Source organism: Phoenix dactylifera, chromosome 3, assembly GCF_009389715.1.
Source record: "Phoenix dactylifera cultivar Barhee BC4 chromosome 3, palm_55x_up_171113_PBpolish2nd_filt_p, whole genome shotgun sequence".
In the NCBI taxonomy this organism is placed as follows: domain Eukaryota; kingdom Viridiplantae; phylum Streptophyta; class Magnoliopsida; order Arecales; family Arecaceae; genus Phoenix; species Phoenix dactylifera.
In genome coordinates this window covers 7,617,968-7,678,915 of record NC_052394.1, presented here as the reverse complement: position 1 = coordinate 7,678,915, position 60,948 = coordinate 7,617,968, and the positions used below count along the sequence as shown (strand labels likewise).

General features: G+C 38.9%; 3 protein-coding genes and 1 pseudogene across 5 annotated transcripts; 3 read left to right on the top strand and 1 right to left on the bottom strand.

The window, feature by feature from the left end:
• The first annotated feature begins 2,665 nt into the window (after positions 1-2,665).
• On the top strand, positions 2,666-13,239 carry LOC103711440 (annotated as a pseudogene).
• A 5,600-nt stretch (positions 13,240-18,839) lies between these two features.
• LOC120110188 lies at positions 18,840-26,953 on the top strand. The gene is made up of 7 exons (XM_039124497.1): positions 18,840-19,297; positions 20,178-20,375; positions 20,521-20,793; positions 22,612-22,714; positions 23,369-23,487; positions 24,777-24,953; positions 25,740-26,953. Exons 1-7 carry the CDS (start codon positions 19,004-19,006, stop codon positions 26,484-26,486), a joined length of 1,911 nt encoding a protein of 636 aa, XP_038980425.1. The 5' UTR covers positions 18,840-19,003; the 3' UTR covers positions 26,487-26,953.
• A 774-nt stretch (positions 26,954-27,727) lies between these two features.
• LOC103711438 (ATP-dependent RNA helicase DEAH13) lies at positions 27,728-39,403 on the top strand. 3 transcript variants are annotated; one of them, XM_039124495.1, is made up of 12 exons: positions 27,728-27,901; positions 28,079-28,187; positions 28,327-28,399; positions 28,513-28,587; positions 28,687-28,736; positions 28,904-28,964; positions 29,084-29,494; positions 31,271-31,516; positions 31,644-31,874; positions 35,807-35,920; positions 36,004-37,188; positions 37,292-39,403. In XM_039124495.1, exons 2-12 carry the CDS (start codon positions 28,087-28,089, stop codon positions 38,753-38,755), a joined length of 4,011 nt encoding a protein of 1,336 aa, XP_038980423.1. In that variant the 5' UTR covers positions 27,728-27,901; positions 28,079-28,086; the 3' UTR covers positions 38,756-39,403. The 3 variants fall into 3 exon arrangements, with proteins under 3 accessions (XP_038980423.1, XP_017699367.2, XP_008795799.2); XM_017843878.3 differs by having other exon boundaries at positions 27,728-27,919; XM_008797577.4 differs by having other exon boundaries at positions 27,728-27,982.
• Positions 39,404-40,960: 1,557 nt separating this feature from the next.
• LOC103724202 lies at positions 40,961-51,998 on the bottom strand. Its single transcript, XM_039124494.1, has 8 exons — positions 51,641-51,998; positions 51,437-51,567; positions 51,251-51,328; positions 51,086-51,130; positions 50,955-50,999; positions 50,775-50,826; positions 47,317-47,413; positions 40,961-41,499 (listed from the first exon to the last, which is right to left on the bottom strand). Exons 1-8 carry the CDS (start codon positions 51,765-51,767, stop codon positions 41,334-41,336), a joined length of 741 nt encoding a protein of 246 aa, XP_038980422.1. The 5' UTR covers positions 51,768-51,998; the 3' UTR covers positions 40,961-41,333.
• Between the last annotated feature and the right edge of the window lie 8,950 nt (positions 51,999-60,948).

The following is a 60,948-nucleotide window of genomic DNA, read 5'->3' as shown; positions in this document are numbered from 1 at the left end:
CAACTCTTGACAAGAGAGAGTCCGTCAATTGGTCACGTTCAGTGAACGTACACTACCATTCACCTATATACCATACTAGTATCTCTATACTCTTTGGTTTGGAAGACAACCAACAATTATGATACACAATGACCTATGCCCAATAATACTATCGTTCTATTAATAGTATATCATACGGTCATGAACATGTAAGAACCTGTGTGACAAAATCATATTTCATTACACAAAGTAGTCCTAAGGACTTCATCACATCGGAGTTTGTGAAGATGTTCTGGTGATGAATAAATACCATGTTATTTATAATTGATCCAAATACATTTACAATCACTAATTGATTGGATTTAGCCCATAATTCCCAACACAATCGTGAGCGAGTTACTGTAGAATATGTGTATGAAGGTTGCGAATGACGTATCCATGCTTCTTGCCTTGGGATGGTGAAAAGTTTGCAATTAAAAAAATGCACTGTAACCACACATGTGGAGGAGGGTTGCAAGTGCGGTCTCAACCAAAGGCTTCGAAACGTTGGGTTTCAAAAATTGTTAAAGATCAACTTCAAGATATGTCGTTATATAAGCCGAGTGATATTGTATAAGATATTCGTTGACAATATGGTGTTGAATTGCCATATCATCAAGCTTGGCATTGTAAGGAGGTGGCTATGATGGATCTTTATGGTAATAGACGGCTATCGTTTTAAATTCTTCATAACATCGGCAATCACATCCACCCTGCGAGGGAATGGGGTGTTGTTCCAGCGTACGAGACATGGATATATAACGGTGGCCGGTGGCTTCCAACAATGCTGTTCGCATGCTCAATAGCCCATGTCTGGAAAAAACCATTGTAAACATCAAATTACAAGTAAATATATATATCGTAACAATGAAATTTTAAAAAAAAAACATCTTTTGATGCTTACCACCAGAGCGACCGTGCAGCCGTCCATGTTTCTAGCAGATCCTTCGCCTGTGATGTTTCTAGTCTTCACACTATCGGCTAGACTAGGTATCTGCTGGCGAAGAAAAGAGAAAACGGCAAGACCCCAACTATATGAACCTAAGCAGTCTAAATCATCAACATATGAACATAATGTCTTAGGAACATAGTAGTGTACGGTTGGGAAGAGGATAGTCCCAAAGAGATATAGAACCGATAATTTTGTAAAATCCTCCGCATCTTGTCATCTGTTCTTACCGACAAGGTATTATAATCTATTTTTAATTGCATCTATATTGGCTTTTTGGTGGTCACCCTCAAAAAATTGGGTGATAAGGTCAGACGTAACCCTCCCCTTCCTATGCAGTTCCACCTCATCACCCGTGGCACTCAAACCAATGATTAGTGCCAAATCAATCCATACAAAAGGCACTAGAACCCTACTAAACCAAAAACCCGCCTCAACATTATCCCAAAAGAAGAGTAGTGTGTCCAACACAGGCCTACTCTGTTTTATATATGGTAGACCTAGCATGTGCCCAAAAGGAGTGCCACTCACCCTATCCTTCTGTTCACGAGACATACACGGGATTAGGGTGACCATAAAACTTACAAAGTGGGTGAAGTAACACCTTCTATTCACCATATTACTGGGGCCAACCGAGGGTTTTTTTCCTGTAATCTACTTTGGGGCCATCTAAGATATCTGTATCACAAATATAGTTAAAAATTATATTTTGAATAATATCAACTTAAAATAAATCATCTTAAACTATAACAAAGAACACAATTAGCACGGAATAGACATAATTTTCCATAACAAATATATCAAATGTGCTACCACAACCTCTCTATTCATTAATTCGGCAAATCATAACCATTCCTACAAATATCTCAAATGCCCTACAATACTGCATATCATGTCCGTGTTCAAAAAAATTATTGGAGAAAGTATGCGGCAACGGTTGACAAACCTATTGAAGGAATGCAGAAACGCCTCATGGAAGGTTGGAGAGACCAATGTCCACCGAAGCTTCCGCTACAAATGAAGAGGGCGAAGTTGGTTCGAAGGTCGACTCTGAGGTCGGACAGAAAATATCTTCTTGCTCCTCAATATCGAGTCGGAAGGGTTCTCCTTTTCGAAAAGACGAACAACTTAACATGGGAAAAGAGGAAGATCGAATACCGTTGGGTAGTGGTTTGCAGTTGTAGGGTTTAAAACTGGGGTGTAAAAATCAAGTGGAATCGGGCGAGACTTTTATGGATTTTTTTCCGTTCGAAGAGAGGATTATGATACGAACTTTGGGGACGAAACGAGGGTTGGAATCGGTGAAGTTTGAATAGGGCTCGTTCAAATGAACAGAGAAGCATACGAGGAACGACAGAAGAGGAGAAAGGTCAGGGGTATTTTGGTCTTCTTATGATATTTCAAATATCAATAGACCGCTTATTAAAAAAACAGTCAATAGAGACTATTAGCGGGTCTAACTTTGGACCGCTAAGCAACTTTCCGTGTAAGAAAAAGAGAGACTTCATTGACCAAATCATTTAAATAGAGTGTTGTAAGAGTTTTGTAGTAGAATATTATTTTGTATTCTCTCAAACACTCTTTTACCTCGGCAAGTGGAGCTCCTGCATGGATGCCTGAAGTAATTTCAAGCCCGTGACACTTCTCAATTTTTCCCTCTATTTCTTTCTTAGAATTAGAGCTTAGGATTTGGGAGCGATGGTGACGGTCAGTGCATCACGGCAGCCAGCCGACAGTTCCAACACGACATCGACGTTGGACGCTGGAATGCTTCAGTCGGCGCTATGCCGGCCTCTCTCGACGGTGTTCAGGGAGGAAAGGGGCCGTTCGGCCCCATGATGGTCCCGGCCGATAAGTTCGTGCCTTTGATCCTAGTTGTTCTCAGTTCTTGGTTTAGTTCGTGTTTCTGTATATCGGTTTTGTTGATGTTTTCTGAGTATATACCATGTTTTAGATGCTTGTTTCAGTGTTTTGAATAATTTCTCTTGTTTTTATGAATTTTTGGTGATTTTTTAAGGTTGTGGGGGGCTCAAACACAGAGATCACTGCAGAATTTTGATATTGGAGGTCAGAGAGAGCAAATGCCAGAGCCAATCATTCGGGCATTTGGCATCCTTAAGAAATGCGCCGCTAAGGTCGGTGTTTTTGATTAGATATATCTAATAAGACATATAATTATTTTAATTTTTTGGATTGATGGATTTCCTCTACTTTTGTTGATATTATAATGCATGCTATATATATATTTTTTCCTTTTAATGTAATTGTCGATTTCTCTTGTCAAGATTTGGTTGCTTAGTTTGATCTATTCTTTGTACATCATTAACTTGATGTACATTTGTTTTTTAAAATTTGCTAATTCAAAAAGAAAAAAATAGTAAAGGCAATTTATTGTATAACGAGGAAGAATTTTGGTGTTAAAATTTTGTTGGAGCTTGTCTGGGATCGGTAAAAACCAAGTCTTTCGGTGACATGGCATAAAAAAAAGCCTTGGATAACTAGTAGATAAACTATTGTATATGGACAAAGATGCAGCATGAATGAGGTTTTCTCTACACATGAACCAAGTTGTAGAAGATCATTATAAGGGAAACATGCCAACATATAGCTCTCTTGATATGCTGAAGTCAAATACCAAACATCACAAGATAAGTCAATTAGCGTATGTTCTGTTCTATCGCTACTAGATGTTTAATGTAGTCTGTCAACTGGTTTATGTGGATGGACTTAGTGCATTTTTTGATTAGTTTTGAGAATGGATATGAAAATATGTTGAATATTCTTGTGGAATGCATATCGGTCCCTTCCCAAGAATCTTATTTTCCCATGATTATGGTTTGCACAGAAATAATCTTGGATTCACATGTTCATCTTTTGCTTTATTTCTGACTAATAATTTATATGCAATATTAACATTAAAAACTATCTTCCCCTTAAAATGTCACTTATCACTATTACCTTTTTTTTTTTTTTCCATTTCTGCTCTTCTTTTGAATATGATGTTGATTCATCTTTGTATAAGAGCATATCTATTTTCTATGTAACACATGAGTTGCAAATTCAGCTAGCAGTTCTCTATTATCATCTTGTAAAGTATACACATCATGGAAACTCGCAATTACAATGTCTCTCTCCTTTTCCCCCTAGTATTAGGGTATCCCAAAAATTTCACCAAGAATGCATGGTAATAACCGTTTTTCCCTAGATACAATTAGTTTAGGACTCATTTGGTTCTTTGGTAGAGGAGGGGGGAAAGTATGGTTAATGGAAAAATGAAAAAAAATGCCTCATATTTGGTTGGAGGTTTCAAAGAGAAAGATGGAAAAGTAACTTTTCCATAAGAATATGTTTTCTACATTTCATGGAAAAAAAAAACTCATGTGGGATATAGAAAAGCCACTCTCACGGACTCAGAATTGTGGCATTTTTTTACCAAAAATACCCTCAACCCATCATGATATTCGTAATAGCTACTCTTAATAGTTAATCTTAAACTATTAAAAAATACCCCAATATAAAGAAGTTGTGGTAATTTTAATATAAATACTATATTAATAACTATTCAAAATTACCACAAAATAAGTAAATTGTCTAACTATTAAAAATCGTTAGAACTCTAAAAACTCAACACAATAAATATTTTTAATATATATTTTTAAATACTTAAAAATATTTTAGATTTAATAAAAATAGCTATTAAAAGTTATGCATGTGATGTTTTATAGGTATTTTACACAACTTTATTAAGAGCATAATAGGTATTTTATACAACTTTCCTAAGAAAGTAAATGCTCAACTAAATATAAGTCATTCTGAAAAATATATTTTTTATATCACTTTTCTATGGTCAAACAAACGTACAAAAATGATTTTCCCAGGTATCATGTACCCAGACATCAGCTTCTCAGGAAAATCACTTCAGTGAGGAAAAATTCTTCCTGCGAACCAAATAAGTCCTTGGTGTCTAAAGCTTACCTAACATTCTAGTGGTATAGATGTTTTCTTTATCCACACTTAAGCTGAATCTTGTTGATTGCGCTTCACTATTTGGCTTTTAAGCACAGAATATTCTACTGCAGGTAAATATGGAATACGGTCTTGATCCATCTATTGGGAGAGCAATTATGCAAGCTGCCCAAGAGGTTGCTGAGGGAAAATTGAATGATCATTTCCCACTTGTCATTTGGCAAACTGGCAGTGGCACTCAAAGCAATATGAATGCCAATGAGGTCAGTATGGAAAGGCCCAAATATCTTACTTTCTCAATGAATCTATCAAGTTTGCATATTAAATTCAAATTCTTGCAAAACTTGCATAAATGCAATACATATGCAAGATTTTACAAGCAAACAAAAGATTGTAGTTTCCATAGTAGTTTTAGTATAATAAAATATTCTGTGTTAAAAGAGAAAAATGAGTTTGATGTCTTGATAGGCTTGGTGGCCATGGAAAGTATTTGGAAGGGAATTCCAGTGGACTAATAACTTACTAGAAGCAGAATTTGAGTCTTGTTGGTATTAATTCATATTGCCCGCAAAAGAGGAATTCTCCTTAAACCACTGCATGAAAACTTTTTCAGCCATTTTCCCCTCTATTTTCGGCCTGTTTATGGGCTTCTTTGGAAGAATGACAGCAGTGGATGTCCTTGGGTTTTTATGGATGATCCTAGGTTCTTGCAGGCTCATGATATCGGTGGACCCAACCATGTGGCTTTCCAATTGGACATTTACTCGTACATAGGTATCCCATGATGCTATATGATGGTTGCCAACATAATATATCATGATTTATAATTTTGTGGCGGCATCTCTTTAGTAACTAATTATTTTTCATAATAAACTTTTGATCTTCGCTTGCTTACGTAGATCAAGTCAGTGTTATCCATTTATTAACTCAAAAAATAAAGGTCAAATTGGGTTCTTTTATATGTCTTAAGACATGGTCTATACTTACTGAATTCATCGATGAACTTGTCTTGTTTTTTGTAATGCTTACTTTAGTTTGACCTTAGTATGTTGCTGGGTTTTGGTTATTCTGTCGTTGCATGTGTTGGTTTTTCTAGACTAGGCTATTTGCTGCATTGAACAGTGTAATTTTTTCCCATATTATCATCATTGGGTTTTAGGCTAGATTTAAAGCAATGCTTGCCGCTGAGTAATGTTGGAGATGGGGAAGTGTTTGCACTCCTGTCTTCCAGATTAATGCTATCTTCTCTACCTATCACTCTGACCTTGGTGCTGCATGTGCGCGCATGTTTGGTGACAGAAAACTTTGTCCAGCATGCATTTCTATACCATCATTACTTAACAAAAAAAATGGTATCATATTCAGTTCCATCTTGCGAAAGCTGGTGTAATGCCAATACGTCTCGATGATGTGCGTCCATGTGCACTTTTGTGCATGGTCAGCAATTTATTGTAGGCATGGGTGCTAAATTTATTTTAGGCCATGAGCATCACTTAGTGTTTTATCAGAGAATCTTCCCTTTTCTTCCAGCATGACGATGTTGTTGTTTTCTTCTGTGGATTGATGCACATTGCTGACAGTCATGTATTTGTTTTCCTTGTTATATTTTCTGATTCATTATGGTCTTGTTTTCAATATACAGGTCATTGCAAACAGGGCAGCTGAGATTCTTGGTCATAAACATGGTGAAAAGTTTGTACATCCAAATGACCATGTCAACAGGGCCCAATCTTCAAATGATACATTTCCTACTGTAAGCATATATTTGCTAAACTAAAATTTACTGTGCTCCTGTGAAACATAGGCTGTACATGATTTATAAATTCCTGTAGTTCCATGCTTTAGTAGTATGAGATGTGTGGCTATTGCCAAAAGATCATGTAACATAAGCATCTTGTGTTCATTTGCCTGTTGGGAGGCTTTCCTGTAATTCTAAAGATACTTTATCTGATTTTTTTGAATTAAAATTAATTGCACTAGGTAGGGTTCTGGACTTCTTGCAATGTATCACAGTATTACTTAGTGTTTCATATGCTTATCTTTACCTCGTAACTTTTTTATATATCATGCCAATATATCCTATTACTTTTGTGACTTGAGTAGTTTAGATCTGGTGAAATATCTCAAAAAGTGATATCTATTGATAAAGCACACCAGGGTCTTGCAGACTATTTTGTGGCTCCATACTAACAGGAGATGTGCTTGCTCCTTTTCAGGTTATGCACATAGCTGCAGCTGTAGAAGTCAATTCAAAGTTTATACCAAACTTGAAACAGTTGCACAGCTCACTTCACTCCAAGGTTGAGATTTTTCTGTTATCTTCTCCAGATAAATATGATTGAAATAATTTAACTGCAATATATATTTCCATTTTATTAGAGCTAGTTGCAAGTTGCATAACATAAAATCTGTCACTAATAGTTTATGCTTGAATATCTAACTCGCATTTGATTAATTATTTCAGACAGTTTTGATCTCATAACTTAAAAATTATCTTAAGTTATAATGCATAATGAATTCGTTGTGCCAATACTTTCTTATGTAGATCTGAAATTACTTATGTGACACTATAATGCATAATGAATTCGTTGTGCCAATACTTTCTTACATAGATCTGAATTTATTTATGTGACACTAGCATTCATTTACTATGTTTTCATCTCATCATTCTCGTCTCTGTTACACTTCAGAATCCATGTCTCAGTCCTTTTTGATGCCCAAAATTCTAACATATAGCAAGTCTTGAAGTCTTATGGCTATCACTCTACCCATTGTTCCATACTTAAGACAAGTCATTACCTCCTTATTGTTTTCATTTTTATATGGTTATGATTAAAGTGGAAGCTGTTATATTTTTCTTGAGGACGCATGATCTTGTCTTTTTTTTTTTTTATTCTGACATATTACTCTATCCTTATTTATTCTTTATCTTCATTGATTTTTCAGTGTGTTGAGTTCAAAGATATCATCAAGATTGGGCGGACACATACTCAGGATGCAACTCCTTTAACTCTAGGCCAAGAGTTCAGTGGGTATGCTACACAGGTATCTCTACTGCTTTATATTCACTTCCAATTTGTTTATGGCATAATGTGGCTATCTAGATCAATGATCAGTCGTTCAGTCATTAATTTGTACAACTTTGTTTGCAGGTCAAATATGCTATTGATCGAATAACAGATACTTTGCCTCGCATGTATCAGGTAAGCTACTTAATTTTTTATGTCTGTGCAAACAAATTCTTGGCTTGATTGCGCTATCTCATTTGAACTCTCACTTCAAGCAGCTTGCACAAGGTGGCACCGCTGTCGGAACTGGGTTAAACTCAAAAAAGGGGTATGTTTTACTGAAGAGCATCCTTTTTTGGTGCCCATGATTCCTGAAGTTTCACAAATTTGGTGACCTTACGACATGATGCATCAGTTAGTTTGTTGTCCCCTTGCCATGTTCATGTCTTGTCATGTGTCAAATGAGTTGTTGTTGCTCATTTATCGATATTTTGAAGATCAAGCTTGAGAGATGTACAGAATTTTCTCAAGAACCAACTGATCTATACCAACTTACCTAGTATTGCGCTCTACTAGAATAATTCTTCTTATCAGATTTAGGTATTTTGTTGGCCAAAATAGTTCTATTGAGTATTTTTTCTTGCGTCTTTCCTCTTCAGATCTCTTCTTTCCTCTTCCTGGTACAACAAATTACCCTTTTAGTTATAGTGTACTCACCTAATATTTTAGACTAGACTTCAACTTATTTATACTACTTTGTTATGTCAGATATAATCTAACCCTGTTTTATATTCGCATATTATTCCAGATTTGATGTTAAAATTGCTGCTGCAGTAGCTGAGGAAACCAATCTTCCATTTGTCACGGCAGAGAACAAGTTTGAAGCATTAGTTAGTATTCATAATCTTTAACAAATATTCTCTTATCTGTTAGCAAGAGGGAGGCTCCTTTTACTTTCTGGCAGGGAACCTTGAGTGCAATCTATCTAGCAGCTACTGAATAAACTGGGTAGCATGTTATCATGCAATGCATTATTAATAGAATTTAAAATACAAGTAATTTGTTAGCTTATGAAACAGTTTTAAAAATTAAACAACTTATCAAGTTCTGAGTAGTTGTTTCTTTGCTATACACCAAGAAATCTCTGCTTGACTGCTGGGATAAGCTTCTAGTTTATGGCAATAATTTTACATGGATTTGTAGATAGAAGCATCATCTTGACTGTGATTTGCAACTGGCTTTCACTCTATACATCTTTTATCTTCTTTCAAATTGTGTATTTTGTTAGCATCTAAAACTTTTAGTCAATATTTCTTGGAAGTCCACCTATCTAGTTTTGAAACTCTTGGGTGATTTGGATGTATTCACCATTCGATTCAAATCATTGTTAGTGCCATTCTTTGTTTCTTTTCCATCAAGCCGATTGCTTTTTGTTGTTTCGTGCATTACTATAGTCAAAACATGAAAGCAATTCAATGTCAAAGTCCTAAATGCAGCTTTTCAATTGCTTTTGCATATTTTGGAGTTGCAGTACGTGTTCTTTTGTCAGCTTCTCATATTTGCTATTGATTCTAAGTCACTTATTTATTTCTGCACCAGGCAGCTCATGATGCTTTTGTTGAGACTAGTGGAGCCTTAAACACAATTTCTGCTTCTCTTGTGAAGATTGCAAATGACATACGACTTTTGGGAAGGTAATTACTTTCTGTAATTATATATATATGTGTGTGTGTGTGTGTGTGTGTGTGTATGCACATATCCTGTGTTTTGTTTTGGGGCTACTGGCTTTTTGCAGGAATTCACAGTTTTTTGCTTTCCCCCTTCGCAGTGGTCCACGCTGCGGACTTGGTGAGCTTATCCTACCTGAAAATGAACCAGGAAGCAGCATTATGCCTGTATGTACCTTTCCTTGAATCTCTCTCTCTCTAGGAGCTTGGGAAGAAAGTCGTATGTTGAACTTAAGGCTCTATCTGAGTTAGTTCTGCAAAAAAGATCTGTATTATATCCTTTTAGTAAATTTCCACCTTTCTTGAGTGCTAAAATTCAGAGGTAGATGACATGTTCTCAAGGTCTCTCTGTATGAATTTTTGATCTTATATCTTTTGCATGCATTGTACCATTCATACTATGATTGGCAAATGGTGTTTTTGTTACAGGGGAAAGTTAATCCTACCCAGTGTGAGGCTCTTACCATGGTCTGTGCTCAGGTTGGCTCCCTTCTCTTATGATTAGCATATAATTAGTTGGACCAATCCTCCAAACAGTTACTTTATATGATCGTAACAAACATATTAAATTAGTTATTAAAGATGTTTATAAAGTACTATAATTTATAGATGCATCACGCATGCTTAGGTCTTATGCCTGAGTTTGTACCATACCCATAATTAGTGTAGTGCCATACCATGCTTTATAAAATCTTGATTCATAACCCATGAGAAAGCACAGTATGCCAAGAATTGACCCAGAATTTGATTTAGGTTTGGCTGAAACTGTTCGTTTTCTTCCAAACCACTGAAATTTTCCAACGATGGACTGAAATTTATTAGTGTTGGCTGAAACTGGCCAAAACCCCTGACAGGAAACTTGGTTGTGGATCTTGTATGAAGTTTCAGCCTACGCAAAGATGCTTTGGCTGAAATGGAATAACTTAGGCCAAAATTGATCCGTTTCAGCTTTAGGTGAAAACTTCAAAGTTCAAACCTTGGTTATTGTTTGAATAAGTTCAGCTGCATATTGTCATGAGTCTTCCTTTTATTTGAGCGTAATTAAACTAATGCCTTTTTTTGGTGCAGGTGATGGGTAATCATGTTGCCATTACAGTGGGTGGATCAAATGGTCATTTTGAACTCAATGTTTACAAGCCCTTGATTGCTAGTGCTCTTCTTCGAGTATGTTCTTGTAATCATAATTTGAATTTGAATCATCAAAACTTCGATGAACATGATGAATCTGTTGCACTTTGGTCAATCTTGACTTTGATTATGTATACCAAAAGTTAAAAAGAAAAAGAAAATTTGACCGTCTTTTCCAAGATATATGTTTGAAGCAACAAGTGCTTTTATTTTTGTTGGCAGTCTCTGAGGTTACTGGGGGATGCATGCTCATCCTTTGAGAAGAACTGTGTCAGGGGAATCAAAGCAAACAGTGAAAGGATTTCCAAGTTGTTGCACGAGGTAAATTTTGTTACATCAAATCTTCATCTTAATGAATCTCTCCGTGGTTTTCGATATCTAACGGATAATTTCCTTCTTTGTTCATGGAAATCTCTAACAGTCCCTGATGCTTGTTACATCTTTGAACCCTGTAAGTTTGCTTTGTACAGCCACCATTTGTGGCTTTATTGCTAGACAGTTGTTTTCGATGGTCCTGTAACTTACATATGGTCTTTGATTTTTCATTTTAATGCAGAAAATTGGCTATGATAAGGCTGCTGCTGTTGCCAAGAAAGCTCACAAAGAAGGCAGTACACTGAAGGTGAGGATAGTATACTGTCATCTTATTACTTTTACACATTCAGTAATGCTACTCCTTTTGTTGCCAGAGTTCCAAAATTTACATGGGAACTACATAACTGCTTACTTAAGCAGTTCTGTTCGTTTCTAAATTGGTAATTATGTGTACAAACTTTCAATCAGTCCACAGGATAAACTTATGTCATCACATAGGTGGCGCTTGTTGCCTAGTTAGTTTTTAGTTAATTGCTTCTGTTTACCCATATTTCTAGTTGTAGAGGCATCCTATGGCGTATTCTCATGCATGGCAACTCTTCTCAAGCATGATAAGAGTACCTTGCTAATCCAACTACTAGACTTCGAGATATATCATGAGTCCATGGTGTTGAAGTTTAACAAAATATCCATAGACAGATGCTTGTTCATCAAGTATTATAGTAGTAGTTCCGGTGAAGAAGTTTTCTTTTTAAATATGAAATAAAGATCCATTGATTTCCAAAATTTAATGTTGACCTCATAGTTCATCAGTCCACACCATTTATAAGTATCTAATAGGGTGCTTAGAAAAACAATTAGTGCACTTATAGATACCGAGGGGGTATATGCTGTATGAAAATTTGTCTACTTGTTCTGCTGATCCATCCTGAACAGATGATTTTGCTTTCTCCCTATGTTGTTAATGGCAAGTAGTCGAGCCTATGTCATCCTTCTGGGTCAACATTTGGGTTTTACAAATTTCCTGTATAGCATTTGGGTTATGATGGCTGCAGTATAACAAGAGCTTGACTGCTAAAGTTATAGCTCTCGCCTCTCGTGAAACTCTTTCCAGATAAGCAAAGGATTTTGATTGGTTGCTTGTCTTTAGGTCTCATCTGCACTTTGATTTCTTATCCTATTCTAGATGTTTGTGGCTTTCATCACTTATCTGTTGGTTAAGTGGGTGGAGGTGTAGATGAGGATTGAGAAGAGAACAAAGAATACTACTTGGTGGTGGAGCTCTCAGTGGTTAAGATGCTTTTGAGGTCAGGAGGGTCGGGTCTGGTGTTGGAGAGAGGAGGAACGGGGGGGTTGACAGAGGTGGCTCTGGTAGAGGAGAGAAAGGAAGAGAGTGACCGAGGTGGTCATTGAACAGCCTTGGCTGATTCTGGTTGGAAGTTATCAATATCACACTATAGTAATCATGTAATGAAAAATGCTGCGGATGCTATCTAGATCATGGTTCAATGTAACGGTCTGAACTAGATAGTACAGGATATACCGTTCCGTACCGGTTCAACACAGGTATCCAGTATGGGAGGCGTACCAAGCAGCCTTGGTTAATTCTAGGTGGAAGTTATCAATGTTACACTATGGTAATCATATAATAAAGAATGCTGCAGATGTTATCTAGATCACGGTTTACTGTACCGGCCTGAACAAGATGGTACGAAGCGTACCATACTGTGCTAGTTCAGTACCAGTATGGGAGGCGTACCAACATTCGGTATGCCGAAAAGATTCCATACCATACCGTACTGATACATTGCTAGTGTGGCACCGGTACGGCATCCAATATCAAGATGTCGAACTTTGATCTAGATTGTTGCTTATGTAATCGCCTGTTATTTTTCACTTATTTGCATTTTTATGTTCAGCATATTATTTTTATGTTCACTTATTATGTGAAAAACTTTTTCTTTCTTACAGGAATCTGCATTTAACCTGGGAGTCCTAACAGAACAAGAATTTGATGAACTTGTGGTACCAGAGAAAATGATTGGCCCTTCTGATTAACAATATATGGACATTTTTGCACTCTTTCCTTGCTTCTGCACTCGGTTGCAGCCAGATGTTGCAGCTTAATAAAGAAGAAATAGCGTATTCCCCATCAATGTGTATAGCAATTTGAGTTCTTCATTTGACATTCTTTCGGCTCATATAAGCTATACACAATAGCTTCACCAATGCTTATGAGGGAACTCATTTACATTTGTATCGATAATCAAAGCTGTAAGAACTGATTTGGATGATTGTAATCAGCTGAGGAATGATGAGTTATCTGCGGAGGTGAAATTTGTTTTTTCGGGCTTTTTACCGAAGCAAAATGTAACTTAAATTTAACTTGCTTACTGGGTATCAGTTGGTGTTCAGTGAATCATATTGAATATCCTTAGCAGGATCCTTGAGTCACTGTTTCAACTCAACATGTAACTTTGCTCATTTGCTGGAATTGCTAACAAAAACAAATCAATTTTACAGCAGGAATAGTTATGATATATTATTGTTGAACTTACTTCCTTTCCATCATTGCATATTCTCGCATGTATCAAAAACAGATTTTTTTTGATGATCTCTAAAAGAAAACTTTATTATTTTTTTTAGATTTGTGAAAAAATTGGTGGATCCTCCTACTCTTCTGGATATTATTTTTCTGCCTGGTCAAAATTGGATGAGGGTGGGATTGATGAGACATTGTGCAATGGAATTGTATTGTGTTCATCTGTTGCTAGTATGGGGACAGCCACCAAGATGGAAATGTGCATTAAAATGTGGACATGGGCATAATCATCTAGTAAATATTATAATGGTTTTGAGAAAAAAGAAAATAATTTCCTGCTAATATGAAAAGCCTACTATGGCAATCAATTCGTTGATCTAGTGTGATGATTTCTTAAAGCCTTGATTGGTCATCAGGTTGGCTGAGACTATGGCAAGAGGTTCAAGGAAAAGCCTACCACTTTAATACTGCTTTATGTTTTTTAATGCTTAAAGCAAGATAAGTGAAATGGAGATGCACCTATGGCATAAGATAACAAATACTGCAAAAAGCTTGAAAAGTGAATTTCAAAGTGGTTGCAGGTGTTGTTAGAATTTTTGATACGTCTGTTCTAATAGTAAAATTACGTGTCATATAGGAAGGATTGAATTATACTGCTCAGACATTGAAGACGACTTATATCTATTTGGATGGAGATTCTATGAAAATCATTAATTAACTTTCAAAATCACTACATGATGAAATTAATTTTCATCATCTTCTACAAGATTGAAGGTAAATGATGTGTACATTATGTTTTATTGAGATTTCTCATGTTTACAAGAAAGCTAATAGTATAGCTGATGAGAAGGCATCTAATGTAGCTGATTATATTAGATTTATGTTATAGGATTCTACCATATATCTTCCTCATCCACTATTTAATATTTTGTGTTGATTCTCACGGATGTATTTACACTCATATGGTTTAATTTATCCATTTTACCCAAAAAAAAGATGAGAAAGCATAAAGGAGGAGAAACTTTGAACATTAACCATAAAAAGAGATTAAGAGAGCGTGTAAAGAGAATATCCACAAGAATATTTTATGATCCAACTCGTCATCTCCCCCCACTTGCAATAGTTTAATAGTATTAATTAATAGCCATCATCGGCCATCAAAACAAGCACATTCACTTGATTAGGTAATGAGGATTAAGCGTACTCTATCCCACTTCATGAAAAAATAAAACTAAAAAAAGCTTCAGGAATACTAGCCTCCTTTTTTGTTAGATAAATGCACTCAATGCAACACATGAGGGTGTGCATCTATGGAAAAAATTGGCATGCAATAATCTAAATCACAACATCAAACGAATCAGCTAAGTCCCTCTAAGATAAATTAGCCACTTCATCTAAATCCAAATCCAAAAAAAAACCTTTGGTAAGGCCTACTAAGGATATGTTTGGATGATCTTGTACAATCTAATAAGATTTACAAGAATATAAACTAGGCCAAGCCCATATTTACATTATTTTTTTTCCAAAACACCTGCTCTAAATCATATAGAAAAAAATAATTGATCTCACCAATTTTTTTTTCTGTCCTTCATAAATAGACCGAAAGAGGTCCAGTTGACATGGACAAAACTAAACGTTGTATCCTATAATATTAGATATAATCTATGCATATAGTTTACAAGATATAGACTAGATAAATTAGGTCTGATTTCTGTAATATTTTTTAATTTAATACTGTAGAAATATTTTAATATGTTCTGAATGTGTGGTGCCACCCAAGACTAAAACCTCAAACCAAAGGCAAGAGGGAGAAAGGGAGTCCATTAAGGCAGGGGCGGCCCAAGCCTTAGGCGACCTAGGCGGTCGCCCAAGGCCCCGGCTCGAGAGAAGGCCCCGCGGCACCTACGCTCTACGCCTCTACCCTCCCATCTCCCGCTCCTAGCTAGTAGCTAGCTACAGACTACATCAGAGGGTAAGGCCGCAGCCCGCAGGATGGCAGGAGCCAACGGCTACCTCGACAAGACGCGGGTCGCCGGGTGCTCCACTGTCCACTCCTCCTCTCCCATCGGCCATGATGCCATCGCCCATCATTCCTCTCTGCCCTCTGGCTCTCTTTAAAATCTTCATCCTGCTCCTGCTCCACTCCTCCTCCACTCCTCCTCTGCTCCTCATTCCTATTTCCTCAATCCTCTTCTACTCTGTGTCTCTGTTCGACTGTTCCGTGAAGGTGAAGGTGTGACTGCCTGCCGGCTGCCGCCTGGGTCGTCTACTCGTCTCCTCCTCGCCTCCCCCCGCGTGGCCGCGCCTCCGCCAGTCCGCCTCCCCGCCTCCTCGGGCCCCGGCATCCCGCGACCGTCCCCGCCTCCCCGGCATCCAGGCGGTCCCGCCGCCCGCGACCTCCTCGGCTCCTTGCCTCGCTCCCGCCTCTCGGGCCCCCGGCTCTCGTGAGGCCGTGACCCCGTCGCCCGTCGGCCCGTCCGGCTCAATCCAGCGAGCCGGCGAGGTCGTCTCCTCCGCCTGAGCGCCTCCCAGTCCCCGGACCCCGCCCGCGGCCTGTGCCGTCAGTCCGTCACTCCCGTGAGCCGTGAGCCCGTGACCTCCTCCGCTCCTCGCCCGCCCCTGGCCCCGGCTCCCGTGAGGCGTGAGGCCGTGACGACAGACGGCGTGAGCGTGACCTCCTCGCCTCCCTCCCCGGCCCCGGCTCCCGTTGTCCCGTGAGTCCGTGACCCGTCACCCCGGCGGGCCCGGCCGTCCCCTCAGCCCTCCCGTCCGTCTCACTGAGAGTGACACTGACAGTGACTCAGTGGGACTGTGGACTGTGGTCTGTGGGTAGTGGGCCTAGTGGCACTGTAGCACTAGCACAAGCTGCACAGCATATGGTGTGATCCTTCTAACCCTCCTTTTGTTGTTTGATTATATTTTCGACATCCAGTGTTTAATTTTCCTAATTTTATTGCAATTTCTATAATTTTGTTACAATTTTTCTCTTCTATTTTTTCTCTTTTATATTTTAATTTGTTTGTAGTAATTATCTTAATTGTTTTGTTTGGTAATATAATTTTTATATTCAAATGTCTAATAGAAAATATGAATGTGGATATGAAAGTATTTTATACTTATTAAAAATTTATTATTATTATTATTATTATTTTAAAAAAGGCCTCATTTAGTGAGTTCGCCCTAGGGACCTCACTCACGTACGATATCAGACCCGGTACGTTACAGCGCTACGAACTTCTCCACGCCGCGGGTCCCTCGTTCGAACATAACCATATCGCTTGGAATAATGCTCGCTCGTGGTGCGTCATCTTGTCGGTGCGGTCCCACACGCATCCACCCGCTAGAAGACAAAATTAATTTACCAGCAGCTTTTTTTGTTATTATTATAATATATATTTTTTAATAAACAAAATAAATTTGATTTTATTGAGTGAATCCCTACTTAGCACACACAAAAAAAAAAAAAACAAAACAAAACAAATTGCCTTTCAACTGAGTCTTGGCGCAAGATAAAATTACATCGATGTCACGGGTTTTAAGTATGATAACAGTTTCACCGTAGATCTAATCCTTTCAAAACCCCGTAACCTAGCAATGACAAAAATCTCGTGCACTAGGACGCGATGTCCTGCGCACGGTGATCAAGCGCATGGCCGAGCAGCCGCATATGGGCATGAGTTGCTAATCTCAAAGCAAAATCAACCATCTAAAGGCTGTCTCTTAATTCTCTTAATTGATTAAAAAATGTAAAATAGTAGATTAAAAATTAGGAGCTTTCTTTGGCTATCGCCGCCAGCCAAAAAAAAAAAACAGGCTGGATCTGTAAGTTTCATCTCTTCTTCTAAAAAAGTCTATGAGATACATTAAAAGAAATCTTGGCTGCTCTTTGTCCCTTTAACATCCTCATGCACCTCTTCCCCGCAGCGTCAATTCAACTGTTAGAACTTGGATTTAACCTGTTTTAGTTTGATGTAAAGTCATTCACAAAATGTATGGACTCTAATCTGAACTTCTGAGTGTTCTCGTCTCACTATTATGTATATAATTAAAAAAAACGTGCTTCCTGAATTCTTAAGGCAGAGTTATTTGTTTTTATTGGAGTTATGGTGACGAAGCGGCCGCCGCTGAAGAAAAACAGCGAAGAAGTTCGTAAAAAAATAAAAAAAGACTTAAACTTAAGGCTCACTGACGGCGGCGTCCGAGGAGAAGTGGTGTTGAAGTGGCCACCGGCGACGATGGGCAGAGAAGAAGACCATACTATTTTCCTGTTTCACATTTTAGTTCTAAATCCATCTATTAATATCATGCAACGGAGTTAAAAAAGTGTTTATATTTCTTATTAGCAACTCAAGTCCACGCGTCGGTGGCCGCGCAATTAGAACAGCGGTTGGCAGCCCTCTATTTATTTTATCACATGAATTATTTTTTTTGGTAATTTATAGTGTTTTTTTCAGAGGAAGGTTTTCACAGGGAAGGATACCCACCCCCTCCCCTACTCTTCATTAAGCAAGCAATTTATAGTGCTAGTTGACATTTGCAATTTAGTTCATGATACCAAAACTAGAGTGCAAATATTACTAAAATTTTAGAAAGGGGTTTGAGATGCATCAATGATTTTAAGTTACAAACGATCTAAAAATTATTCTTGCGAAGCTCGAGAACAGATCATCGAAAATTCATTAAGGTTTGGACTTAGCTAGCAAGCAATTTAATATTATGGCTGTCTTAGCTTGGTGGCAACCATTTCTACTACTAATCTATATAGGCTAGTAAAATAGTTTATAAAAGTTTAATTAAATATTTTTAATAGATATAAAATTTTATACAATAAGATGATGAAATATAGGATCTTTATATTCATGTAAAAATTTTAATTCAGTATTTAGCTATAAATCAAACTTAGCTTGGGCTCAAGCTGAAATCTTACAATCAGGTACAAACTAAGTAGTGCTCGAGCAATTTAAAATTATTCTTGGTTTAGCTTGTTGGGATCCTTATCTATTATCAATCTAGTAAAACAATCTACAAGAATTTAGGTACATATTTTAAATGATAAGGAAGTTTTATAGTAATAACACAAAAAGATAGGGTCGTTATAGCCAGCAAAAAGCGGGACCATTAATTTTAAAGGACAGATTAGTAATTCGGCAAGAACTTCTTTTGACGCTATTACGAGAGAAGGGCTGCTGCATTAGAGCGCCCTTGTATTAGGTCCCAATGCCCACGGCTTCGACAACTTCGTCCTTTCTCCCACTCCCAAATTCGGGATCCCAACTCGAGGAAATGGGAATTTTTCTATCGATTTGATATCCGATCGGGTTCTCGGAAGGAATTCGTGGTGGAAATTCCGATGGCGACGGCGACGATGGCGACGGCGGCCGGGATGGCGATGCTGCTCTACTTTTTTCTCAACAGGCGTCTGGCGGCGAAGGAGACGGAGGAGGACCGCGGGGATGTGTCGAGGCTGGGGAGGGCGGGGAGGAGGAGGGTCTCCCGGCGGCTGGGGCCCGCCCAGCCGCCGGCGACGTGGCGGGAGGCGGTGGCGACGCTGGCGGAGACGCTCCGGTTCACGTACTCGGAGACGCTCGGGAAGTGGCCGATCGGAGACTTGGCCTTCGGGATCAAGTATCTCATGAGGCGGCAGGCGAGTAGGCTTTTGGATCGGCCTGTTTGGACTCTTGCATCAGTCTATAATCTCCTTTTTTATCAATTTTTTGAGTTCTATGGAGCTGATTTTTTTGTGTGGAGTTCCATTACGAATAATTTTAAGTTTTTAACAGAATTAGATGTCGAAAGGAACAATTTTGAATATTATTTGGAACTATTATGAAAAAATGAATTTTTTATGTCAGTACGAAAATTTCTTAATTTTATGAACTTTAGAAAGATTGTTCATATTTCGGCGGTAGATTGTTATGGTTCTTAATGTGAGTTGTACTAAAGAGGAGGAGGAGATGCTAAATTGGTTTATGTAATGTGATAGTTTGAGAGCCGAAATGTGTAATGGATAATATTGTTTTTTTTCTTTAATGGGATGCTGACTTGAATGATATAATTGGTGATGTATTCAAGTTTTACTTGCTCTTTGTTGCTTTTGAGTTGTTATGAGATAATTCACCTTATTTTCTTTTGTGTAAATTCATGAATGTTGTTAATACATGCGGGGATATATTCTTAAGTTGAAGAGTGGCGTAGTTTCTTATGTTATCAATGTTTCTTTTTTAAAAAGAAAAGTTAGTTGATATTTGAATAAAAACTAGGAAACTAAGAAATTATTTTATTATTGGCAAGTCCCCTCTTGGTAGCATTTTGTCTCAAGAATCTATTTGCTGCATGGCATGCAAACAGTTAATTGCTTAATTGGCCTTTAAGTAACTTCATGGATCTTGAACATCATTCTATTTTGCTAGACTCTTGACCTTATTATAACATAACACGTATTGCTGAAGTAGATGTTGCTTCAATTGAATGAGGTTACTTGTGTAAAATTTCATCATATGGTAACCTAATACATGCATTTTCAGGGCAATCTGCATGTTGCAAGTACATATGCTGGTGGTAATTGCGTACAACTCAAAGGCCCTGAAATTATGGCTGAGCTGATTCATCTCCTAAGGTTATTGAACCTGTGCATACTTTTCTCGAAGAAATCATTCCCAGTCTTTTTGGAGTCTGCAAGCTATGCCCTAGAAGATGTTCTTCTTCAAGAGCGTAAAGCGGGGGTGCGTAAGTATTAAATAGCTTTGCCAGATATCTTCTTTTTGTGGAAAAATGATTGCTTAGATGTCCCGGGATGTTAATTTATTTCAAAGTTCTAGCTATCCTCATCAGAGTGATGGTCGTTTCTCCTATTTCCATTATATGCAGCTTTTGAAGCCTGCCTTCACAATTCTATGTGATAAAAATTCCAAATGTTTTCTTCTTTTAATTCGGGGGACTCATAGCATCAAAGATACGCTGACCGCTGCAACTGGTGCTGTGGTCCCTTTTCACCACTCAGTTTTAGATGAGGGTGGTGTTAGCAAACTAGTCTTAGGTTATGCACACTGTGGAATGGTTGCTGCAGCCCGCTGGATTGCAAAATGTACTACTGCACGCCTCCTTAAAGCGGTTAGCGAGAATCCAGATTACAAAGTCAAGGTATAACTATTTTAATTTCCTCATGACTCCAAATTCTAGATTTTGCTTTTTTAATTTGTAACTTCATCATAGGTGGGAATATTCCTGAATCCTATTCCTTTGTGAGAAACAATATATTCATTTAGTAATTTTTTTATAGCATTTTAAATGAATGTTATAGGTTGACAAAATTTACTGTATTTATGTTGGGGTTGTTCGTTGCATAATATAATGATTTGTACAATAGGTTGAGTTGAACATAAAATAAGAAGGATATCCATAGAATAGATAATATGAGGGAGATAAGACCTATTTGATTAGATTCATTAAAAGTGATAACTACAGAGCTGTGAAGATGTAGGATAATGACACCTTTTTCCTTTATTTCCTTGTTTATGTTTTTATTTTGGGGGGTGGGGATGGGTGGTGGTTTGTGGGCTTGTAGGATCCATATCAATGATTAGATTCAGAATCACTATGTGGCTTATTGACTTTTCAGAGAGGTACAATACAGAAGGCAAACATGTCTGGCTATTGTTGCAATTTGCAAATCTCCACTTAGGGTATTAAATATAATTCTTTCATCCTCATACTGATAGAAAACGAATGGGAGTGAGAGCTCTAAGGACCACTTTTTGTTGAATAGAAGGGAAGGAAACCCACTCAGAAGTTGGGAATGAAAAAGAAGTGCACAAACAGAAATACAAAAGAGAGAAGGTAGAGGGGAAAAAGTACTAGGTTACGTTAGGGAAGGAAAACAGAAAAGAGGTGGTGAGAGGGGGAGGGATGACAATTACTTTAACCAAGATTTTTCATGAAGTATGTAATAAACTGCAATGGAATGGAGTTGAGGTTACCTTGACAATATAATTTGTGGAAACTACAAGCCGTGAAAAGTTCAGCTATATGACCATTTTTAGCTATACATTGATGCATATATTATGTAATGATTTTTTAAACTGAACTTTTAATCAGAATGAAAAAGAATGTTTTCCATTTTGTAAATAGTTTGATGATAATAAAAGCACATCACAAATTTGGAAAATGAAAAGAATGGCCAAGTTCTCAAACAGTTTCAGGTGTAATAAGTACAGGCAGCTCGAGTTATTGTTATCTCATTTATTTGGGTTCTCTTATATGCTACACAAATTCTTCACCATAGCATCCATGTATCTTTTCGATTGCATTTTCCTCTCTATTTTTGGGACCCTTGCACTAGTTGATGTAATTTTCATTACCATGCCCATAGCTCAGTGTCCTTCATGATGTCATCTCTTATTGGGGTTATATCTGAGGCTCCAAGATAGCATTTATTTCAGCTCTGGCCTCTCCAAGATAGCATTTATTTCAGCTCTGGCCTTCCTAGGTGTGACAAACATCCACTTAGCATACTCAATTTAGTCATTCTTTTGATGCGCCCTTGTAGCTTCTTACTGCTGAAGACTGATCCATGCAAAGTAGCTATTCTAATTACCATTTTTAAAATGCCTAATTATTTCTGTATGCAAAATGTTGCTATGTAATTCAACCACAATTTTCTTCATGCATCCGATTATGCGATATAGAGCCAGGGCAAGCTACTGAGGACTATCACTTTGGAGTACCACCTAGTTAGCACTATTATCTGAATCAAGATACTAATATAAATGAGGAAGAACCTTTTGCATAGTCAATGAGTTGAAATTTGAGGATGGCATGAAGTTTCTTCAGTTCCTGTATTCTTATTACTAAAAGATGCTTTTGTGTAAAGGTTTCTTTTCTGTACGCATAGCTCTTTATAAATTTTATGCTTTTATTTACAGAATATCAAGTGATCTTACTCTTTGTTTTAATTGCCAGATTGTGGGGCATTCATTGGGTGGTGGCACTGCTGCACTTTTAACATATATTCTTCGGGAACACAAAGAATTTTCTACATGTACTTGTGTTGCATTTGCTCCAGGCATGTATCCTCGGAGTGCTGTTGTTGCATCTTGATCCATTACATATGTATATAGATATATCTGTTTCATACATAAATGCATGTAAATATGCATTTATTCTTCTTCAAAATTTTGTATAATCATTCATGCAGTTAGAAACTTTGAGAAACTATTCTACTGAGTACTGTATCACCCTAATCATCTTAGCTTTGAAAAACCTTGTAATGAGAACCTTTTAAAAACTGGAACATGGCAAAAGAACCGGAAAGCTTTCTATTGGTTTAGCTAAGTTTAGATAAGTTCTTTAAAGAATTATTGACATAACCTTTTCACATTTTTTTCCTTTCCCCTTTTCTCTTATGCTTTATGGACTCATTTTCCCAATAACTGGAAGCAGTAGTTTTTCCCCTTGTGCACCTGTTTATGATTTATAATGTTATTATGGTGAATTAATCTCCTAAGTCTGGAAAACATGTCTATCAATGCTTCTACTTATAGGATGCATCTGCGAAAATTTTCATTTAGCTTCTGCTGAGGTTTTCTTCTCAATGCCTGATTTTGTGGTCATTCGCTCTTTTTATCATAAAAATTCAAATGAGTTAGTTTTTGGGTTTGCAAAACATATAATTCTATGCATGGTCAAGATTAATTTAGTATTATTTGGTTTTTGTCAGCTGCATGCATGACTTGGGACTTAGCAGAATCAGGCAAGCACTTCATTACTACTGTCATTAATGGCTCTGACCTGGTTCCCACATTTTCAACTGCTTCTGTAGATGATCTTCGCTCTGAGGTACCTCCATGTCTTCCGCTTTGTCCTGACTTATTATCTGTTGATTTCTGCATATTGCATGCCATATGTGCATTAATAGTTTATAGTCTGATTCATTTGTTTTATGTTAAGTTGACTTTAAGTTTAATGAGAATTACTGTATATATTTCGAACTTGATCCATGGCTTTTTAACCTCATTGTGTTGGCTTTGATGATAAGATGATAATTGTATGTCGCTTATGACCATTTAATCCCCGAATGACACCCACACATTTATCGCTGGTTTTTCATGTTGTTTTTAGTTTTAAGAAATCTGGAGTAGAACTCATCTTGCTTGAAGAGGTTTCTTTTTACATGTTATGATTTGAATTTGACAGATAATTTAAAAATTCTGCTGCAATTATAGGTTGATGGGCTTTGTGTTAGTGAAAGCTGCCCTTATATGTTGGTAGCATTAAAATCCAAGATAATTTGTCTTAACTATGTTACGAAAGCTAGGAGATGAAAATTATGAGCAGTTATGTTGACATGCTGTAATCGGGCTGGTTGCCTTGCAGCATGAGATTGCCCTTAATTTGTCTAGGGTAAGATTCCAGCCTGAAATACAGATAAGGACTTAGCCTGGAGCCCTGGACCATCAGATTCTTCTACCCAAGCTGAAGCTCGAGAAGAAACTAGGCCCAAGTTAAAGTTGTATATCTTTTAATACAAAAGCATCCACCCATTAATACATATAGAAACATTCACCTAAATTGCAGTTGTGTTCATGCATGGTTGTTTCTGTTCATGCATGAGTTTCTATATTCCAAAGTATGTTGGATTTGAGTCTATCCTCAGGTGGCTATTTTGTACTATTTTGTAAGCAAACTATGATGGCTTTGGGTTGGACGAAGCTCAGCAACATTCCTGGTTTTTGAATTTGCATCATGTAAAATGTATGAAGCGTGGTGAGATCTGCTTTTAGTTCTGATCAATATTTAAATTGTATTTTTGTTTAGATCTGGAATATTTGATATAGGATTAAACATGATGATGCACAGAAATGGCACCGAGATAATTGATGCATTAACCTTGAGAGGATTCTGATTTTGTGCTCCAAGTATGTCAGTGATGTAGTTAAAAGAAAATTTTGTATGAAGTTCATCCATACTATGTCTTTTTGCTGCTATTAATATTTTTTGCATAACAGAATCTTTATACTGTATCCAATTTCATCAGGCATTCTTAGACATTGACTCTTACATGATGATTTCAGGACTCTCTTTCTCACCTTATAATTCAGCATCCATTTTTTGTTTATTTTATTCAGGTGACAGCATCATCGTGGTTAAATGATCTGAGGGATCAAGTGCAGCACACGAGATTTTTGAATGTTGTTTACCGTTCTGCATCTGCTATAGGATCTCATCTACCATCTATATCTGGTGCAAGAGCTAGGGTTGCAGGTGCTGGTGCATTTCTACGTCCCGTCTCCAGCAAAACTCAGGTAAAAGGATTTTTCTTACTATTACTGAAATCATAGACTAAGTCAAATAATTATGCCAATTAAGCAGATAATTGACATTGCAACTTAGGTCCTTGCAAAAGTTGGTTCTCTGCTAGGTTAGTGCTAGCTGCTTTATGTAGTTGATTCAGATTAAAGGATATTTATGCTTGGAAAGGAATTTTTCAAAGCAATTTAGTTACTATCTGTTAAATGATCATTCATGTTTTAAGGAAAAATATGTTTGTGGGAATTTATTGTGTGGGATTGCATCAAGTCTGATCTTAATTGATGGTTATGGTTACTAAATATGGTTATTCTTTTGTTGTTTAACTATGATACTCTTTTTTTATTATTTATTTCATGCCTCATTTTTGGAATATAGGAATCAATGCATTCGATCCACTTCAGATACCATGTCTTCTCAAAAATTTCTGATGTTGATAATCATATTAACTTTGTCTGGATGTAGTGTTAATAATTCTTCTCCTCTAGTTGTATTTATCATCAATTTATATACTTTCTGGCTTGAACTTCCTGGGATAGCACCATGAAAGAATTTTCTGTTATTCTCCATTTGTATTTGCATTTGTTAAGAACTGTCATCGTCTTACTCTTTTGCAGTTAAACTTTTGAATGGTTTTGCACCAATTCCACTCAACTTATTGAAGTCTTACAGTTTCTTTTAGAGAATAAGCTTGCTCGGCACTAGATAATATTTGAACCTTTAATTGGATCTTCTGTTATTTGAAGTTAGTGTTCTGCTTTTCCCTCCCCATGAACTCACAGGTGGTGATGAAACAAGCACAGAATGTTGCACAGGCTGTTGCTAGGAGCCGGTCCTCACTCTCTTCCTGGTCGTGCATGGGTGCACGTCGTCGTGCTGTTGGTACTTTTGCAAGCCCTAAACCGGAAACTTCACTGGAACCTCATGCTACATCTCGAAGGAACTCAGAGTCTCTTTTTATTGATCATGGCAACAGCGAAACATTGGTGGATGAACTGCACTTCAGCGGTTCCAGGGGTTCCGACCTTGAGGAAATAGAGGAAGAGGAGCTCATTCAGGCAGATCCAACGGCCAATGTTTCTGCTGCAGAGGGAATGGCTGAAGGTGAGTTGTGGTTTGACCTGGAAAAGGAACTTGACAGGCAGGATGAAGCTGCTAATGCTCAAGCTCAGGAAGAAGAAGCTGCTGCTGTGAAAGAAATAACTGAAGAGGAACATGCAATGCTAAAAACAGTAGATGGCAAGCAACCCATGTCATCGGATGCCTTGGAGAGACACCAGTTCTATCCGCCAGGCAGGATCATGCACATGGTCGCACTGCCAGCTACGGATGCTGAACCAGTTGCTGTCATCCCTGATGAATGCAATGTTGGTATCTATGAAACCCCAAGAGAATTATACAGTAAGATCCGGCTTTCCAGAACTATGATAAATGATCATTTCATGCCTATGTACAAGAAGACAATGGAACTATTGATCGACAAGCTTGCTAAGAAGGAGGATGATGATCGTACGGATCCCCAACTGTAAAAAATAACAAACCAATGTTTTGTTGTTATAAGCTAGCAATAGAAGCAGTTATCATCTATATCAGTCTGCTGCCGGTGCCGAGGTCAGAGCTGTTTGGGAGCGTGCTTTCTATGCGAGACGGAGGTTGGAGGTGGATCGCATCATTCTTGAGGGAGATTCCGCTATGGTGATCGAGGGGATCCAGGGTACCGGAAGTGCTCTTAGGGGGATGCGGTTGCTCTATTATATTTGCCGACTCTTAGGGCTCTTAGGGGAAGACGGCGCTTTTCGGGCTACCTATGTCTTCAAGGAGGCCAATAGTACTGCGAACTGTGTGGCATTCTATGCGGTTTATCACTCTGACGAGTTTATTTGGGAGACCCATGCTTCTGTTCTGTCTCTCTTGCATTTTTTTTTACTGTCTGATGCTTTAGGCTGTACTCATATCCATTGTGTATGAGCTTGTCGATATACAAAAAAAAAAAAAAGAAAAAAAAAAGAAAAAAAGAAACAGTTATCATTTATATCTCTGTTGAGTTTGGATCCTATTCGGTTGGGACGTGTGCTGGAGAGGTCTAGTCTTCCCATCATGGCTATATGTTACTGGCGCTACAGCCATGCTCATCATATATGTAGATGGGATCGACTGAATCCTTCCGGGGTATCTAATTGACCAGGACATCTACAGTGGGTGGTCTAACTAAGATTGTCATTTGTGCATTGATGAACCTGCAAAATCATTCTTCAAATCCTTTATCCTTTCCTTCTTAATCATGTACTTGCACGTGTCCAATTCGATTCTAATTACAATCGTATGGGATCAATTGGAACCCTAAGGATCATGAACGATACCTGACATGGCACCGAATTCGGTACCACTCTGGAATTTAAAACCCACACAATTATCGTTAGAACTGATATAATATCTTCACTCAAGTTAAATCAAGGTAGACAACATTCCCAAACTTCTGGCTAGGTGAAAACCTTAGCCAGTAAAATACAATGTTTATTTTATTGTCCTGGTGACGGTAGGCCCCCTCCAGGGAGGAGTCCTTCCAAAAATTGGCGGGCGAAGCACCACCTAAAGTAGGGGTGGGCGTCGCTCGCCCTTAGTGAGTGTGTTCGCTTTCGTTGGGTGTCGGCACGACCCGCCGTCTCTATACGATCATTGACGTGTCGCCTTCAACCCCCCGACAGGACGGGTTAGCTTAGAAGGGTTCCCTGCCATTCCTACTTATAGCCGTTCCTCGAGCTTCTCTAAACGTTTCGTAGCCGATGTGGGACTAATCCAACGCCACATCTTTCCTTCGTGCTTTTTTTTTCCCTCTTCTTTCGCCGTCCCTCTTCCAAAACCTAGGGTTTAGGGGTTTTGGAACCTGCCGTCCTCACGATCGGAATACGAGCAAAAGCCCGCGTAAAGAGGAAGAGAAATCATCGTATAAGTTGTTCTTGCTGTCCGTTCTCTCTTTTACTCGCAAAATAAGCCCTATTTTTACTCTGCAAATTATTTGATTCAGGTCATCTTGTTTCCGTGAAGTAGATTCTAGGTTTTGTTTTGTCCTTTTTCTTTTTTTTTCGATTAAGGATCGCTGGAAAGTGGGCTTTTCGTGCAGATTTTGGAATGACGTGGGAGAGAATGAGGTCGAATTCTAATGATCATGATCAGTCTTCGGGTGAGACCGTTCAGTTGCTCGGGACGGAAGTAACTCAAGATGGTTTGAAGTAAGTTTTGTTCTTGAGGACTTTGGTTTGAGAATTATATTGGTACCGAGTGGTTCTTCGAATAATGAATTTCAGAAGCTTTTGCAGATTGTTAAGGTTTTCATTGATGCGACTTGTGGGTTTTGTTTTGCTATTGTAGTTCCAGTGCAGATGGAAGCAATGCGATTCTTTTGCCTGAAAAGAAAAAGAGCAACTCGAAAGACAAAGGCAAGGTACGGAACATGCTAATCGAGTGTTTAAGAAGAATTATACGTATTTTTGTGGAAAATTTTCTAATTGGGTGGTGGTAGGATTGCCTCTAAAAGCTCTTGCATCTCTTGTTAAGGCTTCTAAGAAGAATAAGAACAAGGAAGTTCCAGTTTTGAGCAAAAGCAAACAGAGGAAATTAAAAAAGTTGGAGGTAACTTTTTGGTGTGTTATGAATTTGTTCCTCTCTTTTTTCCGAATACCTATTCTTGTTGGTTTATTTTGTTCCTTGATTCTTTTTCTATATGTCCAGGAGGAGAAGCAAAAGAAGCTGCTGCAAGCTAGAAGTATTAAGATTCTAGAGTATGCTAATTTCCTTATAGTGAAACTGTTGATGAAGCTTTCAAATGAATGACAAGTTTTCATCTTTTCTTTTTTTTTAAAAAAAAAAATTTCTGGTGGTGTTTTTATTACATTTGCTGTGATAACTTGTTGCTGATACCTCTCAATGATTCTCTGCTCTGCTGCAGGAAATGCAAGATATGGGATGGTGCATATTCTCTTCTACATTCTTCAGGCACTATTGGTCAAGTATGTAATATTCAATTAATAATACTTAAATTGGTTTTGACTTGGGAAATAATTTTACGCAATTAGGTTATGACTTGGCTTTAAAACTTAGTTTGTTGCATTGATTAATTGTGATGTAGGCTGAGACTATGAAGGAAAAACGCAGACGAGCTGTCCAACTTTCTAAGGCTGGCATAGATGTGCCTGAGGACATTTCACCATTTAAGAAGAACAGTCAGAATGTTTCTGATGATAATGAAGTCACTGGGAAGCTCAATCACCAAAAAAGCGATCCAGAAAATGTCTGTTGTGATAATAGTGTTCTGCCTGCAGAATGTAAGGAAAGATATGATGGCAAACATAGCAAGTCTGTTGAAATCCATTCAACAGCAACGAACAAGAGTCAGGCGGTTGTGGATATTGGAACAGATGGGGTGCCACCGACTATGGTAGTTCCAGATAAGGAGATCAGTACATGCAGTCTAGAAGAGCAGAAACATTCAGCATTCATTTCGAGTAGTTGTGATAAAGGACACGAGACCGATTCAAAGGTATATTTCAAGACTTATTAAACAACTAATGGTATCTTATTATTCTCATACCTTTCATAAAGTTAAATCTACCATCCTTTTAATGTGTTTTATTTTTTATTTTACTTTGTAACTTTATCAGTATATGCCATTTATAGTATTTCTTGTGCCTTTTGAAGGAGCTATGTTTTATTACTTCTCCCAACTCTGTGTTTGTCAATGTCTTTCTTTCACTCCAAAGTGTTTGTCTAAGTCAATTTGTTGTTTTCAATCTTCATCTTTGAATGACAACTCTTTTTTCTTGCCAATGAAGGATCTTTGACTGCTCATTGCATCAAAATCTGAATACGCCAGATCACCATGGCAGATTCATTTACGACATTTGCCTTATACTCATCCCCTTTTCCTAGCCTGATACTCTTCATATAACAAAGTCTTTCTTAAAGTCCCATAATATTTCCTTGGAGATTTAATGCTATTGAATGCTTGTCTAGAACTCCGGGTGCACATTTCTACTTCATAGACCAACTTTTATTTATTATACATTATATTATTTATTTATATATTCAAAAGCAATCTTTTCCCTTGAATAAGATATCTTATAACTTCTTAATCATCTCCATAGAACATTGACATCCAACCCTTCTCTAGCCTCATCAAACGACAATAAATTATTCACTTGTTATGCACAGGATAAACTTTCTTCAATATAAATCAAAGTTTGCCAAATTGGTACTAGGGCTCATGCCGGTCGGTGACCTATTCGGCAAGGTACAGGTTTGTATCGTGCTATTCTAGGGTGTACCAGAATAGGGAGAGGGATAAGGATAGGGAGAAGGGGACACAGAGAGGGGGAGAGGGAGGAAGAGTGAGTGGTGAGGGAGGGAGGAAGAGAGAAGGGCGGTCCACCATCATAGTTGGAGAGGGGGGAGAGGGAGCACCTCCACCCAAAGCCCTTCAACTGCCAGGTCCGCGATGCAGTCGCGAGAGAGAGAGAGAGAGAGAGAGAGAGAGAGAGAGAGAGAGAGAGCCAGGCGGGGGGGGGGGGGGAACCTTCTCGGCGGTGGCCGGCGTCAAAAGAAAGAGAGAGAGAAGCGGAGCTAGGGCATGAAGATGGTCCTTCGCTTCGAGAGCTTCGAGAGAGGCCCGGGGGGGGGGGGACCTTCTCGACGGTGGCCGGCATCAAAAGAAAGAGAGAGAGAGAAGCGGAGCTAGGGCATGAAGATGGTCCTTCGCTTCGAGAGAGGCTCGGGGGGGGGGGAGATTTTATATCCGAACTAACCCACACGATCAAACCATCCTGGGTCGGCATTAGTTCGGTTCGGTATGGGCTGAACTGCCCGATTTGGGTCGGTTCGACAATCATTGATATAAATGCTTAAAGCATGCATAAAAGTTGTAATAGGTAATACTTTGAAGTTGATCTAGGAAAGACTTTGAAGTTGATCCTTGATGGAGGCTTGTTGGGTTTGAAAAAAAAAGATCGCAAACTTTATTGTTCTTGCATATACGTTGTAAGGATTTTTACCAAATTTTCTTGATTCTTCAAGCAATCCATTGATGTGTGATACCAACTTGATATGAATTCTGACCAAGACCAAACACTTTTTTAGCACCATTTATTCTTTGTTAAAGTAATTTCAGATGAATTTTTCTCTGGGTACCGTTGTGAGTGTTATCATAAATGACACATCAATCTAATTCTGAAGCTAGACTACATGCAAAAGGATATTGCTTCTGCAGATAATCTCTGTATTGATTTTTAGCTGATGAGGTTGCTTCTTTCTGCCCTTCCAGGGAAAAGAGGCAGATGATTCAAAAGTAACTTATCAAAACATGAAGGTTCCCCCAGACTTCATGGACCAGGAGCATGTGAATGCTCCTATTGTAGTGCATGTATCCAGGCCATTGGAGGTTGAGGAGAAGAGGAAAGATCTTCCCATAATTATGATGGAACAGGAGATAATGGAAGCTATCAATGAGAATTCTATTGTAATATTATGTGGAGAAACAGGATGCGGTAAAACTACCCAGGTTCCACAGGTATGCTCCTACTAGATACCTCTTACACTTAAATTGCCGCAATATCACTTCACTAATTTCTGTGGCAATATCATTTCACTAAATTCTGTTTTTATTTATTGATCTCTGTTTTAATGGCATGCTGCAGTTCTTATATGAAGCTGGCTTTGGGTCAAGTGATCATAGTGACAGAAAAGGAATCATTGGTGTTACCCAACCACGGCGTGTAGCTGTTCTGGCCACTGCTAAGAGAGTGTCCTTTGAATTAGGACTCCATCTTGGAAAAGAGGTTGGTTTTCAAGTTAGGCATGACAAAATGATAGGAGATAGCTGCTCCATCAAGTTTATGACTGATGGCATTTTGCTTCGAGAAGTCCAGGTTGCGTACTGAAACTCCAACTTATGCATACTTAATTTTCTATGAAATTAAGTTGTTCGTCACCAGTGTAATCCTTGACTGATGTTATAGTGTCTCCAACTGTAATACCAAAATGTAAATCTTTAGGATGAGATTGAGAATGTGATCAACACATATACTTGCTGTTCTGCAGCAATCAGATTTTTTTATTGCTGTGTAAAGGGAAGAAAACATTGGAGAAAAGGAAAAACATTTATTTATTATGTAGTATGCAATAGAAGTTAAAAAGAGAGAGAGAGACAGAGGGAAGAAAAGTGGGAGAGAGAAATGAGAGTAATGAGAGAGGGAGACCATGATGTTTGCATACAACCAAGCATTCTCATTATCTTTATGAATATTAGGGCAACCAATTCAAGGTCTATTGGTCAAACAAAATGTCCCTAGAGTAGGTACTACTAATAGTTTTGTTATATTGAAGGGGAGCATGTTTTAAAGGTGAAAAACATTATTATTAGTCTGATTACATATGCAGCCAGAAATATGCTTCAGTAAACACAAATTACATCTGTTCCATGGATTAGGAGCCACTTGTACCAATCTTTACTGGCTGTAAGTGCCATTACTGACAGGGAACCAGTGCTCTGCACCTGCTGTTACTGCACAGTACCAAGCTGAGCTTAACAGTGTGAAAACAGTCTTTTTTTTTTTAATGTGTCTGTATGTGAATCAGTTTGACACTTGTGTGTAGGCATGGAATGTGTGAAGACAACCCCTTTCTTTTGTGAATCAGCATGACAGTTGTCTCCTAGCATGTTATGTGCCATTGCACATACTATATCGGCCAGTGGTCGGCACTGTATGGGCACCAATTTGAAAAATCTTTGATCCATTCAAAAATCACGTCAATAGGTATAACTTGTTAGCGGTAGTTATTTTGAATTTTTGATATTCCATTGTCTATTAATCTCCTAACTTGAAATGCCACTTTGGAAAGATGATGTCTACTTCATATCTTCGTGGATTCATAATATTGCAGTATAAGGTGTAGCCAATAAGTATTATAACCAACTAGACCATGCCAAGCGTCCCAGAAGTCAGTGGATTTGCGGGCAAAGACTTCAACAACCACGAATTTGTTGGCTGCTGCGAAGCTTAGTATGGTCCAGCTGATCATAGTACCTGCTAGTTGCATCTTGTGCTGCATCACATAATTTCCACTCGCTTTAGCATATATTTCTCTAGATTTAATGCTAGACATATGTGTTTATTAAAACTGTACAGGTGCCATAATATATAACTTCTTGCAATCAATAATAACATTGCTATATATTGTTGAACATCTTATTCATTGTTATCATTTATACAAGCCTGTCTTCCATCCATTCCTTGGTGGGAGCACCAAAAATTTGGGGTTGATTTGAACCTATTTTTAAGATTGGCTTGAGCTCATAGCTGCTAGAGTTGGCTTGTGTTTTTAGGATTTTTCTGGGCATTGATAATTTAATCTGAGATACTTTCCTCTTTGTAGCTGAAATTTATTTATCCCATTTGTATGTTTAGTCAGACCATGTCTTAACCTTGGTCAACTTGGCTTAATTGAATAGAGGGACGGCTTGACCTCAGAGCAATAAAAATCAACTCAAAAGCCCATGGCCTTCTTATTATACAAATGGCAAAAAAGTATCAGGAATATACTTGTAATGGAAACGTATATACGAGATATTATTTCTGCTCTCTCTCTATATATATGCATAACTACTTGCATATAAATGTGTCTTTATGTAGTTATGCTAGAGTTGTAGTAGGTTGTCTAGAATCCTGTTAGTGCAAAATAAATGATGGGCCATTGAAATTCAGACATGATGCTGTTCAGCATGATCTATAATATTAGAAATGCCTTGAATGAAAATCAAATGTATCGGAGGTTTCCTACCTAGGGATCATCTGGTCATAAAAATGAAAGCTACCTATTGATCTTGGAAAAAAGAAGGAAAAGAAGAGCTTGGTGGTCATAAACAAATTAAAGATTTGAAGTATTTAACATGATCAACATATCTTAGGACAAATTTGAACCAGAATGAAGTGTATTTAAACCAAGGATGAAGTATCACATGTTGGAGTGCTGGCCTGGCACTAGCATGGTGCATACTATGTCGTGCCATGCTAGTGCTTGGCATGCATTGGTGTTGTAGCATGCCAGGTACAAGCTTGTAGTTGATACTGTGCCAATGGCACATGCCAGGGAGGCATTGTGACAGTATATATGTCTTGTCATGCTATGCCAGGCCAATCACACTTAATCCATGACTGAAACATATACATGAGTTAATCTAGTATCCTTTTGTCCAATTGCCACAGTCCTACCAATATTCAATCAATAGAGGGCCTTTAAAGGTGCTGGTAATGATTTATAATACTAAAATTATACTATTTAAAATATTTATATAAATACAGTTGTGTTTTGGAGGTCTTTCCTATGCATGAAGTTAGCACAAAATGGACGATATCAATGTTGTAAGGTAATTCTAAAAAGAGTCCAATCAGTGATCATGATCTATACATCTTAAAATACATACAAACCAAAAATGTAATTTATCTGGATGCTTGTAAATGAAAGACCAAATCTAAACATTATACCATGTCGTTAAAGTTATTGTTTTTTAGGACCACTTGATGTATGAGTGAGAAATCTCCAAAGCGTTTCATTTTTGGGTTTCTAAGCTTTTTAGATGGTGCACTTTATGTTCAACTGGATGGGTTTTGCTTCAATTTGCACAGATGTGTAAAAAAATTGTGGGGCTGTTGGAGAATGATTAGAAAAAAAATTGTGGGATCAGTAATGTGCATATGGTCATGCATGCTTCAGGTTAATTCAAAAGTTAAGGATCCTTGAGGTGGAAAAGATAACATTCACCTGTGATGTGAACCGCGAAAATTTTCTTTGCAGTATAGTGTAGTGTTTGGTGATTGAGTGGTAACCACAAGTTCCTGAGCTGAATAAATTTCCCACAAGACGAGATGTTTAATGTTATGCGCATGTTTGATGAATTTGAAGGTGACCAAGTGACTTTTTTTCGCGCAAAGTAGTGAATAGTAATAGTATACTACAACAGGTAGCATTTTACAAAGATGAGAGCCAGTTTAACAATAAAGAAGACAGTAGAATTGGTATCAATACAATTGTGTTATTCTAGAAATAAAACATGGAGTCTATTTAGGGTTGCTTACAGATAGGTGGTTCTGCCTTATGGGACCAACTAGATGTGGAGAAAAAGATTAAATGAGGTACAGTTTAGGAAGGTTGCTTTTGAAGTGGGAGGTGTCAATTGAATTTCTGCAAGCGTGTAAAGCACTGCTATATTGATTGATCACCATGGAAGGGGCAAACATGCGAACTGATTATCAGCCTATTAGCTTAATTAATTGTATTTGTTGTATTTGGGTTGGCCTGTTGGCCCTTCCTTAGCTCAAGGGGAAAAAAAAAGTATTCGTTGTATTGATGGATTTTTAGCTAAGATGTTGAAGTTGATTTTATTTTGTGTCATTGTCTTCCAGTTTCTGGTAATCGTACAAGTTGTCTGTGTGCTTGCATGTCAGACACACACACACAGAGCTGGATTTAGTTACTCAGACACCATTAGATAGTGCTGGAGATTGTGTATTTGTAATATACAATCATTCTTATTTCCTCTGTAATAGAAAAAGTGGGAGAAGGTGCTTTTGGGTTGGCTACAAGTGCATGATTTCTTGTTGATTAGTTACCAGTATCCTTGAATTAGAACGTGCCTTGACTGATGCAATGTTTTAGATGCTGGAGTCAGTCATGTGACTTGATGGTACTATACAATTATATATGCTAAATTTTGTCTTTTAGATATTAGTTCATTCCTATTAACTTTCTAGTGAGTCATCATTTTCCATTTACAATACCAGTTGATTGGCCTGTTGTGCAGAGTGATTTTTTACTAAAGAAATACTCTGTAATTATTCTGGATGAGGCTCATGAGAGGAGCTTGAACACGGATATACTCATCGGAATGCTTTCTCGAATTATAAAGCTTCGCCAGGTTAGAATTATATTTAAACTTCCTCACTTCTGTTCATCTATGCCAAATAACTATTGTGTTAATTTTTATGAATGCACTGGCAGAAATTATATGCAGAGCAGCAGGAGAAAATGCTTTCAGGAGGAAAAATCAGTCCTGAAAATATGATCACTCAATTAAAGCTTATACTTATGAGTGCTACCTTGCGAGTTGAGGACTTCATCTCAAACAGGAAATTATTTCATGAACCCCCACCTGTTTTAGAGGTTCCTGTCAGACAATTCCCTGTGACAGTTCACTTTTCAAAGACGACACAAGAAGATTATTTAGGACAAGCTTATAAAAAGGTCATGTCAATTCACAAGAGACTTCCACCAGGTGGCATACTTGTATTTGTCACCGGACAAAGGGAAGTGGAGTTCTTGTGTAAAAAGTTGCAAAGAGCATCAGAACAATTAAAAGAAAAAAATTCTATGAGGAAGAAAGACAACGAAATCACTGCAAGCTCAGATCTGGATATGAAGGAAATCAATGAAGCATTTGAGATTGGAAGCAATTCACTAGACCAACAAACTGACAGGTTTAGCTCCTATGAGGAGGATGGAAACAATCCAGATATGCATTCTGATTTATCTGATGCAGAATCAGAGAGTGAGCTGGAAGTTGATAGTGGAGATGAAGATTCTGTCAAGTCTGAAGCCCCAGAGAAGACTGGTTTGGTGTTAGATTTTCTGAATGATGTTGAAAGCCTTTCTTCTTTGAAGGCTTCATTTGAGGCTTTAGCTGGAAATTTATCCAACCAAGATTGCAAAGAGAAACCAAGTCTTCCTGATGCTCCTAGTTTAGAAAAAAGTATGGAAGTTGCTACTAGTTCTGCTGGTGCATTATATGTTTTGCCCCTATATGCGATGCTCCCTGCTTCTGCACAGCTCCGTGTATTTGAAGAGGTTCCTGAAGGAGATCGGCTGGTTGTTGTTGCTACTAATGTGGCCGAGACTTCTTTGACCATCCCAGGCATAAAATATGTGGTTGACACTGGCAAAGAAAAGGTCAAGACCTATAATTACACCAATGGGATGGCAGCATTTGAAGTCCAGTGGATAAGCAAGGCATCAGCTGCTCAGCGTGCTGGAAGAGCTGGAAGAACTGGACCTGGCCACTGTTACCGCCTCTATTCATCTGCTGCCTTTAGTAAAGATGATTTGTTTCCTGATTTTTCCTGTCCTGAGATATCCAAGATTCCTGTAGATGGTGTTGTCCTCCTCATGAAGTTCATGGGCATCGATAAGGTTTCAAAAGCACAATACTTTGCCACTTGTTTTTCTTGTTCCTTTGTCCTTTTTTTTGAATGTTTGTTTTTCTAAATTTCTCTGTTTCCTTATGTGTTCTAAGGTTGCAAATTTCCCGTTTCCATCACCTCCCGAGACCAAAGCTTTGGTGGAAGCTGAACTTTGCTTAAAGGCTCTTGAGGCACTTGATAGCCAAGGAAGACTTACACCCATGGGGAGGGCGATGGCACAGTACCCTATGAGTCCTCGTCATTCCCGCATGCTTCTGACAGTTATCCAAATCATGAGGAATCAGCAAGGCTATGCCAGAGCAAATTTTGTGCTAGGATATGCTGTTGCTGCTGCATCAGCTTTAAGCTTTCAAAATCCTTTCCTGATGCAGTTTGGGGAAAACCATGGGGACAATGATATTGATCAAGAAAAGTCTGATACCGAGAAAATGAAGGACCAGGAGGAAAAGCTGAGGCAGAAAAAGGTAAAAGCCATGGAGAGAGAGGCTCGTGCAAGATTTTGTAATCCCAGTAGTGATGCTTTAACTATTGCATATGCTTTGCAAATTTTTGAGCTTGCAGAAAACTCGGTGCAATTCTGCAAAGAAAACTCGCTTCACTTGAAAACAATGGAAGATCTGTCCAAGATGAGGAAACAGCTGCTACAGTTGATATTTTATCAGAGCAAGTTTTGTGAGGAATTTGCATGGAATCATGGAACTGCTGATGATGTGGAGCTCTCTTGGAGGATCCGTTCTGATAAGCATCCCTTACTAATGAACGAAGAGGAGCTTTTAGGGCAGTCTATATGTGCTGGTTGGGCAGATAGAGTTGCAAAGCGTGTTCGTACTATTTCAGAATCATCAGAAAATGATGGAAGGGCTCGTGCTGTTCGCTATCAATCTTGTGCTTTGAAGGATACAGTGTTTCTCCACCGCTGGTCTTCTGTTTCTCGATCAGCACCAGAGTTTCTAGTTTACACTGAACTTCTTCAAACAAAGAGGCCATATATGCATGGAGTGACCAGTGTAAAGTCAGATTGGCTTGTCAAGTATGCTATCTCTCTTTGCACCTTCTCTGCACCACTTACAGACCCGAAACCTTATTACGAGCCTCTAAGTGACCAAGTCTTCTGCTGGGTCAGCCCTACTTTTGGGCAGCATAATTGGCAGCTCCCATTGCATAGATTACCTATCAAGAATGATATCCTTCGTGCGTCCGTATTTGCTTGTGCTTTGCTTGAAGGACAAGTATTGCCATGCCTAGGATCCTTTCAGAAGTTCTTGGCTGCACCACCATCTTGCTTATTGAGGCCTGAAGCATTGGGGCAAAGAAGGGTTGGGGATCTTCTCAGCAGGTTAAAGATTGGGTCAAGAATCATTGATAGCCGAGCTATGCTGAGAGATGCTTGGAGTCAAGATCCTCAGTTTTTGCATACCGAGATTAAACGCTGGTTCCAGGAGAGATTTCATTATCAGTTTGGAGATGTCTGGGAACAAATGCACCATGAGGTTCTTCTTGAGGGCTGTGAACTTTTTCCTAAAAGGGCAAAGAAAGGAAGGAAAAAGGTAAAATGATATGGAATTCCGTGAAATGTGGAATAAATGCCACATTTTTTGGTGCAGCTATTAATCTTCCACAATCTTGTGGGCTGTTGGGAAAGTCCATGGCATTCGCAGGCCAAGGCAGAAACAGCTGTCACAAGGTATGAGGTTGATACCTCCAGTTAAAGGATTACCATCAGGCTCGATCAAATCGGTGTATTCTCTTTGAACTTGCATTCCGCCAAACTTGCATCCTGTTGAGGGGTCATCTTGCATGCGGTTCCTCCTTGTTCTGGGTATGCACCAATCTCTTAATTTACCTATATTGAATTGGTACCACAAACAGGTATGAACCCATAGGCTTCAATCTATGAGTTCTCTGGGCTGTCTGGATTGGCCAGCCAAAATCTAAAGGTGCTGGAGGATGAACTTGCATTGTTTATGAAGTTCGCGTACTGAAATGTTTTTAACTGACATTTGCTTTTATTTATGGTATTCTTTACCGAAAAAATTGTATAGCGATCTGGCCTCTAGAGGCTTTACTTGTGTTTCTTTTACGGGAGTGGTGTCTTGATGTAACTGTGGCCAGATAACAAAATGTACAATAGAAGAGGAAGCAGTAGGCATCACTACATTATAGCAAAATGAACACACATTTATTTATCTATTTTCATTTCCATACATTGTATTTGTGAGCTTTCCTTCTTGAGTTATCACAGGAAGTGGACCGCGCCTTGCTAATATAAGATGCTTGAACTCAGCTGATGAAGAAACAATAAATTGGAGTAGTAATTTTCTACCTACAGTGGCAGAAAGAATTCTTTAGGGGGAATGGCTGCAAGCAGGCACGGGTCTCCTGTGTCCTTTTCCAAGTTAATCTAAAGGGCAGCGGTTGATACTGTGGCTTGCTTGCCGGTCGCATCCCTGCTTAGCAACCAGAATCTCTGAATTAGATTATTGGGTTATGTACGTGATATGCTGTATGGTACCGGGCATAGTACTAGATGGTATTTGTATCGAAACCAGTGGCATATTATACTATGCTAGTATGGTGCCGATACGGTGAATTTTTGTTATACATTTTTAAAAATATAGATCCAAGTAATGATGGTGTGGTTCGCATGCCAATGTTTTTGTTATTAAAAAAACTGTTACTTCTATGTATGTGGGTTTTAAGTGTATCAGCTTTTAGGAGAGTCCTTAATTTTAGCTGTAAGCATGAAAAAAGTGAAACTGGAATAGTGATTGTAGTTATTCCAAAAATCATTCCTGTTCTTGTTTGGCTAAAATTTTTCAAGCAATCCTAGCACCTAGGTGTTTTGGAAAAACCTTTAGGCCCTAGATGTTCTTCCCACCTAAAAAATAGAAGCATAAATGTAGGCTTCATCTAAAGAATAGTTTATATTAGCTTACCCTTCGAATAGTTAAGCATGGCATAAGCAGGTTTGATCAGGATAGCTTTTTCTTGGTTGCACTTGTTTTTTGAAAACTGTTAACACTTAAATCTACCTAGCTTTACACCTGCTTTTCTAGGAAAAGCCTCTGCTTGCTTTACTCCTGAACCAAGCACTGATGGCATGTTTTAAATGATCTTAACCTGGATTTTTATATAGCCTTCCCAATTTATCCTTAATATATGTAAAAAAGTATAAATCTAATTTTTTTCATAGAACAGGAAAAATTGAGGTACCCATGTTGGGCTTACCATCTTTACGAGCGGCTGTAATCCCTGCACGTCTATATTTGTTTCATGATGAGTAAAATGGTTAGAGAGATAAGCCAAAATGCCAAGATCTCAATAGTTGCTCAAATTATAGAGATTGGACGTGCTGAATAAGTAGGAATGGCAACAGGTCGGAAATAGGTTGGATAGGCCATTATCTGTACTTGTCTCAGGATGGGGACGGAGTGGGTAGAGCCTTAAGCAGGACAAAACAAGTAAAGTTGATGGGTTGGATGGATCAGATAGAGTAAAACTACAAAAAGAATTTTTTTTGCATATAAATTATTTTTTTATCTTAAGAAAGAGTGAATTTATATATATATATATATCTAAATCGAGTTCAAGGCAGATTTAACCATTATAAACAACTAGGATCGTAAAATCTACTCTATAAATTGCTATTTCTATAAATAATAATATTTTTTTTAAAAAAAGGAGTATAGTGCCAACCTTCAACTGCCCAAGAGCAAGATTGGACATCAACACTCAGAATCCGGTACCATGGAACCATGGACTTAAAGCTTAACATGGATCTATAAAGTATCATAGTTTATAGATAGGAAGACTTGCAGTACCTTGAGTATGTTTTGGATCATTTCATATCCATCTTTTATAAAATCCAAAATTATTATTCTTCGCCTTCCAAGTCCAGCTTACCAATAAATTGTTTGCTAGTACAATGTTTTCTTTTGGCGAATTTGCTAATATGCTTTCAATCTTCAGGTGCTTCCCTCCACCTTTCATCAATAATATCCCCAGAACATAGAGTTCTAAATTTTTGAACCGTAAATAATTGCCAAGCTGTAATTGGAGCTACAGGACCCAGCATGCATTTTTCAAAAGGAGAGTGCATGCTCAGCTGCGTTGAAATGCCTCCAGCTGCCAGCTTCATCCTCCATAACGACTCTTGAGTGATTCTGGAGGTTCTTCTTTCATGATGCCCGATCCAGCTGAGGCAAAGTATTGGCGGATGGTTGTTCTACGGTCACTGATGAATGTGTGATCTAAGAAATTATCATAAGCTGCTTCCCCAAGATTTTTTGCTGCCAAAACACTGTAGACCAACATTATTCTATATGAATATAACTCATGACCAAATCAAAAAAACAATCCACAAGTACCAAACTAGAACACCAACAATTGCACTTTATGATGGAAAATGAATCAAATAATATAATATAGCAAGGCATGCAAATGACATGGTGCAAGCATGTAAGTCTGGCTTGCATAATACATAGCAAAAGAAGAATGTTATGAATAAGACCCTAAACACCAAATTCAAATGGTTGTCAGTATGCTAGCTCATTATTACTACTGAAGCTAAATAACATCCTGAGTGGATTGACCCTTATGCAGCTATAAGCGAGGGAAATAGGCTTTGCTGTAAGTTGTTAAACAGGAATATCCTCGGATCTCACAATAATAGTTTGAGAGGCAGCTTATATGCTGAGACTGAACTCATAAGATCCTGCTTACATGATGAGAGATTGGGCTAGCGGCAAAACATGATAGGGTTTTAAGTAAAGAACAATTAGGAGGTATATGAAAATCATATTTCTACTTCATTACGATCTGAGAAAGTTGGCTGATACTCTGCGAAAGTGAAAAGTAGGTAGCTTTTTACTTCATATCAAGCATCCTGAGCTGCAAAAACATGCCCTTTCCACTGATGCGAGCGTTTCCTACTTGCTGTTGCAAATGACCAAATATACCAACAGTAGGTTAAGATTTAATACAAGTTGAAAGTAAGGTGGAGCTTGAACAGTATTAGGTTAATTAACCCTACTGATAATCATTTTGGGATGGACCACAACTTCGATGATGCTAGATCACATTTATTTAGAAACATGAAAGGGGCAACTCGTGTTTTACAATTTGAATTCAGTGAAGTAGAAAGTTAGAAACTACAAGGGTGAACCAGTAACATTGATCTTGCTCAACATGCTTCACAGCTTAAATTTTTTAATTGATACATGCAAGGCATGATGAGTCTGTAAACCGATTATGTTATTGTGTCTCTTTGGATAATCTAGACTACTAATACTACATATTTGACAGATAAGGATCCTACACTTGGTCATCTACCTCAATCTGTAACCTGACTGGATAAGCCAGAAACCAGATGGCTTAAAGTCAAATTTTGATGTAGAAGTCTAATAAGGAGATGTGCAAACCATGCATTTTTTTAATGTCTAAGTACAAAGAGGCTTACAATAATGTCAATTAACAAACAGAAGATAACTGACAACCCATTAAGTGAAAACTTGCTAATCATGCTTCACAGTCCCAAAATTTTTCAAATAAGATTTGTATATAGAGTAGGGGCTCTTTCTTGGTGCAATGATAAAAAGCTTAGGCTGATACTTGCAATGCAACAGCTTAGAGTCATTGGGCAACTACTTTGTACAAAAAAAGAAAAGAAAAAGCCAAAAGGTTAGGTCTGTCCCCAATCTTCCCCTCCCTGGACCCTCGATTGCTGGGACCATGCCCTATATTTGCATATAGAGCCTAATCTTTTACACCAAAGAATGGTACGGCATCTCAGCAATAGTGACACAGAATTAATATATTGCCCTCTGAAAGATCTATTATGCAAACTCAAGATTTTGGGGAACCTCCAAGAACATCTACACTCTAGCATCATGGATGGTACAACGTCTTGTACAGGCTGTTTCTTTGAGATCTTCAAAATGGATTTACTTTGTTAGCATTCTGGACTATATCCAACATTTAGTACTATCTGTTCCTTGAAGGGGATATTGCTTACATACTAAGCAATTGCCCACGGTAGCAAATAATTGCATGATTGCACCTCTGAATCCTTGCTCTTCACTGATATTAGAATGGGGATCATCGTTTTGCTTGTAATGATAGTTCACAACTCTATATTAAATGACTGGATTATCCATTGGTAATTTCCACGCATGTGAATGCTTCAATTCTCCCTTAGTTGTGGTACTGTTTTCTGAAAGGATTAGTTGCCATACTGTTGCAAACTCACACATGCGAACGCTTCAATGCTCCCTTACTGTTTTCTGAGAGGATTAGTTGCCATACTGTTGCAAGATGTTAACAAAATTTGAGAACCTGACTGCAAGCAGTCACCAGAAAAGGGGCTCAATTATGATATCTTCGGTGCGTCTTCATCCAGAAATGCCATATGTATTGAACCAATATCTTGAGTAATAGGGATTCCATCCATCCATAAGGCATAGGTAAACTGCACTGTTAGGGCTTCGGATTGTTTCTTTAGAATGGTAGTAACCCTATCTTCCTCTTCCAAAAACATTGTGACTGACCTATTTGCATTTTAGGAAAACAATGATCTCCACCAATAGCCGATTTTTTATCCATTTGGATGCAGTCTGAGCTGATAAAATCTTGTTCTATTATTCCAACTGGTTCTTTGATTAATGATAGCTTAGCTGTTATTCCCTGCTCTTCATTTCCTATTAGTTTCTCCAAGATAGCTCTCATGTCTGCTTTGAAGACTAATTTCTGCATTTCTATTGCCATCTCCACACCTCTCAAACCAACATATCTTATTCGTTCAAAATACATCATGCAATTTGAAACCCTCCAAGGTTGTCTAATCCATGTATCTCTTCCTCTGCAACATCTTTTGCAGTCCTGGTTGGTCCTTTGAGAATATATAGTTAAGCGAGTTTCCAAATCCTCTTCTTGTCCCATTTCACCTAGTAGCATTGCCTTGCTGCTCATCACATCCTTCAGCCCTTCTTTTACTTAATCTATTACCTATGATGAACCTCATCCATACTCCACAGAAGTTGATTTAGCTTCAATGTCAGCTTCCCAACATCATAAAGTAGGCTAGGACCATTGTCTATATAAGGATATTAACTAGTTAGTGTGTGAAATTTGTTTCCATGTTTCATCACCATCTGGAAGAGCCTCGTGAGGCATAATGTCAGTCAACTTGATGGCTTTGATGTATCATAGCTCCTTTGGCAATATCCAATTCCATATCTAAAAATGTTTTTGTCTCCATTAGGAAACCTAAAATGATATTAGCTCTTCAGACGATTTGACTCCTACCACATGTTTGAGATAGCAATAAGAATGAAATGATTCCAAAACATGTTAATTGTTGGCTTACCATGCCAAAACATAACCTATGTGCATATCAAGATGCGTCGAACCAGTACTAGAGGGGGTATCAGCTGACGACCGTTTTGGCATGGTATGGGTATGTGTCGTGCCATTTCGGGGCTTATTCACACAAAGAGAGCTAGAGAGGGATAGGCGGGGAGAGAGAGAAAAAAAAAGAGAGGAAGAGAGAGAGAGAGAGAGAATGGAGCGGAAGAGGGAGGGAGGAAGGAGGAAGTTTAGAGCAAAACCCTAACCCTAACCCTCGAAGCAAGAGAGGGCACATGCACGCGCATATGAGAGAGAGAGAGAGAGAGAGAGAGGGAGGGAGGGAGTGAGTGAGTGAGTGAGGGAGGGAGGGAAGGACAGGGAGGAGGGAGGGACTTATCGGGGAAGGGGGGCACTCACCAACCATTGCGAGCAGCCCATGGGGGTGGTGGTGGGTGGGGGACAGGTTGTTCACGACCGAGAGGTCTGGTGCCTCTCGAACATCTTAAGCGTGGTGGGAATTGAACCGAGTGCGAGTGTGCGGGGTGGGGAGGGGGGCTTTGAGCATAATCCTCGAGATTTTAGCGAACCAAGGGGGGAGGGGGGGTTTAAATGAACTGAGGTCCCGTTTTGTTTTAAAAGCTGAAACTATGCTAGTTCCTGACCTTTTCGGTTCGGCATGGGTCACTAGACCTTGGTGCATCTTTTAGGCCGTCTGTTGGCATAATTCCTTTACCTTCTTTTGGACTTAAATAGTTGCTAGGTGACATTCATATGTCTCTAGTTTCCTATGAACTGAATTTGTCAGTAAGCTTGTGAGATCTAGCTTTATTGTCTTGTCGTGCTAGAAACAAGTGAAGCACTAGCCTTATTTTTCTGAAAGGACATTTTTTTGTTACTTCATGATGTGTTCATTAGATCTATTTATGATGTTTCAAACCACTATTTCTCTCTCTCTTATGATGTTTTTGACTGATTAAATATATTAATTCATCATCTTACATTCCTCCATAATATTTTTTTGTGAGGAAATTCCTTTATAATAATTAACTCATGAAGCAACAAGAAAGAAGGAACGGCATTTGGTGATCCTTGCTGTACATCAATGGTTGTACTATAATGTTTACTTAGTTATCAAGTCCTACTATTTTACTTGAGCCCACCTGTTTTATCATTAATCCCGTGTAACTTGCATCCTTATATAGTAAATAGCAAGTGGGCTCAATAGTTACTTATGTTTTTCTATTTTCCTTATTCAATTTTTCATAGTGAACTATATCAAGAAGGTTACAACTTTTTGCCCTCCTTATATAGTTTGTTGCCATCCCCAAGCTCTTTGATGTCCAAAGTCCAAAAGGGCTACTCTTGCATGATTTGAGCATATGTTCAAGCCATCTTTGATACAGGCCGCTACTGGCATCTCATTCTCTTCACGTAGTGCCCTTCATACTACACTAGAAAATACATTTGCATCAACCGAATAATCAAATCAATGGCTATGATACCAGCACTTAGGGCTCCTGGCTACTTAAAATTGAGGTTGCCTTATTAATTACTGTACTGTGGTATTTATCTTAAGAAGATATCTCCAACTTGATCAACCATCATGCTCACAAGATACATGCACCACCCAACTCAAATTAACTTTCATACAAGCTTTAACTGTTAACAAAGCTTCCTAGGATTCTACATCATATTCATGTGCAGGTGAGTGCTATTATCAGCTTGGCATCTCCTGGTATGACCCTCCATATGGAGTGTGGTGAGCCAATATACCAGTGTTCCTTTCTGCTCCCATTATATCACTCCTACTAACATCTTTGATGACTATAAAGCGCTACCCATGTCCCCTCTTCTGCCTGCATGTTGGAGTTTCAAACTTGCATTAAATTAATTGGAACCATTAGCTTCTTACTTTATTTTAAATCCTTGCTTCTAAATTTTCCTTGTGATTTGCTTTTTCATTTTGAAGAAAAGAAACAGATTATTTCTAGCTTGGACACCTCCACTTTAGGCATCACACTTTTTTTCATTTTTCAAAGAGTAGATAACTAGAGGTTTCATGAGCAAGTGAATTACACTTTAATTGCTTGTCAACTTGCTTGTGCATTCTGTCATGCCATATCTAATATACTAAGCAGCTGGTGGACTTCTAAATACAGTCCCAGGAAATCACACACCTTCATCAAATATATGTAAGTTCTCAATCTTTGATCCACTTGAGGTTGGGATTGCTTATAGTTTAGACTTTAGAGTCTAGTTTGTATACAACTAATTTCTTTATGCAAATACACCATTTTCCTCTGTAGCAGGAGTCTCAATGGAGAATTCATGGCCTTTGCTTATGCTAGGCTATTATCCTATGTCATCACATCACTAAATGATCGCAGCTTTTCTATCTGACACTTGCTCCTCATGTCATGTGCGTCTTAAGCCCAATTTTAGAATAAAGTCACATTACACCACACTATTCACTATAATTCATGGAAGGCTAAGGTGTGCAGTGAGAAAATCTTGAATTCCAGAACTTGTTACCAAATAGAATTGCATTACCTTTATTTCACAAGCTGAGGTAATTAACTAAGTTCCCCATCACGATAATTGGGACAACAATGCAGAGTGCTGGGTTTAATGTGATAACAAGTTTACCTCGAAGGTCAATTTATGCATTGGACCAAGATAAAAGAATAAAGCAACATATCATGCTTCATGTAACTGCAAGCTTGATTGCAGATATGTATGATAAAGAGAAAAGGATAAAGATAGTAATACTGACCAGTGTCTAAGATATGCACGACAAGGCAAAATATCATCCCGCCATATCTTTTGGATGTTGTATCGTCCATAATTCTGGAAAAAAGTCTCCTTGCTACCTGCAGGAAGGAGGTTGTAACATCAAGAAAGTTATTGTTAAGAAACAATATAAATAGAACCATGAGATCCAATATGAAAAAAATAGAAAAAAAGGATTTTATGTTTTAGAGTTGACAAATGATGGATAAAACCAAAATGAACAATAAATTTTGAGAGGTATTGGAACAAAACAAGATGCATTCTAGCATAATTCAAGGAAGTCAATCCATAAGATCTTCTTGATTGAACCTTACAATAAGCTACCATGAGATTGGGAAGAATAAATTGTTTTGACATTTTTAATTCTGCCGCTTGTCTTCTAAAAAGTCATTGGTCCAAAACAGATGCCAAAGGTATGTCATCGCATAGAAGATGGTTCCTCATATCAAAATGTGCCAGCTTCCTTTTGTCTAGGCTCTTTCTGAGCGCAATGGAATTATCAAGGATTTCTCCTTGGTTGAACGAGAGGAAGTTCGACCCATAAGACAGATCTCTCTAATGTCAACTAACCTTCTAGGTTTCATGTCTGGCCCCTCTCCTGAGTAATATTACTCTTACAAGGCTGAGAATAGGTTAAAAGATAATCATATTCTCAACTTAGAGTCATGCTCCATAGAAAAACCTATTTTAGTGGCTGAGGTTTGGACGATGATGATAATCACCGACTCAGGATTGACTAATAAATCTTTCTTTGCTTCTAACACCACTTTAATTATTGTGGTTTGATAGAACATTCTATCGTCCAAAAAAAAAAAATCCGTAATACATTACATCACTAAGAAAGTTAATATTTCTTCACCCATACTGCAATAATTGATAAAGCACACATTCTTTTGAAAGAAGAAGGGGAAAGATACAGGTAATGAATGCACCAAATGATCCACAAACTATTCTATCATCTCATTCCAACTAGTTAAACTCACATGATTTCCTACAAAAGAAACAGCTAATGGTTTCATACTTTTCTATTGATCAACAAACCAATTGAAAGCCGGTGGTGTAAATAAATATAGACCATCCAACATTGAAGTGCAAGTCTGCATATGAAGAGAAGTTTATTTAGAACAAAATGTTCAACTTTCAAGGATAAAAAAAAAGGTGACTCGTTGCATGAGGTTGCTACCATTGTAGGGTCTAGGGAGGGTTAGATGTGCATAATCTTGCTCCCACGTGTAGAGAAGTTGTTTTGGTGTTTTTAACATATGACAACTAGGTCACTATGGAGCAACTTTATGGTTGCGCCAAGGCTCACCCTCTATCAAAAAGAGAGAAATTTTAAAGTTTATCACATATTTCTTGTCCCATTGGCCAAGGAAATGCAACAATCTGAGTCTGGTTAGGAAGAAGTTTCAGGCAAGCAAGGTGGATAAATGGCCTTAAAGGAAAAAATAATGAACGAGCCTAGGAAGCATTCATATGGAATATCTGACAAAACAATTAACATTTGTCTACTAGGTGCTGATAAGAAAAGAGATAAGTGATATGCTAATATATCGGTTGAGGAGATAACAGAAAAGAAATGATACAGCATTAGTTGATATTAGACTAGGGCCCTGTTTGGGGGAGCTTTTGGAGGGCTAAAAAGCACTTTCTGGCCCTCCAAAAGTACTTTTAGCTAAAAAATGGTGTTTGGTAAATTTTTTGAAAAGCTGTTTCAGCTTTTGCGGGAAGCTGAAAATAGCTTTTGGGGGGAAGCTCCAATTTGGAACAATTTGGAGCTTTCCGAAAATGCTGTTTTCAGCTTTTTCGGAAAGCTGTATTTTTGACCAAAATACCCCCATGTAAAAAAAAAATCCTCCCCCAAAACCTCGTCTTACCGCCTGTTCCTCTACCAACCGACCTGCCCCCACCCCCCCTCCCCCCGCCCTGTTCCTCTCCCAACCCACCTCCCAACCCACCAGCACCCCCACCCCTCCCCCCGTACCGCCGCCGCCGCTGCTGTGCCTCCCTCTCCCCCGCCGCTGCAGTGCCCCGCCGCCGCACCCCCTCCCTCTCCCCCGCCGCTGCACCCTGTCCCTCTCCCCCGCCGCCGTAGTGCTGCACCCCCTCCAGCGTCGTCGGCCACCGAGACTGCCGCCGGCCACGGCTCGGCCCCCTCCGGCGGCCGCCGCGGCCTGGCCCCCTTCCGGTGCTGCTGGCCGCGCGGGAGGAGAAGAACGGAGAAGGGGGCAGAGGAAGGAAAGAGAAGAAGAGAAGAAAAAAAGAAAAGAAAAAAGAAGAAGAAAAGGAAATAAAATAAAAGAAAGGAAAAGAAAAGAAAAGAATAAATAAATAAATAAATGCATAAATACATATTTATATAAATAAATGAATGAATGAATAAATAAATAAGATAATAAATAAATATATTTCAATGGATAAAATAATAAATAAATAAATGCATAAATAAAAATATATATACGAATGAACATATAAATAAATAAATATAAAGAAAAATAATGAGTGAGTGGCAAATAATCTGATCCTTATGATATTGATAAGTACAGTGAATTTGTCGCCATTGCAAATAGTTAAGTAAAGAGATAATCTATTAAACAGATAAATGGTTATTTATTGTTGTATTATACTATAAATATATTATTATATTATATTATATCATAATACATTAATATGTAATGTTAAATAATTTAATATTATGTTATATTATGAAAAATTAATTTATACTAATAATATATTATTTTATACATTTATTATTGTATTATACTATACATATTATATTATATTACCTTATATCATAATATATTAATATGTTACTTTAAATAATTTAATATTATGTTATATTATGAGAAATTAATTAATACTAATAATTATAATATTTTATACCTTTATTATTGTATTATACTATAAATATAATATATATTACATTATATCATAATACATTAATATGTTATGTTAAATAATTTAATATTATGTTATATTATAGAAAATTAATTTACTCTAATAATTATATTACCATTATGCTATGCTATGCAATATCATATTACTATATTAAATAATAATATTTCATATTACAGTAATATTATACTATATCGTATATTATGTATTAATATATGTTATGTTTTATCATGCTCTATTGTATAATACTATGCAATGTCCTTTATGGTAATTTTGTCATATAAAAGTACTTTCTCAGTTTGTTTACCAAACATATGTTAAAGTGCCACAGCACTTTAAAAATATAGTTACCAAACAACAAATAGCTTTTTATAACAGCTCTACTTCAGACAGCTCTACTTCCAACAGCTCTACTGCCAACAGCTCCCTCAAACAGGGCCTAGGCCCAAAGAGAACCATGGTTTTAATTTCAACTGGCTGCACTATCTTTTTATGGTGCTTATGAGAATGATATGCATTACAAGTGATAAAGAAAAAAATAACTACCTTTGCATCTTATGTGAAAATACTCATCATCACTGTATCGTGCACATACCACCTGCATCAACTATCAAATATCAATAATAATCCAAAAGCGACAACTTGTTACAACCAAAAAAATGTAGATCTAATAGAACAGATGACAAATAAGCGCAGCCACAAGTGAATTGTTTCATGAGCACTCACAGCTGGATTGGCAAAAGGAATCCCATCCAAACTTTCAGGAACCACCTACGAAATAAAAAAGAAAATCTCCTCATCAGCAGCAATAAAATGTACCACCAAATTAAAGCAGAGTAGGCAAGTCAGCAACTCACAGCCAAGAACCTAAACTCATTCTCCCTCTCAATAAAGGACGGAACCTACAAAGACCCATCAAGAAGTAAGCAGGATTGAAACTTTATTGCATTCCACCAACAAAAGGTCAAATCTTTGTATTCAAATCTCAAAAATCAAGCAGAAGAACAAAAGAACAGCCATACCTCCTCCTTTCTGATCTCGAACACGGTAACTATAAGAAACTCCCCTTCACAGGACTCCACGCTCAAGCTCGACACCTCCTGAAACCTTCCAACATCGCCAATTAGAAGAAAACAAACAATTCCACAGCTCATAACTTCCCAATATCAAAAAATCAAAGATCCGATGAGAATCGATTCGATTCTAACCCCTGTTTCCTCCTTGGCGATCCCGCGCTCGAAGAAGATGGGGGCGACGTGGGCAAAGACGCGCCGGAATCCACGCAGCACTGCGAGTCTAAAGTTCTTGAGATCGGGGAAGGTACTCCTCGCGCTCTTCTCTGGAATCCATTGATGGCGCTAAGGTTTTAGAAGGCGATAGAAGGGAAGGAAGAGAAGGGGGCGTGAGATTACCGGAGAGGAGAGAACCGAAGCCGCAGACGGAGAGATAGCCATCGGGGGAGACGATGGCGTCGAAGTCGGAGGCGTCGTTCAGCTCGGTGAGGTTACCGGGGGGTGCGGCGGAGTCCGGCGAGGTCATGGGGAGAGATCGGTGGCGGAGAGAAGGGGGTCTGGGCACCGCCAGTGATCGGACGTTTGGGTATAGGGATGGAGGCTTGGGACCGAAGGGAAGCGAAGAGAATGGAGGCTTTGGATGGCCGTTGGATCTTGATTTAACGGTCAGGCTTGGGGTATTGTAACATTTGGGAGCAGTGCTGGCGTCCGTTGTGTCCGGTTTGGCTGTTGCGAGCGGGAAGAGGGAGCGGGCTCTGGCCTCTGGGCGTAGCGGGTTCTGCTCGCGCGCGGATCCAAGTGTGGTTAGGCATTGAAGAGGGCAAGAATTGGGCCACCATAGCGAAATCCCGAGAAAAGGATTCTCAAGCAGCTGTTGAAATAGTCTAATGTAACCTTTTAAGGCCCTGTTTTTTTGCTTAAATTAAGGCCCTGTTTGGGGAGCTTTTGGAGGGCCAAAAAGCACTTTCTGGCCCTCCAAAAGTACTTTTAGGTAAAAAAAATGTGTTTGGTAAAATTTCCAAGAAGCTGTTTCAGCTTTTGCGGAAAGCTGAAAACAGCTTTTTGGCAGAAGCTCAATTTTGGAGCTTTCCGAAAACGCTGTTTTCAGCTTTGTCGGGAAGCTGTATTTTTGACCAAAATACCCCCATTTAAAAGTTTCTTTTTCCTCCCAAAAATCTCAATCGCACCGCCTCTTTCTCTCTCACCACCCCCCTCTCTCTCTCTCTCCCTCTCCCTCTCTATCTCCTTCTCCTCAATGCCGCCGGCCCTCCTTTTTTTTTTTTTTGGGAGGCAGCCACCACGCCGGCCACCCGTGGCCGCGCCCCCCAGCCCCCACCCAAGCTCCCCGCCGCTGTGACCCACCACACAGCACAAAAAAAAAGGAAGGGGAGGAAGGGGCCGCCATGGCCGCTGCCTCCCCGGCCGGCCCGCCGTCTCGGCCCCTCCCGAGGCCCCCCCTCCCCCGCGGTCGCCGCGGCACGCCGTCCCGGCCCCCTCCGAGCCCCTCCTCTCCCGCGGTCGCCGCGGCACGCCGTCCCGGCCCCCTCCCGAGCCCCCCTCCCCCCGCGGTCGTCGGGGCCCGCCGTCCCGGCCCCCTCCCGAGCCCCCCTCCTCCCGCGGCCGCCGCGGCCCGCCATCCCGGCCCCCTCCCGAGCCCCCCTCCTCCCGCGGCCGTCGCGGCCCGCCATCCCGGCCCCCCTCCCGCAGCCGCCGCGGCCCGGCCCCCCTTCCGGCGTCGCCGGCTTCGCGGGAGAAGAAGAAAGGAGAAGAAGGAAAGAGAGGAAGGAAGGAGAAGAAGAGAAGAAAAAAGAAAAAAGAAAAGAAAAAAAAAAAGAAGAAAAGGAAAGAAAAAAAAGAGAAGAAAAAAAGAAAAGGAAAGAAAAAGAAAAAAAAGAAAAATAAATAAATAAATAAATATGTATATAAATGAACGAATAAATAAATAAATAAAAGAATAAATAAATATATTTCAATGAAATAAAATAATAAATAAATAAATAAATAAAAATATTAGTAATTATTTAACCAATTTTTTCACCTAGTTAGAAAATTTGTTAGAGAAATAAATGGTCATCAAAAGAGTAAAAAATTAATTTATACTAATAATTATAATATTTTATATATTTATTATTGTATTATACTATAAATATAATATAATATAATATTATGTTATGTTAAATAATTTAATATTATATTAAATTATTATCCTATAGTATACAATGTTATAGTACTATATTATAATAATAATATGTTACATTACATTAATATTATACTATATCATATATTTATGTATTAATATATATTATATTTTATTATGCACTATTGTATAATACTAGTAATGTCCTTTATGGTCATTTTGTCGTACAAAAGTACTTTCTCAGTTTGTTTACCAAACAAATGTTAAAGTGCCACAGCACTTTAGAAATGTAGTTACCAAACAGCAAACAGCTTTTTATAAAAGCTCTACTTCCAACAGCTCTACTTCTAACAGCTCTACTTCCAACAGCTCTACTGCCAACAGCTCCCCCAAACAGGGCCTAAGTGATCCTGCAGTATACTTTGGTTTATCTGCTTGATGACTAATTTTGTCTCTTCCAAGGGGTATCTTGTGCATTATGGTTAGCTAATGACAGGAGAATACATTTGGGGGCCTAAGGCAAACTCATTAGAAAAGACCTTTTTTTATTATTTTTTAAATGATAGAAAAATTTTAATAAGTAAAAAAATATTTTAATATTTTATTTAAAAATAATTCGTCTAGGCAAAATTACTAATTAAACTTTTATACTCAAGATCCATTAAAATACTATTTTCAATTGATAATATAGATAATCTATTTAATCTTTCTAGTGACATAATTGATTGCAAATAAGATTTTATTAACTTTAATTTTGAAAATCCTTTTTAAGTAGAAGCAACTGTTACATGTATTGTTAATAATATCCTATATGCAATGCATGCATTTGGAAAAAAATCTATTTTTTTATAAGACTTAAAATATCAATAGGGGTACTAGTTTCTGTTTGTGAAACTTCTTTTAAAATTTTTAACTCTGAAAAAAGATAAATACCATCAATATCAGAATATTCACCATGCTTTAAAAAGTTTTCAAGATTAAGACAATACTTTTTCAAATCATCTTCATTGAAAGATTTTAACTTTTTAAAATTAAACAAAAAATCAAAAATATTTTTATATATGGTAAATTGTTCAAACCTATTTTGAATTGAAGAAATAGCTTGATCTACTATATATAAAAAATAATCAATTCTAAAAGATTCTTCAGCTGATCTTGTTGTCTCATCATCATTATTTTCATCAAAATATTTTTTTTTCGGATCACACATTTTTCACGAAATATAAGTTCTATTTCCATTTCATTTACAATTTCTTTAGATGAATTCAAAGCATTCATGAATCCATTTTTCTTATAACTTTTCAAATAAGAAAGAAGACCTTTTAATTGATCTATAGCAACATCAATATGCATGTTTTCAGATTATAAAATATTACTAACTGAGTTAACAGCAAATAATATATCATGCCAAATATTCATGCCTAATAAGAATTCAAAATTTTCAATCTCATATGTAGCTAAACATGTGGCTTCACTTTTTGTTTTAGGATCTTTACTAGTTTTCGCTAATTGAACTAAGGCATCTCTTATTTTAGGGCCTTGGTTTTTAATTGCTTTGACACTTTTAATACGACTTTCCCAACGTATCTGTAACAGGGTTTAAGAGTCAATGTGGATATATTATTTTGTAAAATTTTTCATCGTTTTGTGGAAGAAGAAAATAAGGTATAAATTCGTTCTATCACTCCAAAAAAAGATATAGCCTTAGGACATGAGTTAGCAATATCACATAATACTAAATTCAAGTTATGATATCAACATGGTGTGTAAAACACTCTAGAATTTATATCTAATAATCTTCTTTGTACACCTTGATGTTTTTCTTTCATATTAGATCCGTTGTCATACCCTTGTCCTCTTATATCATTAACCTCAAGTTTATGTTTTTCTATTATATTTATAAGTTCATTAAAAAAGCCCTTTCTAGAGGTATCATCTACTTCTAAAAATTCTAAGAAATATTCTTCTACTTTTACTGGACTTATTGAAGTATCTATACATCTTAAAACTAGGGTCATTTGTTCTCGATGGCTTACATCAGGAGTGTAATCAAGTATTACAGAAAAATATTTTGCTTCTTTAATCTTTTTAATTATTATAGCTTTAATTTCAGATGTTAATATTTGAATCAATTCATTTTAAATATTATGATCTAAATAATGATTATGAATTTCATCATGTTAAATGCATCGAACATTCTTGACTTGTTAGCAGATAGATTGAGTGTAATGAAACTTGAGTTAGAATCTGTTTAAATACGATAGCAACAAGTTTCTATTGTCCTTGCAATTCTAGTTTCATACAGTAATACTTGTTCAAATTTCGAGTTAAAAATTGGAAATCCCTGACTGATGAAGTATGTGGGTAACTTCATTGCAAACCCTCACGAGACAACACTCGTCCACTAGGGTAACCTAGGGGTTTAAAGGCTTGTTACACGTGCTAAGTGCAATCGTGATTCCCTACGAAAATGGGTACATATCTTAGTTTTGTGTATTTAGCTTACAAAATAAATGGATTGAAGTTTGTAGGTAATTTCACTGCAAACCCTCACGAGACAACACTCGTCCACTAGGATAACCTAGGGGTTTAACGGCTTGTTGCACATGCTAAGTGTAATCGTAATGCTCTACGAAAGTGAGTATCTATCTTAGTTCATGTATATATATAATAATAATTAATACTTTTGCATTCTCATTTCTGCACTAAATTGCTAGAGACTAGCAATAAGCTAGTTAGGGGGTGTGATGAGAGCACAAAAGTACAATCGTAATACCATCTTAATTAGTATTATAGCTAATCATTAATGATAAAATTAACTAATTAACGTTGTATTTGTGTTTGAGTGCAAGTAATCCAAGAGACCCAATAACATTGGGTTTGAGCTCAGTTCATCCCAGCGTGCCAGCCAGCAACGGCCCGTGCCGTGCCATGCCTCAGCGTATCAGCCCATTCCAAGCTTCACGCAATAAAGGTCCCAACCGAAGCCATGCAGTCCCCATGTCCAGCTCGTCTCCGTTCCTTCCGGCCGATTCGAGCAAACACATGTCCAAGCTCAAGTCAAGCCAGCATCTTCATGTGATGGAGCTCATCCCGCGTTTCAGCCGCAGCCAAATCCTTCCGTGATCTGATTCCTCCCGCAGTGCATCACGGCCGTCCATCCTCCCCAGCTCATCCCGCAATGTCCCAGCTCCAAGCCGTGATCGGAATCACAGCAGCCTCCTCCGCCTCAGCCCGCGTCTCCTTTCTTCCGCGATCGATCCCAGCATGGCCCGAAGAAGCAAGGCCACGTCCTCCTCATCAGCGCATGCAATCTTCCGTGATCTAGCCTCCCACACCTGTACTGCAAGCATGATCCAAGCATCGCGTTCATCCGTCCGTGATCAAGGAACTGCAGCCAGCTTCCTTCCCGAATCAGCATCCACAATCCACTCCTTTCGACTGCAAGCGTCCCAGCCGTGACGCAAGCCGTGATCCAGCCGCATGCGTCTCCTCCCTTCCGTTTCTTCCTCCCGCAGTGCCCCAGCCACGGATCACTATCCAGATCAGCTCCCTCCGGCTTGATCCGTCCGCAATCTCCCAGCATAGCGCCCATCAAGCCATGATCGGCTCCTCCCAGCGCCTGGATCCACGTTCCCGTCCTCTTCCATTTCGATCCGCCCAAGGAGCCCGTGATCTAGCCATCTCCCACGGATTGACGCCCTCCGCCTCATCCGTCCGTGATCAGTACCCATCGATCTCGCGACCGTTTTGATTAATCGCCGGCTTCAAGGCTCGGGCGATCTATAAGAAGGGGAGGACGAGAGGAGGAGAGGGAAGCTCGGGGTCGTCGGTTGGGATTGGGGCCAAGTAACAGGGGAGGTCGGCTGGTTCAAGAAGGAACAGGGGAGAGGGTTCGGTTTGGGAGAGAAGAGAGAAAGAAAAAAAAGAGAGAAGGAAATGCTCTATTTTTTGAAAACAGAGCATGTTCTAATATGATTTTTTAGTTTTTAGTTTTATTAAGAGTTTTATTTTGAGAGCATGTGTTTTGGAATTTTTAGTTTTATTTTAATAGAGAGTTTTATTTATGCTAAAGTTGTAATTTCTGTTGTTTTTAATTTTCGTTCTTCAAATTCTGTAATCTTTCTTCTTTTTTCATGCAATATATGAAATTTTCTTTATGCAATTTATGTTTCAGGTTTCAATCTTCTTAGCACTGTTTTCATCCATTTTAATTTATGCTAAAGCTTTTTTTTGATTAGTTAAATATATAAATGCTTTTAGAATTTAAATACCTGTCTTTTTGTCAATTTCAAGTAGAAAACATTCTCTGGTAGCCCAGAGAATCATTCAAACATCCTCGAAGTAATATTTTTCTTTTGTTATTCAGGAATCGATTTCGAAACCGAGTGAACATTTTAATTTTTATGCAATTCCAATCGCCTCTCTATGGATCGACCTCTTACGACTACTATTCTTCGAGTAGAAAAGGTATGAGTAAAATTAAATTAAACTTTGTTTGTCGGTTCTAACAACGATCTGTTTAGCTTATTTTTAGGTAAACAGGAATTGGACAACACAAACCTTGGCCGCAGTTATTCAAACCCTTAATCCGGCCGGAGTTTCATCAACTACTGAACTCGACAGGAAGATCGAGGAAGCAGGGCAACAAATCCAAATGCTTTGGGATCAGGTCGCGGAACTCCGTGAGGAGTGTCATCGATCGAGGAGCAGGTCCCCTCGAAAGTCTGGGAGATATCTCTCCCACCGAAGTTTTGAGGAGTATACTCCTCTTACGTCCTCCCGGGCCGAAATCCTCACGAAAATTGAGGGCTCCGGCTACCTCCAATCTCCCCCGAAGATGCGACCATCTAAGTCACGGAAGCATTTAGGCAAGTACTGCCGCTTCCATAGGGATCATGGCCACGACACGGAGGATTGCTATCAACTCCGTGATAAGATCGAAGTGATCGTCCGCTAAGGCCATATGAGTCGGTTCGTTGGCGGGTCAACCAACAGAGCGGAGCTTGATGGGCAGATTTCAAGACCATCTGACGGATCCGACGATGGAAGCCCCAGTGTGGGCACTACCAATACCCCACTTATGAGTCTCATGTTGATGCCGCCCTGACCCCAAGGGGGCGAGAAGAGGCCACGCTCACCGGCCTGAGGCTGGTGACCCCAGATGTAAATTACTCCCCCAAGGAAGGACCTTAGCCTCCTTCAAGTCAGGGCCTTCTTCCTTAGACCGTAATCTAATGAAGTTATCTTTTAGAATATTCCCAAGGCGTCTCTGAAGTATCCTAGGAAGCTCGGTGCACGTTTGATGTCCGGGCAGCACGAGACATATGCCGATGACTTAATAAAGTCGCCCCCGGAGCTTGTCTCAGGCATCCTGCAGGACTCAGCGAGGGCCCAAGGGTCTCGCAACTGCAGGTTCCATCTACAAAGTCATCCTTTGAGCTCGGCTCGGGATGCCTTGCGGCGTTAACGGGGAGCCAAGAAAAAGCACCCCCGTCCGTAGGATTCTATAAGTATGCCCCTGATCTGAGTGGGAGGCATCTACAAAGTCATTCCTTAAGTTCGGCTCGGGATGCCCTGCGGCGGCATCAATGGGGAGCCGAGGAAGAGCACCCTCGTCTACAGGATTCTACAAGTAAACCCCTGATCTGAGTGGGGGCATCCACAAAGTCATCCCGTGAGCTCAGCTCGGGATGCCCTGTGGCGTCAACGGGAAGCCGAGGAAGAGCACCCCCCTCCGCAGGATTCTACAAGCATGCCCCTGATCTGAGTGGGGGGGCATCTATAAAGTCATCCTTTGAGCTCGGCTCGGGATGCCTTACGGCATCAACGGGGAACCGAGGAAGAGCACCCCCGTCCGCAAGACCCTCGGATAGATGTTTATCCCCGAGACTATTATTTTCGAGTTGGCTTCGGCCCTTTGGGTGGATTTCTAAAAGCTCGAGTCGACCTCAGCCCTTGAGTGGATTTCTACTCTCGGGTAGATGTTTATCCCCGAGCCTATTATTTCCGAGTTGGCTTCGGCCCCTCGGATGGATTTCTAAAAGCTCGAGTTAGCCTCAGCCCTCGAGTGGATTTCTACACTCGGACAGATATTTATCCCTGAACCTATTATTCTCGAATTGGCTTCGGCCCTCGGGTAGATTTTTAAATCTCGAGTTGGCCTTGGCCCTTGAGCAGATTTCTGCTCTCGGGTGGATACTTATCCCCGAACTCACCTAAAATCATCCTTTGAGCTCGGCTTGGGATGTCTTGCGGCGTCAACGGGAAACCGAGGAAAAGCACCCTCGTCTGCAAGACCCTCGGGTAGATGTTTATCCCCGAGCCTATTATTCCCAAGTTGGCTTCGGCCCCTCGAGTGAATTTCTAAAAGCTCGAGCCGGCCTCAGCCCTCGAGTAGATTTTTACGCTCGGGTAAATGTTTATCCCTGAGCCTATTATTCCCGAGTTGGCTTCCGTCCCTTGGCTGGATTTCTAAAAGCTCAAGTCGGCCTCGGCCCTTGAGTAGATTTCTACTATCAGGTGGATGTTTACCCCCGAGTTGGCTTCGGCCCCTCAGGTGGATTTCTATATGCTCGAGTCAGCCTCGTCCCTTGAGTGAATTTCTACGCTCGGATAGATGTTTACCCCTGAGCCTATTATTTTTCAATTGGCTTCGGCCCCTCGGGTGGATTTCTAAAAGCTTGAGTCGACCTCGGCCCTCGAGTGGATTTCTACTCTCGGGTAAATGTTTATCTCTAAGCCTATTATTTTCGAGTTGGCTTCGGCCCCTCGGGTGGATTTCCAAAAGCTCGAGTTGGCATCGGCCCTCGAGTTGATTTCTACACTCGGATGGATGTTTACCCCCGAGTCTATTATTCTCGAGTGGATTTCTAAAAGCTCGAGCCGGCCTTGGCCCGTCGGATGGATTCTAAAAGCTCGAGTCGGCCTCGGCCCTCGAGTGGATTTCTATGCTCGGGTAGATGTTTATCCCGAGCCTATTATTTTCGAGTTGGCTTCGGCCCCTCAGGTGGATTTTTAAAAGCTCGAGTCAGCCTCGGCCCTCGAGTGGATTTCTACCTCGGGTAGATGTTTATCCCCAAGCTTATTATTCCCGAGTTGGCTTCGGCCCTTCGGGTGGATTTCTAAAAGCTCAAGTCGGCCTCGGCCCTCGAGTGGATTTTTATGCTCGGGTAGATGTTTACCCCCGAGTCTATTATTTTCGAGTTGGCTTCAGCCCCTCGGGTGCATTTCTAAAAGCTCGAGTCGGCCTTAGCCTTCGAATGGATTTCTACTCTCGGATAGATGTTTATCCCCAAGCCTATTATTTTTGAGTTGGCTTCGGCCCCTCGGGTGGATTTCTAAAAGCTCGAGTCGACCTCGGCCCTCGAGTGGATTTCTACGCTCGGGCAGATGTTTATCTCCAAACCTATTATTTTTGAATTGGCTTCGGCCGTCCGGTGGAATTTTAAGTCTCGAGTTGGCTTCAGCCCTCGAGCAGATTTCTGCTCTCGAGTGGATACTTATCCCCGAACTCGCCTAAAGTCATCCTTTGATCTCGGCACGGGATGTCTTGCGATGTTAACAGGGA

What these genes read in the sequence shown, in the direction of transcription:
- LOC120110188 (XM_039124497.1), top strand. Translation starts at nt 19,004, where the DNA reads ATGGCGACGGCGACGATGGCGACGGCGGCCGGGATGGCGATGCTGCTC. An exon ending in ATCCAGATTACAAAGTCAAG is followed by an intron (nt 20,794 to 22,611) that starts GTATAACTATTT and finishes TTTAATTGCCAG; the next exon opens with ATTGTGGGGCATTCATTGGG. An exon ending in TAGATGATCTTCGCTCTGAG is followed by an intron (nt 23,488 to 24,776) that starts GTACCTCCATGT and finishes TATTTTATTCAG; the next exon opens with GTGACAGCATCATCGTGGTT.
- LOC103711438 (XM_039124495.1), top strand. Translation starts at nt 28,087, where the DNA reads ATGACGTGGGAGAGAATGAGGTCGAATTCTAATGATCATGATCAGTCT. An exon ending in AAACTACCCAGGTTCCACAG is followed by an intron (nt 31,517 to 31,643) that starts GTATGCTCCTAC and finishes GGCATGCTGCAG; the next exon opens with TTCTTATATGAAGCTGGCTT. An exon ending in GAATTATAAAGCTTCGCCAG is followed by an intron (nt 35,921 to 36,003) that starts GTTAGAATTATA and finishes ATGCACTGGCAG; the next exon opens with AAATTATATGCAGAGCAGCA.
- LOC103724202 (XM_039124494.1), bottom strand. Translation starts at nt 51,767, where the DNA reads ATGACCTCGCCGGACTCCGCCGCACCCCCCGGTAACCTCACCGAGCTG. An exon ending in TTCCTTTTGCCAATCCAGCT is followed by an intron (nt 50,827 to 50,954) that starts GTGAGTGCTCAT and finishes TAGTTGATGCAG; the next exon opens with GTGGTATGTGCACGATACAG. An exon ending in CGTGCATATCTTAGACACTG is followed by an intron (nt 41,500 to 47,316) that starts GTCAGTATTACT and finishes GTTGGTCTACAG; the next exon opens with TGTTTTGGCAGCAAAAAATC.